The sequence below is a fragment of the Sphaerodactylus townsendi genome, unplaced genomic scaffold (genome assembly GCF_021028975.2).
Source record: "Sphaerodactylus townsendi isolate TG3544 unplaced genomic scaffold, MPM_Stown_v2.3 scaffold_34, whole genome shotgun sequence".
Taxonomy (NCBI): Eukaryota; Metazoa; Chordata; class Lepidosauria; order Squamata; family Sphaerodactylidae; genus Sphaerodactylus; species Sphaerodactylus townsendi.
This window is the reverse complement of record NW_025950517.1, coordinates 188,683-260,569: the sequence shown is the minus strand read 5'-3', so window position 1 is coordinate 260,569 and position 71,887 is coordinate 188,683. Positions and strand designations below refer to the sequence as shown.

The 71,887-nt window shown below is 46.8% G+C and overlaps 1 protein-coding gene across 3 annotated transcripts; it reads left to right on the top strand.

Moving 5' to 3' along the window:
• Positions 1-41,464: 41,464 nt before the first annotated feature.
• Positions 41,465-69,911, top strand: LOC125425374 (probable G-protein coupled receptor 83). 3 transcript variants are annotated; one of them, XM_048482988.1, is made up of 6 exons: positions 41,531-41,623; positions 42,035-42,762; positions 46,001-46,341; positions 47,115-47,240; positions 56,265-56,398; positions 68,918-69,911. In XM_048482988.1, exons 2-6 carry the CDS (start codon positions 42,663-42,665, stop codon positions 69,510-69,512), a joined length of 1,296 nt encoding a protein of 431 aa, XP_048338945.1. In that variant the 5' UTR covers positions 41,531-41,623; positions 42,035-42,662; the 3' UTR covers positions 69,513-69,911. The 3 variants fall into 3 exon arrangements, with proteins under 3 accessions (XP_048338946.1, XP_048338945.1, XP_048338947.1); XM_048482989.1 differs by lacking the exon at positions 42,035-42,762 and having other exon boundaries at positions 41,465-41,623; XM_048482990.1 differs by lacking the exons at positions 41,531-41,623; positions 42,035-42,762 and adding an exon at positions 42,785-43,160.
• Positions 69,912-71,887: the final 1,976 nt, after the last annotated feature.

The window sequence follows — 71,887 nt, the reverse complement described above, 5'->3', positions numbered from 1 at the left end:
AACCAGTTTTTAATCCATAGGAGGACTTCCCCTCTTATTCCTTCATTGCTGAGTTTTCTCAACAGTCTCTGGTGAGGAACTTTGTCAAAAGCCTTTTGGAAATCCAAGTAGACAATGTCCACTGGTTCCCCCTTATCCACATGTCTGTTTACACCCTCAAAGAACTCTAGTAAGTTTGTAAGACAGGACTTGCCTCTACAAAAGCCATGCTGACTCTTCCTCAGCAGGTCTTGCTTTTCTACATGTTTAATAATTTTATCTTTAATGATAGATTCTACTAATTTACCAGGAACAGATGTCAAACTGACTGGCCTGTAATTTCCTGGGTCCCCCCTAGACCCTTTCTTAAAGATTGGTGTGACATTGGCCATCTTCCAGTCTTCAGGGATGGAGCCTGATTTCAGGGATAAGTTGCATATTAATGTGAGAACATCAACAATTTCATGCTTGAGCTCTTTAAGAACTCTTGGATGAATGCAATCTGGGCCAGGGGATTTGGTAGCATTTAGTTATCAATGGCTGCCAGAACTTCTTCCTTGTCTACCACTATCTTCGCTATTTCCTCGGATTCGCCTCCTAAGAAGCTTGCTTCAGGTGCAGGAATGTTCCTCACCTCCTCTTGGGTGAAGACAGATGCAAAGAATTCATTCAGCTTCTCTGCAATCTCCCTGCCATCTTTTAGCACACCTTTTGTTCCTTCATCATCTAACGGGCCTACCGCTTCCCTAGCTGGCTTCCTGCTTTGATGTACTTTCTGAAGGAACTGTTTGTTGCTGGTCTTGATGTTCGCTGCCATGCGTTCCTCATAATCCTTTTTTGCCTCCCTTACAGCTAACTTACTTCTCTTTTGCCACCATTTGTGTTCTCTCTGGTATTCTTCATCAAGCTGTTGGACTTCCATTTTCTAAAAGACATCTTTTTTTTCTAATAATTTCTCAACCTCCCTTTGTTAACCATGGTGGCTTTCTTTGGACTGGGCTGCCTTTCCTAACCTGCGGAACACATTCCAGCTGAGCTTTTATTACTGTGTTTTTAAATAACCTCCAAGCACCTTGGACATTTTTGACTCTCTTGATTTTCCCTTTCAGATTCCTGCGCACTATCCCCCTCATCTTTCAGAAATTTCCCTTTCTGAAGGCGAATGTAACTACATTAGTAGTTCTCACTTGTTCGCATGCAGAGATACTGAATCTGACAGCATTGTGGTCGCTGTTCCCTATCGGCTCAACAACACTGACTTCCCGCACCAGGTCCTGGGTCCCACAAAGAATTAGATCTAGGATCACATCTCCCCTGGTTGGTTCTACAACCATCTGCTCTAAGCCACAGTCATTTAGCATATCCAGGAATGTTCTCTCCTTACTATGACCTGAACATGCATTTTTCCAGTTTATGTGGGGATAGTTAAAATTGCCCATTACCACGACATTTTTGCTTTTGTTGGCCTCTCTAATTTCTTTTTCCATCTCAGAATCCTCTTGTGCACTTTGGTCAGGGGGACGATAATATATTCCTACTGTTAAACTATGCTTCACCCCTGGTATTGATATCCACAGTGCTTCTGTAGAGGAATCAGCTCCCCCCTGCATTGTCTATTTTATGTGACACTATGCTCTCTTTGATGTAGAGGGCCACCCCACCCCCAATACGCCTGTCCTATCTTTCCTGTAGAGTCTGTAACCTGGGATAACAGCATCCCACTGGTTCTCCTCATTCCACCATGTCTCTGTAATGCCCACTATATCAATGTCCTCCTTCAAAACTCTGTACTCCAGCTCCCCCATTTTAGGTTGAATGCTACTACTACTAGCATAGAGACACTTGTATACTCTGTCCCTGTCCCTGACCTGGGATTTATGTGTTTTGCCCTCTAGCTTTTTGTAGACACTATCACTTATCACATTGCTATGCTCCTCGCTTGTATGTGGTTGATTTAGAAAACCTCCTCTCTGTCTGCATCCCCATGGACTCTGTATTCAACCAAGTCACCTCAGCTCCTGTCGGCTTTCCCCAAGGATTAGTTTAAAAGCTGTTCTGCCACCTTTTTTAACGTTGAGCCAGCAGCCTGGTTCCTCTTTGGTTAAGATGAAGCCCGTCCCTTTTGTACCGGCCTACCTTATCCCAAAAGGTTCCCAGTTCCTGACAAAGCTGAAACCCTCTGCCTTACACCACCTTCTCATCCACGCATTGAGACCCTGTATCTCTGCTTAGCTCGCCTCTGTACAGGAACAGGTAGCATTTCAGAGAATGCCACCTTGGGGGTCCTGGACTTCAACCTGTTTCCTAGCAGCCTAAATTTAGCTTCCAGAACCTCCTTCGCTACATTTCCCAATGTCATTGGTACCAATGTGGGACCACAACTGCTGACTCCACCCCAGCACTGTGTAACAGCTCATCTGAGGACGGCGTGACATCCGCAACCTTAAGCACTCAGGCAGGCAAGTCACCATGTCATCACTCTCACAAACCCAACTTCTATATTCCTAATGATCGAATCACCCACTATGAGGGAGCCCCCACCTCCCCTCGTATCCTCATTACGTAGAGGATATCTGACCACCATCTAAGGAAGGGGTCCCATCTAAGGGAGCATCTTCCACCACCTCAGACTGGCACCCTTCGTCACCCAGACTCTCATTCTCCATGACATCTGAAGAGATGTCATCTTGGGAGTGGGACCCGGCTGCTAGGTCCCTGAAAGCCTCGTTTGTTGCCCTCTCTGCCTCTCTCAACTTCGCCAGGTCTGCCACCTTGGCTTCAAGAGAACGCACACGTTCCTTGAGTGCCAGGAGCTCATTGCAGCGAGGGCATACCCATGACTTCTGCCCTAGTGGCAAATAGTCATACATGTGACACTCAGTGCAAAAATACTGTTTCACCCCCTGCTGGCTTCCTGCCTTAATATCTAATTTTGTTTAGATATTCAAATACTGATTTTATTTAGTGCCTCCCTCTTAAGGTTTTTATACCTTCTACTATCCCTTAAAATATGTTCTTATTTAGTAAAACACCTGCGTGCGCCATTAGGCACGCGCCGCTGGTTCCAGAGACTAACTGAAAAGATTTTAAAATGTGAGAAGCCCCACCCCTTCAGCACTAACTGAAAAGATTTACAAATGTGAGAAGCCCCACCCCTTCAGCAGCCTCCACCAATCAGCAGCCCTAGGACAAGGAGAAAAAAAGAGAAACCCTTTGTTTAAAATACACTGTTTAAAAGATGTGGCTTTGAGAAAAGCCCTCTGTAAAGAAAAATCAGAGCTCCTCAGCCCTTTCTGGCCCACTGCTGTTCTCCACTGCTCCTCTTCTCTGCTGGTTCCAGAGACTTATTGAAAAGATTTTAAAATGTGAGAAGCCCCACCCCTTCAGCATTAACTGAAAAGATTTACAAATGTCACTCTCAAAGCCCGTTGGTTGCGCAAGGTTTTGTGTTTTCTGTGATTGCCTTCATGCTGAAAAGCAAAAAGATGTGCAAGTGTGTGTGTTTTTCCAGCCTCTGAAGAAACAGCATCAGCACAGGGTGCAGCCTCGGGGAGAAGAAAGTTCAGCCGGGTATAATGCCAAGGCAGCCATATTCTCCATGGGGACTGATTTCTGTCGCCTTGAGATCAGTGGTAATTCTGGAGAATTGCCAGGCCCAGCCTGGAGGTTGGTACCAATGCATCCTGGCGTAGTGGTAAAGAGCGGTGGACCCTAATCTGGAGAACAGGGTTTTCTTCCCCACTCCTCCACGAGCTGACTTTTCACTCAACTTCAGAAGTCTTTTTTCAGGCTTAAAAAAAGCAATCGCTAGAACAGCACAGCATTATAACGATCTATTGCCACAATCGGCTGATTTCACTACATATCCAATTCTCATTTGCACAAAGTCGCTAGCTCTTTTCACTGTGAAGTTACAAAGGGAGCATTTTGTGGCCTTCAGAACGTTGTTCATTCTAGAGACACATCCTTGTTGTACAAAGACTCTGTTATCTACATGCCTACTTAAAATTTTCTTTTACCTATTGGGTTTTTCTTTAGAGGAGCTGGCAATGAAGGATTCTCAACAAATATATAGCCTAATCAAACTTAGATTATATGATCAGGAGTTTCAACACCTAATTAAGCATTCAACAACTACATGCTCCCCACTATATTTTGGTATAAATCCTGAAGCCGGTAAATGGCTAGCTATTTATTAAAAATTCCAAATTCCAAACAACGATGGATATTGACCCAAGCCAGATGTAACATTTTTTCACCAGCTCTCTTGCAAGGCCGGATTGAGAAGCAGCCCTTATTACAAAGAGTATGTCCATTCTGCCCCACTATCGTGGAATCATTGGAGCACATTTTATATTATTGCCCAAAATACAATTTACAGAGGGAAGCTTTACTACCCTTGGCAATGGTTAAAACACCATTCAAAATATCAGTGGTAAAATCACTAAATAGCAACGATCCTGATACTCTGGGGAGAATAGCCAACTATTTGTTGAAGGTTATGGCTCTAAGAGATATGTGACGTTATTGATGAAACCTTTTGTACCGAAAATCAATGATGATACAATCTATTTCTGCCAAAAGATACTGAATGCAAATTTGAATGAAACCAGTTAATATGCTAATATGACCTATTCTCAAAGATGTTAGCTATTTCATCATTGGCACTCCTAGTTTATTATAAATTGTGTTTATTATAAAATGTGTATGGAAGAGGCTTACTGTTATTTATTCTAATATGAAGGAAATTTATTTATCCTGTAGTTTTATTAGTAAATACTATCTATAGACCATGGGGAATGGTTTTATCTTTTGCAAAACAGTAGTGAATAGGGAAGAGTCAGATACAAGCTGATTTCGGATTTTAAACATAGTTGTATTGTAGTTGTTTTATAAATATATATTATAACTGAGTGGTTATTAGCATATCAATCCATTTTATATCTTTTATAAATGAACTATCACGATGGAATGTAAAACCCAAAGATGGCATACATGATTTCTTTTAAACTTAATACAGTGTATAATCACATTTTTATACTTTATGCCAATAAGGGTGATTGTGATTGTAAGATTGTAAAATTTTCTTTTTTCTAGTGTTTATTCAGTTATTGTACAGAAGCATTACTGGAACATTCAGACCCCACAAGGAGCATGTAGTTAATAAAGCTAGTTACAATTTAGTCAGATACTATTGTAACCTACCATCACCTGATTTATTAGAATGAAGAATATTTAAATTGAAAGGACAGTTGGAACCTGGAGTGTTGCAGTTTCTTTGGTAAAATGAATTCCATTATCCTTTCTACCCAATTTATGCCTCCATTTGTACAGAAAAGAGCAGTGGAAATTATCGGGGGCAGGGCTGCATCATTTTCCACAGGCAAATGCTAAAGCAATTGAGATTTTTTTTAGATATGAAAAAAGACAATTGGTATGACAGAGGTTTGTAAAATTATGTATGGGATGGAAAGAAGTGGAAGAAAAGACATTTTTCTTCCTCCCTCAAAACCCTCTTGATCCTGGAGTTACCAAAATAAATTGATGGGCTGTATATTCAGGACAGATAAAACTGTTTCTCCATTGAAATGTCATTGTGGTATATACTTTCACAATTGTTTGCAAGTGGATTTTGCTATTCCTCACAGTAAAATCCAGTTGCAAAGTGCATTATTCTGCATGTGCAGAAGGGGCCTATGTGTTTTGTCAAGCTAGCTTCCTGGTTTTCAACTACAAGCTGACATCCAGTTTTCCTTTTTACAGTCGCTTCCTACAATGTCCTTGCTGAATCTCATGTCAGTTGCAGAGAGTTTTTCTCGATCTTAATTCTAGCGAATTTTATCCAAAGGCAATCTCTCTCTATAGAATCAAACACCCCTGGCCAGGTCTACAAAGGTCATGACGTTGTTGGCCCACTGATCATATTAGTGCATATTAGCAACAACTTGTCAGAATGGCCCCATCCGGTCATTGGGGAGGGGACTGGAGTGATGGATGTTTACTCTCACCCAGGTGTGTCAGTTCCTGTCTCCTGTTTAGGCCACTTGTCCTTGGGGCTCTGGTTTGGCTCAAACTGCTGTCAGTTGTAAAATGTCGCCTCCCTTTCTTTCGATTTCCTTTTTATACTCCTGCTTTGATTCTGTGGGAACGGGGGGGGGGGGCTTGTTCCATGCCTTTTTGGCATGGGGGGGATTTAAGCCTTGCTTGTGTTCTTTGGGATCATTTATTGCTGTTCCTGATCTTTGGTTTCCCAATAAAGGCTATAGCTAACATCTACAGTTTCTTTATTTTGGACTGAACTGAAGTCTGACACAACTAGCCTAGAGCAGCTAGTTGATATAAGGTTTGACGATAGTCTACTGTATTGTTGCCCTGTCTAAAGCCAGCCTAAATTCAAGGCCTGAATGCGAGATTCAAGGCTTCCCATTCCTCTAATTTGGCCAGGAATACATGATCGGTCCTTCCCTCAGTTCAGAGTGCATTAACATTGTCATGCCTTACTGCTGCCTCTGATACTTTCAAGACTGTTATAAAGATACATTCCTATATCGTTTTGCTATTATTACCTCTTCCTACTTGAATTAATGTGTGGGTACAGAGAGTTTCAGTATAATCTATATACTATTTATGTAACCTGATGCTCTTGTGAGATCATCAAATTGTGTGTACCCAAGATGTTGTCACTGTGCTGTGTCTCATCATTTACCACCTTTATATACCTAATAACAGGAAGATCATTTGTTGTATTATTGTATTATTAGCATTTGCAAATACATTTTGGTAATTCTACTCCTGTGTAACATGTGTTTTCAAATTTTGAGGTATAATGTTGTTTTGAACTACACATTCCAGTAATTTTTCTTTCTTCCACAGCTATCAGATCTTGAGTTTGAGGACCTTTTCCTTCATTCTGTGTTTTAGTAGTGCATATTAGCAACAAGAAAAGATGGAAATGCACTGAAAGCTGCATCAGGAGAATTTCCAGGAGTTGGCAAACTACAAACAAAAAGGCCTCAGAATAGCAAGGGCAGGAGCAGCATGAAAGAGCCGAGTGAGAACATGTGGGAGCCTTTTCTGAGGTAAAGAGCTGTGAGGCGCTGGTGCTATGAACATATAGTTTATGGTGTTTTAAGGCATATATTTAATTATATAAAGTATATTAGAGGTAATTTATAAAAGGTCAGTAAGATGCTGTTAGTTAAACAAAGAACTGTAATTTTATTAGTAGAGAGGCCTTGCTTAGGAGAAGTGGGGGAGATTTCTGCACTTTTCAGTAAAGTCTAGTGAACACGCTTTGAAATTTAGGAACGGCCCCTTACTAAAAGATAAGAAATTAGTGGTTGGTATGGCAACCATGTCAAAGTGACCAAATGGGCAAAGGAAGCTGGGAAATAGAAACTTACAGAAGAAACAAACTTAGTTTGCCAAGTCTTACATAGTCTGTTGTTGATTTAAGTCCTGTCCAAATGAGGAGTGGAGATTCAAATGCAATGTGTACGTATTCCAAATCTAGCCAATGGTTAGAAGACAAGGAGGGATGTTCGTAAGAGGGTATAAATTATGTTACACAAGCAACAGCCCCTTTGAACCGGCTCCTTGTCTGATTTTTACGGAGAGTCTGGGTTCCCTCTTCTGCGCAGAATTGAAACAATAAAACTCTGAACGCTGAAGAAGCTTATGGATGGTTATTTGTGAGTAACCGGACAGAGCCTTAGCTCTGAGGACAGGGCTTTGCCCTGTGCCTAACACTGGCATGCCCTCGCTTCTGCTTGGTTTGGGCATGAGGAAGTTCTGCAGCCATCCCGGATCTTCTGCCCTGCGAGCCTTCTCTTCCTCTCCTTCCCAATTCTCTCTCTATCTGGCAGGGGTTGCCAATATAAACAGCCCTGATAAACAGGTAGCACTGGGCCTAGAAATCTCCTGGAAATTACAACTCCTTGCCAGAACAGAAATAATCACTCCCAACGAAAATGGCTGGTTGGATGGTAAATTCTATGGCATTATACCCAGCTGAGATCCCTTGTCCTCCCCAATTTTCTGATACTATTTAATTTGTTCATAAATGATCTGTAGCTAGGGATGTATAGTGTAGTGGGCAAATTTGTGAATAAGACAAAAAATTAAGACCAAGGCTAATGAAGCAAAATAAGGTAAATATATATATATATTTCATTAGTTAAAATTCCCCAAAATTCCCTGCGCATTTCCCCAGTAGCGGGCCAATCAGTTAGTCTTGCAGTCATTTTCCAGGAAGAGCACAAGATCAGTGGTAGCCGCGACAACCATTCAGCTGAGCAACTCTTGAAGTGGGAGTGACTCTGAGCTAAAGATGCACATGTGGGAAAATGTGGACTAGAACAGAAGAAAAGTGAAAACTGTTGGAACGGAAGAATCCAAAGCAGACGGGGTGAAGGGCAAACCCCCTGTGCAATGCAGGGGTGGTTTGGAAAATAAGAGCGGGGGAAATAGATCTCTGCAAAGAAGGACAGAAGAAGGCCTCCAGTGTAGGTTGGGAGCTGTTGTATCCAGGATCAGACTCCAGTTACTGGCTAATTATACTGTTTTGGGGTAATACGTTAAAATAAGTTTTCAGAAAACAAACAATTACAACAGATAAAGGAATGCTTGAGAGATGTGCAATTTCTCAAGAGAAAACCATAGAATCAACTAAATGGCCATAGAAAGGAAGGAAATCTTTGATTGAATTATAATGCAGGATTACAGAACAACCACATATTCTCCAGGTGTCTGTTGTGGGGAGGGGAAGGGAAGGAATTTATAAGCCACTTTCAGACTCTTTACAGGAGAGAAAAGAGGCTACAAATCCAAATTATTTTCTTCTTCTCTTTCTAAAATTTAATGGTAGGGTTGCCAATCTCCAGGTGGTGGCTAGAGACCTCTTGGGATTACAACTGATCACCAGGTGACAGAGGTGGACTCTGCACAGCAAATGTATTACATGTTGCAGTCTTTATAAAGGAACCTGTTTTCCTTTTTCCCATTCACATCTGTGCTGTGCAGGCAGATTGGAGCTCACAGAAACAATCTGGGTTGCTTTCACACCTTCACAGAAATGAACCCCTGCAGCCTTGCTGGTCGTTCCACAATAGTCTCTGGAACCAGCAGAGAGGAGTAGCAGCAGTGGAGAAGAAGACTTGGCCAGGAAGAGCAGAGTGACCTGCTGGTGTTCATTTTGGAGGGCTTTTCTCAAAGCCACAGCTTTTAAAACAGTGTATTTTAACAGGGGTTATCTCTTTTTCTCCTTGTAAGGCTCCTGTGAGCTAAGGCTGCTGAATCTGGAAGGTGGGGCTTTAACAGGGGTTAACAGAGTTCATCTCTTGTTCCTCTTTGTCTGGGCTCCTGAGAGGTGGGGCTTTAGTTCAGTCTCTGGAACCAGCGGCGCGTGCCTAATGGCGCGGCAATTTTGATTTAATTTTTTTGGTTTTTTTAAATTAATAAGAACATATTTGACAGATAGAACATGCAGGGGGGCCCTGACTAAAAGCTTAATATTTAAATATCTAAATAAATCAGATATGAAGGCAGAAAGCCAGCAGGGGGACGGGGGCTTTCCAGTGTTTTGCACTGAGTGTCACAAGTATGACTATCTGCCACTAGGACAGAAGTCGTGGGTGTGCCCTCGCTGCAATGAGCTCCTGGCACTCAAGGAATGTGTGCGTTCCCTTGAAGCCAAGGTGGCAGACCTGGAGAAGCTGAAAGAGGCAGAGAGGGTGACAGACATTGCCAGGCTTCTCTATGGACCTATGCAGCCGGGTCCCACTTCCTAAGGTGACATCTCTCTTCAGATGTCAATGGAGAATGAAGGATCTTGTGGGACGAGGTGTGCCAGGAAGTTCGAGAATTGAGGGGAAGATGCTCCCTTCAGCAAGATGGGATCCCCTTCACTCTTAACTGGTGATCAGCTATCCTCTACGCCCAATAGAGGATACCCCCCCGGGAGTGTGGGGGGCTCCTTTGTAGTGGGTGATCTCGATCATTAGAAATTTAGAGGAGTTGGGTTTGTGGAGAGGCGTTGATGACCGCGATGGTTACTTGCCTGCCTGGTGCCGAAGGTTCGCGGATGTCCACGCTTCGCTCTAGATAGGCTTTTAGACAGTGCTGGCGTGGAGTCAGCAGTTGTGAAGTCCACATTGGCACCAACGACATTGGGGAAAATGTAGCCGGAGGTTCTGGAAGCTAAATTTAGGGCTGCTAGGAAACAGGGTTGAAGTCCAGGACCCCCAAGGTGGCATTCTCTGAAATGCCACCTGCTCCATCGCCAAGCAGGGGCGAAGCAGAAGTGCAGCTGAAGCATACAGGGTCTCCAATGCGTGGATGAGAAGGTGGTGTAAAGGCGCGAGGGTTTCAGCTTGTGTCCAGGAACTGGGGAACCTTTTGGGACAAGCACAGGCAGGCTCTGTAGCCACCAACGAAGACGGGCTTCATCTGTAACCAAAGAGGAACCAGTAGCTGCTGGCTCAACTTTTATTAAAAAAAAGGTGGCAGAACAGCTTTTAAACTTATCACTTTGGGGAAGCCGTATTACAGGAGCTGAGGTGACTTCGGTTCGGAATACAGTAACTATGGGGATGCAGACCCAGAGAGGAGTGTTTTTTCTAAATCAAACCACATACAAGCCGAAGTGAATATGTAGCAATGTGCATGTGACAAGTATGATAGTGCTCTACAAAAGACTCTGAGGGTAAAACTTTGCACATAAATCCCAGGTGTTAAGCGACAGAGACAGAATGGGTATACAGGTGTCTCTATGCTAATAGTAGAAGCATCTCGAACCTAAAATGGGGGAGCTGGAGTACAGAGTTTTGAAGGAGGAATTTCTTTGATATAGTGGGCATCACAGAAGACATGGTGGAATGAAGGAGAACCAGTGGGATATGCTGTTATGTACCAGGCTACAGGCTCTATAGGAAGGATAGGACAGGGCGATTGGGGTGGTGGAGTTGTCTCCTTTACATCAAAGCAGAGCATAGTATCACATAAAATAGACAATGCAAGGGGAGCTGGTTCCCTTACAGAATCACCTGTGGATATCAATACCCAGGTGTGAAAGGACAGTTTAATAATATTAGGGAATATATTATCGCCCCCCTGACCAAAAGTGCACAAAGAGAGGATTCCTGAGATGGAAAAAGAAATTAGAGAGGCCAACAAAAAACAAAGAAATGTGGAGAGGTGGTAATGGGTGATTTTAACTATCCCCATATAAACTGGAAAAATGCATGTTCAGGTCATAGTAAGGAGAGAGCATTCCTGGATATGCTAAATGACTGTGGCTTACAGCAGATGGTTGTGGAACCAACCAGGGGAGATGTGATCCTAGATCTAATTCTATGTGGGACCCAGGATACTGGTGCAGGAAGTCAGTGTTGTTGAGCCGATAGGGAACAGTGACCACAATGCTGTCAACAGATTCAGAGTATCTCAGCATGTCACGAACAAGTGGCAACTACTAATGTAGTTAAGACATTCGCTCTTCAAGAAAGGTAGAAATTTCTCAAAAGATGAGGGGATTGTGCGCAGGAAGCTGGAAAGGGAAAATCTAAGAGGAGTCAAACTGTCCAGGATGCTTTGGAGGTTATTTAAAAACATAGTAATAAAAGCTCAGCTGGAATGTGTTCCACAGGTTAGAAAAGGCAGCACCCAGTCCAAAAGAGAGCCACCATGGTTAACAAGAGAGGTTGAGGAAATTATCAGAAAAAAGAAAATGTCTTTTAGAAAATGGAAGTCCAGTTTGACTGATGAAGAATATGAGAGGGAACACAAATGGTGGCAAAAGAGAAGCAAGTTAGCTGTAAGGGAGCCAAAAAAGGATTATGAGGAACGCATGGCTGCGAACATCAAGACCAGCAACAAACAGTTCTTCAAGTACATCAAAAGCAGGAAGCTGTAGGGGTGAGCCTGCGAACCCAGCAGAACCGTAGAAAGAGCGCCTGGAATGCCGGTGCCAGCTACGGCCTTCTGGGCACACACGCTCCCCCAACCCCCGCTCCCCCGTGAGTCATGAGTCATGAACTGCCTGACTCGCGGTCACCAGGTGTCCCATACAAAGGGACAAAAGGGCCCTTGCCCTCAGGTGAGGATTAGACCCAGATGCGGATGCTTCCTCCTGCACGTAGCAGCCCAATGAGATCATGCATCACATGATGATCTCCCCTCGCTCTCCCGCTTCTCCCCGCCTGTCCGGACCCCCTTTACACGCCCCTAGTGAAACCCCTAATAAAAAGGTGCAAGGGACTCGAAAGCACACGGCAGAGTTGCCAGTGATCACGGGATCCCGCGCTTCCTGTTGCTGGCTCTTCCACCAGATGATAATCTCCGCGTCTCGTCCTCTTCCCTTCGCGACCTTCTAAGGGCACGACGCTTCAAGCTGGTGCTGAAACCCGGGAATCTCCGAACCTCACGCTTGCCGCTTACCGGTCACGCCTCTGGGAAAAGGGTCTCTCGGTACCGACTTCATCCGCTGAGACATCTCCTCGCGAGATTCCTCGACTCCATCCGCCTCCAGGTACCAACCGCCTAAGGCTGGATTGGTGCATCCTGGCCGGACCCAGCGTTCTAGGACACTCTCTCGCCTGGATCTAGACCACCGGTAATGTATGGGAGCTTTGCAAAAAAGCATGGCTTCCTTTGACAAGCACGTTGGTGAACTGAAAACGCTGATGAAAAGCGCCAGAGTCTCACAGTAAGGAAAAAGCGGATCTGCGCCAAGGTTGGTTGGGGCCAGATTGATAGGAGCAATGTCCACGCCGGTACCCAGAGAGGGGACATTCCAATCTTAAGGATCTGGGAAAACACCGGGCGCACTCTGCTACAGAGAGCCTTCACAACGATGTCGCCAAGCTACTGACGTGGAGGCAATGTTATGTCGCCATCAGCCTGCAGGTCCATGGAACTTTCTCTGCCAGCGGATCTCCCTCCTTTCAATCTTTCACCTACAATTTCAACCCCGGAATTTTCTCTATCCACTAAAAAGCATAGGATACACCTGTCCTCCTTCCGCTTCACTCTGCTTCCTTGCCTCATTCAAACTCTTCTGACTCTCGCGGCCCTGCCGCTTCCTCCTTCGCCTCCGCCTCTCTGCTCCGCTTCCCCCTCCCATTTCCGAAGCCACCACACCTCCGTCAACGCCACGCGTCGGCGCTGAAGTTTCAAGAAACTCTAGCAGAGCCGTGTGATAACTAGCTTATTTGGCAGGAGGAAGGAAATCTCCTGACAGGAAGAGCGCATGCCGAGCCTCCTCGCTATGTGCCCACTTCCGGTCCACTTCCTGCCGACCATGTGGGGGAAGATGGCGTCATCCAGCGAAGTTCTCGAGTATCGCCCGCATAGGTTAGCAAATATCATCCTCACCAAGCTCCGCAAGGCAATACGGAGACAGTGGGAATTACTTCAGCCCCTATGTGAGAGGCATGTTTGAGGCAGTCATGCTGAATCACGTAATGGTTCCGGAGGACTGGAAAAACTACTTACATCCATATGCCTTGAACCCTGCGCAATATGTTGTCTGGGGAAAGCGAGTACCGCCAGCAATGCATAAGCAGAGGAGCAACCTTTGGCCGTAGATTACCTACTGCCAGCGCCAACTCTATGGCTGCGAAGCTTTCAGCCCTTCCCAATGTGCAGAATCTATCACGGAGGCCAATCTTATGGTCGCCTCGGATTTCGCCTTCCTGGCGTTTCTAGAAGGTGCCCACTACCGGGACCCAGCCAGCTCAAAGCTTCTCCAATGTCCGGCAGAAGCCTCAGGAGCCCTAAGCTGAATTCCTGAACAGGCTCCAGGAGGCCCTGCAGAGACAGGTCAACAACAACGTAGCCCAGCACGAGCTCCTCATGCGCAGCACCGCGAGAATGCCTCCGCCCAGTGCATGGGGGGCAATCCACAGGCCAGGGAGGAGCCCCGAACAGCCCAATATACTTAAGGCTTGCCAAGATATCGGATCTTCCGCCCATCAGGCCAGTCTCCTAGCCGCAGCACTCTCCACCGCCAGGGGACAGCCCCAAGGCTAGTGCTTCAACTGCAGCAAGCTGGGACACTTCGGCGGGAGAGGAGGTTGGCAGAGTCGCCATGGGTGGGGGGGGCTTACAACCCTGACGGAGGAGGGTCCTCCCCCAGGAGGCGAAGGCCCCCGGGAAAGCCCAGGACCAAATGCCCCCAGTGTCGAGAGGGCTTTTACTGGAGAAGTGAGTGCCCGTCGGGAAACTCGCACCTGGGCCTCTCCCCAGCCCAGGACCAAGGAGGAGAATACTGAACCGACCCCAAGAACTGAGGCTCGAGCCCAAACCACCTCCTTCCAGTAATATCTCTCTCACCTGCACCCAACCTCTTTCCCTCAAGTTCCCCCTTGAGATCCTCGTTGCTCCGACCCAGTACAGCGATCCCATTCCCTCGGAGGCCGTCGGATTAGTCTTGCCCAAAGCCTCCACCGCTGAGCAGGGGTTGTTTGTCGTTCCAGGGGTCATTGACTCCACACACCAGGGAGCCATTCACATTCAGGTGTGGACAAACATCCCACAGGAATTGCCCAGCGGGATCAGCTGCGCACAGCTGATCCTCCTGCCCCACACGCTGCCTGCCGCCGATTCAATAAAGGCCACGAGCCCAAGTAGCCATCGAGGTGCAGCCGACACCACCGTGGCGGCAGTGGAGACGCCCATCGGTAGCTCCCGCCCGTACCTGGAGCTCGACATAGAAGGGTGTCCATTCAAGGGGCTTGTGGACACCGGCGCCGATGTAACCGTCATCAGAGCAGCCGAGTGGCCTGATCAGTGGCCAACAGAGGCTTGCCCGCGCATTTGGGGGGTGGGGGGGAAACAAACCACGAGACGGAGCATCCGCACGCTCACGGTCTGCAGCCCGGGGCTCGAGTGACAACTCACAGTCCGCCCCATCGTCTTGGACATCCACGTTAATTTGTGGGGAAGGGATCTCATGAGTCAGGTCAAGACGACCTTAGTCTGGGATGGATAAGCCCACTCCCACTACTCCCCCCCACACACACACGGATCACCAAGACCGCCATTTGAATGAGGTGATGGCTGCTGCCCAGAAGAAGAACAGCTAGCAGCCGGTCACATTGAGATCTCCACCTCCCAACCCTGACCGTGTTCCCTGTCTCAGCCCTAGAACTCCTGCTCAGAAGCTCTTTTCTTCCCCCCCCCTTTTTTCTAATTTTTCAACCAGCAAAGGCGGGAGGGCCAATTGGCTGACTGGCCCTCCCTGGATTAAAATCTGGGCCCGTCCTGGTACCGCAGCACTGCCAGGACAGCCCCCAGGTTAAAAAGGGGCTGCCGCCATCAAATCCACTCATAAACCTGCTTGGGTTATATGGCTGCCCTGCGCAGCAACTTTATCAATACCACGTTCGGCGCCAGGCACTTAGCCGAAGCAGCCCCTTAAAAGTGGTTTCGCCTGGCGGCATCTCCCCAAGATACCCAGCTGCGGTCCCAGTCTCTGAGCGCTAGGAGTTTGTCTTAACCTTCCGTGGTCATGGTAAAGTACATCCACCCCAAGATGGAACCTCCTCCAACCTTTTGTCCCCAGCGCTAACACCAGAACGTGTGATAGCTTTTCTGATGCATCCCTCTTCTCTGAAGCGCTCTCCCAAAGTTCCTTATTCCTGCAAATTAAGTATGCATACCCACAATTTATTCCTTGGCGGTCCATTTCGCCCCCCCGGGGAGTCAGGTTATCGCCAACATTTTGATGACGTTTTTGAAGCCAACTTTCCATAGGAGCTGCCTGCCCTTCGTGCCTCCCGTCCATGTCCAAACAAATTAAAGAAAGGGGAATGGGTGGCCCCCTTGGGGTGGCCCCCTTTTGGTCGGTCTCATCCAGCTGACTATATCAACAGTGCTACTCACCATAATCACTTACTTACTTAAATTTAAACCTGCTCCCCGTGGAGAGGCACTTCGGGCAATCAGAGCCTCTCCCACACGCCCAGGTCCACTACCACCAGCGCCAAGACCAAGCTTGGCGGGGCCCGGCCCCCCTTATAACCTGGGGAAGGGGGTATGCTTCAATCCTTCTCCCTACAGGTCCCCGGTGGATTCCAGTTCGCCATGTCCGGCCAGACCATGGAGTGGCACCAGAAGGAAACCAACCCCATTCCGGAGATGGAGCGGATCTCCCTGGAGGACCCTGCCCCGTGGCCTCGATGGAGCCGCCGCCAGCGCCAGAACGGTCCGAGGACCTGGATGACCTGGGGGACGTCAAGGCAACGACCAGCCAGGCTCGGGAGTTGCTGCAACAACATGGCCGCCCCGAGACACCTGAGGATCTCTGCGTTGCCATCTTTGCGGTTATTACTGCAAATTCCGCAGTCACGATCATCTGCTTGCTCTGCTGCCTCCTGCCGGTGGCGCTCGGTCACCCCCTCTTGGATCTTAATCAAGCCAACATCTGGGAGCGGTTCGCTGCCGCTGCCAACGTCTCATCCTTCTGCTTGGGCCAATATCTGGGGGTGGGGAGTTTGCTGAGCTCCTGCCTGCTTCCCGTCTGCAAAGCCCCTGGAGACTTCCTTGGGGAGTCTGGCCTGAGCCCCTTCATGAATGCCTCATCTATCAGGTACTCTATGAGCACCGACTGGGGACCCGTCATCCAAACCCTCCCCGCTGGTGCTCTCTCCCTCATCACCAAAAAACCGTGCGTAACCCGCAGAGGTCCAACACTTGTGCCCGCATCATGAATGTCACGGGAGCACAAAGCGGTCCGAACCCTTCACCGGCTCGGCCGGTTGGAGGACTTTACGCATATGGAGGACATTCCCCCCGTGTATGGGGAGACATCCTGCTCCTTAAAGGTTGGTTCTGGACTTTAGCGGGGAGAGAACCTTCAACTACATGCCGCTCGTCTTTCTGCCGGGACGCTTTGCTGCCTTTTAGTCAGCCTGCAATACCATCGTTTTTGCCGTATTCTCCGCCTTCGAAGTTTAAAGCGCCGCCGTCGCTCCACCCTCCCTCTCGACCCGGGCTGCCGGAGCGACAGCGGTTGCCCTCTCCGAGGCAGAATACGTCTCTCCTCGCGACCTCCTTGTGGAGTCCCCGGACTCACTTCCTGGCCTAACGCTAAGACTATTGGCCGTTTGGCCTGCGCCCTTGCTTGAAATCCATTAATTCCAATTCGGTTGCTCTTGATGCTCTTGGCCTCCAAGCAGCAGGAGCCGTCAAGCGACCCTAGATAATCGTGCCGCTATAGATTACTTTGTTTGTTGTTGCATCACCAAGGCTGGCGAGGGGAATGTAAATAATATGTGTTGTTTTAATCTCTCTGATAATTCCCATTTGATTCATATGAAAGTGCGTGAATCTCGCAAAGATATTGTATCTAATCTGAAGATATCGATGTGTTTGCCTCACTGGTGGTCTGCCCTTTGGAGCTGGCTGCCAGGAGGATGGTGGTTAAGTTCTGTTGTACAATTCTTCATTGGTTTGATTGTATCCCTTTGTTGTTGGGTCCTGCCTTTGTTCCAATGTATATCTGCTTTTGCCTGTAACGTTCGTGAAGGAACCCTTTTGACTCTTCCCCTACATCGAAAACCACAGGTTCTCATGTTACACAAACAGCTCAGCCAGCTCGAACAAGTTCCTGGAGAGGCATAGCGTCCCCCTAAATTGCGCCTTAAATCCAATTCGGCTTCCTTCCTAAAACGTTAGAAACGAGGGAGATGTAGGGGTGAGCCCGCGAACCCAGCAGAACTGTGAGAATTAGAGCGCCTGGAATGCCGGTGCCAGCTACGGCCTTCTGGGCGCACACGCTACCCCAACCCCTGCTCACCCGTGAGTATATGGGCTAGTCATGAACACTGCCTGACTTCGCGTCACCTTCAGGTGTCCCCATACGAAGGGACAAAAGGGCCTGGCCCTCAGGTTAGGATGAGAGCCAGACGCGGATGCTTCCTCCTGCACGTAGCAGCCCGGATGAGAGATCATGCATCACATGATGATCTCCCATTCTCCCGACCTCCCGCTCTCCCGCCTGTCTGACCCCTTTACACGCCCCTAGTGAAACCCTAATAAAAGGTGCAAGGGACAAGCACTCGGCAGAGTTGCCAGGATCACGGGATCCCGCGCTTCCTGTTGCTGGCTCTCTCCACCAGATGATATCTCCGTGTCTCGTCTCTTCCTTGCGACTTCGCGGGCACGACTTCAGGAAGCCAGCAAGGGAAGCGGTAGGCCCGTTAGATGACAAAGGAACAAAGGGTGTGCTAAAAGATGGCAGGGAGATTGCAGAGAAGCTGAATGAATTCTTTGCATCTGTCTTCCCCCCCCCCCCCCCCACCCCCCCCCCCCCCCACCCCCCCCCCCCCCCACCCCCCCCCCCCCCCACCCCCCCCCCCCCCCACCCCCCCCCCCCCCCACCCCCCCCCCCCCCCACCCCCCCCCCCCCCCACCCCCCCCCCCCCCCACCCCCCCCCCCCCCCACCCCCCCCCCCCCCCACCCCCCCCCCCCCCCACCTCCCCCCCCCCCCACCCCCCCGCCCCCCCACCCCCCCCCCCCCCCCCACCCCCCCCCCCCCACCCCCCCCCCCCCCAAACCCCCCCCCCCCCCCCACCCCCCCCCCCCCCCCCCCCCCCCCCCCCCCCCCCCCCCCCCCCCCCAACACCCCCCCCCCCCACCCCCCCTCCCCCCCCAACACCCCCCCCCCCCACCCCCCCCCCCCCCCAAAATGTCAGCTAAACAGTTAAGATGGGCTGATTTCTTCTCCAGATTTGTTTTCACAGTCCATTTCTTCCCAGGCAGAAGCAACAAATTCGCGGACGCATTGTCCCGCCTGCCCAAGGGGGCGGACACGTCCTTACGTGCTATTCCGCGTACCATTCTCTCGCCCTAACAATTGGGATTGGCGGTCACCCGATCCCAAACATCCGCACCCACTCCTCCATCCCCACCGAGCATTCCAGAAGTCGTCTCGCCTTAACTACGCCTTGGAGGAGGCGGGGCGGCAAGACGTCCCAACGGGGGAATCTGACCCCCTCCTGCAACTGAGGGGGGGAGTTTGGAGGAGGGGAGACTGTTGGTACATCCCGCCGACACTACGTAAGCAGGTCCTGATGGCGGGCCACGATGCCAGGCAAGTGGGACATTTCGGATTTTTAAAAACGCTCCACTTGCTCCGGCGTCAATTTTGGTGGCGCACCATGCGCAAAGACATTGAAGCATATATTAGAGGTTGCCCGACGTGTGCTGAAGCGAAGTCTATCCCAGGCAAACCCCATGGATTATTGCATCCCATCCCTTCAGCTTCCAAGCCCTGGCAAGTGATCTCCATGGATTTTATCACGAATCTCCCTGAAAGCCATGAAAATACCGTTCTGTGGGTGGTGGTGGATCTCTTTTCGAAACAGGCACATTTTATTCCATGCTCCACCATTCCTTCGGCACCCAAGTTAGCAAAATTGTTTATTCAACGTATCTATCGTTTGCACTGCCAGAAGGTGATCTCCGACCGCGGCCCCCAGTTCATCTCCAAGTTTTGGAAAGCATTCCTGGAGATTCTGGGAACCGCTTCAGCTGTCGCTGCCCCATACCACGTGCAAAGTGACGGCCAGACGGAACGGACCAACAGAACCCTGGAACAGTACCTACGTTGCTACACCAATTATCATCAAGATAACTGGTCCGAGCTACTGCCCTTTGCCGAATACGCCTACAATAATGCGGTTCATAGTAGTACCAACAAAAACCCCTTTGAAGTGGTGTCAGGTCGTTCTTACCCTCCCTTGCCTCAACTCCCAGACCAGGCGTTGCAGCCCCCGGAGTTTGGCGACTGGATCCAGTCTTTAGCTGAGGGCTGGAAGACCGTGTCCTCTTCGCTCGCACAAGTGCAGGAGGCGCAAAAAACCCAAGCAGACAAACATCGCTCTGACTTTCCTTGCAGATTGGGACCTGGGTTTATTTGTCCACGAAAAACCTTAGAGACGTGCACAAATATTCCAAGCTGGGCAAGAAATTCATAGGTCCCTTTCGGATCACCCAAGTGATCAATGATGTGACTGCTCGTTTAGAATTGCCAAATTCGTTGAGTAACATTCACCCTGTTTTTCATTCTAGCTTACTCAAGTGGGCTCCAGATTCCGATGCCTGGCACGACCAAACAGAGGCGCCCCACCAGTGATTATTGACTGCCACAAGCATTACGAAATTGATGCTATTCTGGACTCTCGTTATTCCCGCAAGCGCTTGCAATACTTAGTTTCATGGGTGGGATATCCTTCAGGCCATAACCAGTGGATTTATGTTGAAAATATTGATGCCCCCTCACTGATTTCTGCTTTTCATAAATCTTTTCCCACAAGCCAGGTGGGGAGGGAACTTTCGTAAGGGAGGCGGAGTGTAAGGTTGTGGTCTGACGTGTGTTTCTGTTCAGCCAGCCTGGCCTTGGAACATTCCACGGTCTGGGCTGTATGCCCAGGGTGGCTGCTGGAGTTAACCTTGCTGTCTGCGCTTATTATATATGTTTGAAGCTTGTCTTTTTCTATCGTGGGAATTGTATTGGGGAGTTTGGGGAGGAGCCGTTTTGCCCGTAAAAGAGGTGACCTGATCTGGGGAAGGTCAGAATCTGCATTCCGTGTATTGTGACTCCTGAAGTTTAGGAAATAAAGAACTATTCAAAGTTACTTGATTTCGGGTCCTTCGAGGTTCCTTACACTGTCCCTTTAAGACATTTCCCAATAGGCAGACTTCCTTTTTTATCCAGCAATCCCCCCCATTTTGGGGATGAGACCTTTGTGAAGTCCCCCACCCTGAAAGGTTTGAGTTGTGCCCTACACCCACTATGTTTGTCCCGTACGGAATCCACCAGAGATCAGTTCATGTGGAGAAAATGGCTGCTTTGGGAGGTGGACTCTAGGACCTTTGCATTCTGCTGAAGTTCCGCCACTCCCCAAACCCCACTTCTACCCCCACCCATCTCAAAATATTTCCCAACCTGGAGCTGGCAACACTACTCAGTGGGGCCTGTGCAAAATTCTAGTTGCTCCATCTCCGACTGATTGCTATAGCATTGGGGAAACACATGAAAAAGCACGTAAATTGTTACCTGGTGGGGATGGGGTGAGCCCTTTAGGTACAAGGAAAAGATAAAACATTGATAACTTTTTGATTTAAAAGACAAAATGAAAACCGGACATGACAGTGGTGCATAAAATATGTATGGGTGAATGGATAAAGGGATCTGTTCTCTCTCACACAATGATATTTATCCACAGTATTTTCAGAATGGAGAAAGGACTTAGATATGTCTTTACACAGCACGTAGCAAATGCAAGGAATTCACTGCTGCATGATATGAAGGTGGGCATTCACTTAGGTAGCTTTAAGAAAGGGTTACAGCTCACCTAATGGAGAGGAGGAGGAGGAGGAGGAAGAGGAGGAGGAGGAGGAGGAGGAAGAGGAGGAGGAGGAGGAGGAGGAGGAGGAGGAGGAGGAGGAGGAGGAGGAGGAGGAGGCGGCGGCGGCGGCGGCGGCGGGGGCGGGGCAAATTTTGAGTACCAAATGTGAGATACCAGTTCTGCACTCACAGTTCAAACATCAATCTTTGCTGCCCACTAGTGCTATTAAATGGAAGCAGAACTTTGCTGGGAACAGTTTCCCCCCTTCCTGGAGCAGGGCTGCCTTCGGGGCTCACGGCACAGAGCTCTTCTCGCCACGGCACATCAGATGGGCCCTCTTATTGTCAATTGTAATGGGGTGATTTTTTTAAAGCTGTAGGTAAGATTCTTTATTTTAAAAATACTTTTAACAAGATTGTAGTGCCATAAGCCTTTATAGGCTTCTAATGAATTAAATTAAAATAAAAAATGAAGGACAGAGAAAGAGACTATTCAAAGTTAACTGCTGGGTTTCAAACCCTTGAATAGTGATCAAGTGTCTAGGGACTGGATTACTGTGACAGTTTTTTTTCATAGAATGGGTATATCCAGGACCAATTCCCATCCCTTTCATGCCCCCCCCAAACCATGAACAACACATTGCAGTGACAGGCCCCAACCATTGCTAGACAGGAAATGGGAGATAGCCCAGAGATAGCATATACAGATGAAAGCTGGCAGGGTAAGAAGAAGAGGGAGGAGGGAAGCTGCGTACTGTGGAGACCAGGAGGGAGTGCAGAGGACAGGCACACCTGGGAGTGGGTATCTACCCTGCTTTCGTTGCTTCCAGGAGGAGGTGGCGTGATAGGATGTGAGTATTTGTGTGAAAAACTGAAAAAAAATACTGAAAGTCCTAAGTTAGTTAGATTGAATCACTTGGCATTTTTATCTCTGATGAAAAAGGTATTGTCTTTGAGCCAAGTAATGCCGGGCATTTGGGAAAAGCTACTGAATGTGTGAGTGCTGGTATTTCTGCCCTCAGAGAGTGAAGTAGTGCCAACATTCCCTTTAAGGAGCTTTTGGAAAGAATTTCTAAAATATGGGCTAAGAATGACATAGCTGGAAGGTAAAAGGGTGAGAAATGTCTGAGAACTTTATCACCAAAGGCATTACAAGAGCAAAGTGTGAAATGGCTTCTCATATGTGCCGGAAACCCAGTGGCTCAAATTCAGAGGCTGAAACTTGGTATTTAAACCATCATGTTGAATATCTGTCGGTTTTGAAATACTTTCTTTTTTAGACTCACTGTTTTTCAGCTTATACTGCTTAGATGTAAATAGATGCCACCACTTTTCACAAATGGCTGATCTCTTTAAAATGAGTATTTCAACAACATGTCCATCGTTGAAAGATGAAAACAGTATCCAAAATGCTCTTCCTATGCTGTCTCTATTAATGGGCATCCCCTGAATGCGTACAAAGTCCCTGCAGCCGCTGGTCCACGTCAGTCAGCATTTTCCTGCCTTACAGTTTATGACCACAGAGGCCATCTGTGTTCCCTCTCAGGAAAAACAAGTCTAATGTTACTTGATTATGAGAAATTGCTCATGAATAATATTAATATGAATGTGTTTATCGCGACCTTTCATGCACAGCTTCCACTTCAATTATGCTTAACAGTATTCCTAGCAATATTAGTATCTTCTATTGGAATGAACACTCTATTGGAATAATTTTCATTGATTTTATAACTACAACAGAACATGGGGGACGAAAACAGACTGAAAAATGTGGAGCGGAGAAGGTCTAATGGATGCAGCTTAATCTTTATAATGCAAAACAGATAGCAAGCTGTAGAAAGGGACACTATACTCTGTTTCACATAAATATGATCTATCAGTTGTGATGCAGGGGTTGAGAAAGTTGTATGCTTCCGTATTAGAATATAGTCCTGAACAAATATGAGAATTATCATTCATTTTGACTGCCTTTGTCAAAACCATTATTTTGTGCATTATTAAACATGGTACTTTGATATGAGAATTTATGCCAAAATATATTTTTACTTTCAAACAGATGAGGGGAGCAGGGCTAGGTAAGGACTAGGACCCTTGGCGGAGCATTCTACAATGAAGAAGGTCCAGCATGCTTTTTTCTGTGGCAGAGGAATACACAATCTACTATCATCTTTATGTGGAACAAAGTATAGGTTCCAACAGCCATGCCATGAAATAGGGGAGACTGCCACTCTGCCCCAGCTCACAGAAGGCTCTGTAGGGGGTGTGTGTGCAACCGGAGACAAATTCCTTGTGTGTCCAATCACACTTGGCCAATAAAGATTCTATTCTATTCTATTCTATTCTAGTGACAAAGTGAACATAAAATCATACTGGATGAAAAGAGCAACGAACAAGATGTACACATAAACACTAAATCCACAAAAGGCAGGAAATACTTCAGAAAGGCATGTAAGAGACAGTCAAGACTTGTATATGTCACCAGAATGCTCAGATAAGTCTCAGGTGCACAGCTGAATGGAAACAGATTTCTTAAGAGTTGATGGGAATTCTAGATCTCACACCAATTTCACAGAACGGTTTCTTCAGTGAAAGAATCCGTAAGAATCCGTAAACATGATAAAAATATAAGCTTGCCAAACATGGGAATAGTTGTTGTGGTGGGTTTTCCAGGCTGTGTAGCCGTGGTCTGGTGGATCTTGTTCCTAATGTTTCGCCTGCATCTGTGGCTGGCATCTTCAGAGGTGTATCACAGAGGGAAGTCTGTTATACACTGTGTCCTGTGAGAAGGGAATGTTTAGTGGGGTATATATTGTCACAGGACACAGCCTCTGAAGATGCCAGCCAGATGCAGGTGAAACATTAGGAACAAGATCCACCAGACCACGGCCACACAGCCTGGAAAACCCACTACAACCAGTTGAGTCTGGCTGTGAAAGCCTTCGACAATACCTGGTAATAGTTGTCTTCATCTCTTTAACAATAAATAATAAGTATTTACAAACTCATAAAAAGTCATTATAAGAGTGTTACCGCTGCTGCTCGGTTAACATTAAAGTGATTTCAGTTCAGGCAACATAGTGAGGCGCAGGAAGCCGATGCTCTTCGAAAACAGGAAACTTTTATTTGGTAGTGAATGGTACAGCTCAGGCAGAAGACCACCCCGCAGTAGCAAAACACGAGACCTTTTATCCACAAAAATCAAGGGAGGGCAAGGGGGCAGGGAAGGGAGCAGGTCCCTTACCTTACAACAATAAAGAAACATCACCATATTAAAAGAAAGGTACTGTTACAACTTTGTGAATGGAACCAACTTTGTGAATGGAACCTTAAAAAAAAGTCTTCCCAAATTGTATGGAAAAACCCCAGTGTCCGGGACAACTTCCGGTTGGGTATGGCGAACGTCGGAGCTGCTCCGAACTGACGCGGAGAAAGCTGTTTAACTGCTCTGAACCTTGCAAGTTTGAAAGTGCAAGGGGGAAGAAAACCTACCCTGCGGAGGTAGGTGGACGGAGAATAGGGGTGGGAGCCCTAACCCCAAGAGCACCCACCGCCCAAAAACAACGACGCGGTTGAAACCGGGTATCTGAGATAGACGGAGCCAAACCAACTGACAAGGCATAAAGGAAATTATACGGAGAAAAGAGTAATGTGACATTCGGACCGGAAAAGCTGTGCTAACTGAAAATAAGTAAGTGGAGACTTACAAAAGGACTGGAACGGGAAAATGTTGGCGATAAGCAGCAAGGAGTAAGCGGGAGATCAAAGCGGAGGGGGGGCTTGAAGACGAGGCGCTTGCTCCGGAGCCATTACGACGAAAAAAGCTGACAAAATATTAGTGAAAGACGGAGCTTCTTAGTGACGAAGCTCCGGAACGTAAATAAATCCACGGAAAAACATAGACAAGTACAGGCGCCAGAAGAAGGAAGGGGCGCTTTAAGAAACCGGTAAACAAAGACGGAAAAGTGGGGAGGAGGAGGAAGAGGAAACAGTAGACGAGCTACGTATCATCAACCCAGAAACAGAAGGGAAACAGGAAGTAACCAGAGGAAACCATAGAGAAACCATAGAGAAACATCGCGGTGGAGAACTAACAAAAACAAAAGAAAGAAGAACGGCCAAATCTGTAATGTAAAAAGCAAGGCATTGACTGAGACCAACAACTGCAACTCAGAAACATTAGACAAAACCAGGAACAACAACCACTTATGATGACCACAACCAGGAAGACCCAACAAGAGAACAAACTTCTGAGAGGGGCTGCAAATGTGGAAGCGGGCACACCAGAAAAACAGATAGAAAATACACAGAAGATGGAAAAACTGTTTGATTTATTAGTGTCATTTCAGAATGACACTAAAGAACAATTGAACAGAATGGCTCAAGAGATTAGAGACATTAAAAATGATACTAAAGAACAGTTGGGCCAGATGGCCCAAGAAATTAAAGACATTAAGAATGAAATGGGACATTTTGAGAAAATAGATGACAACTTAAAACAAATAAAAGAAACCCTCAAGGAGAGTGTGGAAAGGATTGGGGTGGTAGAAGATGAAGTGGATAACATAAAAATACAATTTGAAAATCAAACAGACGCACTAGCGATGCTAGAATACAAGCAGAAAGAAACGACATTTAGAATCCGGGGTCTGCCAGAATGTGAAAACGAAAACCTGCTACAACGAGTCACCCCCCTTCTCCAAGAAGTGTGGGAATTGGAAGAGAAAGAAACAATGAGGGAAATAGACAGACTATACAGAGTTAATTCAAAGGTGGCAAAAGAAAAGAGACTACCAAGGGATATAGTTATAACCTGCATAAGGAAAAAATCGAGAGATAGAATACTGCAAGCACACTCGGCAGCTAAACTGAGACTAGAAGGAAAAGAACTCATAATACTAAAAGAAATCCCAGCAACAATACAAAAAAAAGGAAACCATATAAGACACTGGTGGACACCCTACAACAGAACGGTATAAATTTTCGCTGGAACCTGCCTGAGGGAGTTGTGTTTGAATACAACTCTAAGAGACATTATATAGGAAACATCATGAAAGCTCAGGAATTTCTGTTTGTGAACAAAAAAAATTTAAAGGTGGCGGAGTATTGAGTAAGTAAACTAAAAACCCAAAATGAATTACAAAATCAAAACATGGAATGTTAATGGATTAAATAATCCTAGAAAGCGTAAAAATATTTTTCACCAACTGAATAGAGAGAAAAATACAATAGTTTGCCTGCAGGAAACGCACATAAAGCGCGGGGAGGAAAAATACTTAGAGCATCCTAAATTGGGCACATTATTCCATTCAGCTCATGAGAAAAAGAAAAGAGGGGTCACGTTATTTATAGATAAAAATCTAGACCCCAAAGAACTACAGAAAGATAAGGAAGGTAGATATGTAATTGTGGAAACAAACTGGGCCAACAAAAAAATAACAGTAGTAGGGGTTTATGCCCCGAATGAGAAAAAATCAAAATTCTATCAGAAATTGTACGAGGTACTACTGGAATACCCCACTGATGAATGGATCATCATGGGAGACATGAATTGGATAATTGATCCACAAAAAGATAGAAAACAACGGACAAGGAAGGGAAGGAAACAAGAAGGGGGGGGAAAGTTGGTGAAGGATATTAAACTACCACAATCCTTTTTCAATATGATGCATGGCTTAAATGTTATAGATATATGGAGAGAAAAAGTAGGGAACTCCCGGGAATATACCTTCTTTTCATGCAGGCACAGAACACACACAAGATTAGATCTTATTCTGATCTCTAAAACTCTATATAATCAAACTCAAAAAATCTACATAACACAGAGAACATTATCAGACCATAATCCGGTGATAATGGAGATAAACATGGGGAGCAGGAGGAAATATGGGACAATAAAAGAGTGGGTACTTAAGAACAAACAATGTTCAGAGGAAATTAGAAACAATCTGAAAGAATTCTGGAAATTTAATGATAAATCAATACAAGACAATGGTCAGATATGGGACGCTCATAAGGCGTTTATTAGGGGCAGCATTATCTGTGCAGAATCTAAATTAAGAAAACAGAAACTAACAATTAGAAAGGAATTGGAGAAAAAATTAAAGGAATTAGAACAGCAGTTAGTGACAGCTAGAAAAATTAAAGGTATACAAAAGAAAATTAAATGGTATAAAGATCAATTAAATAACATTACAACGGACGAAGTAACAAAAAAATTGATCTATATGAAGCAGAGAAACTATACATTCGGCAATAAACCAGGCAGATGGCTGTCATACAAAATCAAAAAGCAACAAGAAAGCAGAGTAATTAATAAGATAAATTCAAACCAACAAGTCATAACCGATAAAACCCAAATAAGCAACTTAATATATGGATATTATAAGAACTTATATGAAAAGGAAAACATATCAAAAGAGGAAATCAAGAAATATCTGTCTGCCCAAATAACGAAGCCCATATCACAAAAAGAAGCAGAAGAACTAAACCAAAAAATCTCTATAATTGAAATTAGAAAGGCAATCACCAGACTTAAAAATAAAACACCAGGTTTAGATGGGATACCAGCCCAATACTATAAGACCTTCGCCCCAGAACTAGAACAAGATCTGCACAAGTTGTTTAACGAAATATTAGAGGGAATAACTATGCCGGAACCTTGGAGACAGGCAGGTATATCCCTGATACCCAAAGAAACAAAAGAAATTCCAGAGACTAAAGACTACAGGCCAATCTCACTGCTGACAATAGATTACAAGATCTTTGCAAGTATCCTAGCGGAAAGGTTGAAAAAATCCTAACCACCTACATAGGGAAAGAACAGGCAGGATTTCTGCCAGGGAGATCAACGGCACAAAACATTAGAACTGTGCTAGATATCATTGAAGTCCTTAATCTTCATCCACAGAAACAGATGGCAATACTATTCCTGGACGCCGAAAAGGCCTTCGACAGGGTGAATTGGGAATTCCTGTCTCAGGCACTAGGAAAATTCGGCATCCATGGAAATTTCCTACGAGGAATAGCGAATATTTATAAATTTCAAGAAGCCAAAATAAAAATAAATAACGAATATACAGAAAATTTGGAGATTAACAGAGGCACGAGACAGGGCTGTCCCCTGTCACCCTTATTATTTATCTTAACAATAGAGATATTAATAAACAACATCAAAAAAGAGAAAGAACTAACAGGACTCCAATATAAGGGAACACAATACAAAATAAGAAGTTACGCAGATGACATTGTTATCTTTATCGACGATCCTGCAAACAAGATAGAGAAAATAAAACAGATAATAGAAGAATACGGGAAGGTAGCGGGCCTAAAGATTAATTACAATAAAACCAAAATGTTGACGAATAACATGTCAAAACTAGAAATTCAAAAACTAGAAGAAATATCAAAGATTAAAGTGGTAAAATCAGTAAAATATTTGGGACTAGTATTAGAGAACACAAACAACAACATAATTAAGAATAATTATAATAAGGTGTGGACAGAGGTCAAACAGGACTTCAAAAAATGGGAAATACTTAATTTATCCCTCATGGGAAAAATATCTCTGATCAAAATGGCAGCCCTTCCCAAGATGATGTATATCTTTCAAAATATTCCCTTAATAACCTCAAGTAAAATATTTAAAACATGGAAGAAAGACCTAACAACATTTATATGGGGGGGGGGGGAACCCAGAATAAAATATGACAACTTGATAGACAAGAAAAACCGAGGAGGATATGCATTGCCCAATCTCCAATTGTACCATGATGCCGTGGCATTAAGCTGGATAAAAACGTGGGCAAACTTACAAGACCAAGAAATATTAAAAATAGAGAGCTACGGCAGCCCCAAGGGCTGGCACAACTACCTATGGCCCTTGCACCCACACAACAAAGAAGGAGATAAAATCTTCAAAAACCATCAAATAAGGAGCCCACTGTTAAAAATCTGGGTGAAGTACAGAAAGCTATTCTACTCAAAAATACCGACATGGCTATCTAGAATGGAAGGACTGAAAATCATAGAGAGGAATGAGGTAACAGAATGGTTAACTTACAAGGACATAACAGTTCCAAATCAGGGGAGGAGGATTATAAAACCTAGAAACTTAATTAAAATAGGAGAAAACACTTGCCATTGGTTCACATACGAACAGTTAAAAACAAGTTGGAAAGTAGATGATAAGAACTGGGGAATAGCAGAGACAAATAACGAATTAGATAAAGTACTTTCAGGAGAAAATAGCAAGATAATAAGTAAAATATATGGAGTCTTGCTAGATCAAGCATTGGAAGCTGAAACAGTAAAAATAAGCATGGTGAAATGGGCCCAAAACCTGAATTCAAACATAACACTAGAACAATGGGAAAGATACTTACGAAACATCTATAAATACACCCCTAATGTAGACCTCTGGGAACACAATATGAAAATGTTTTATCGCTCCTATCTAACCCCGTTAACAATATCAAAATGTAACAACACATATCCACCACACTGCTGGAAATGCCAACAAAATGCGGGAACATTCTACCATATGTGGTGGACGTGTTCGAAAGTGACAGGTTTTTGGAGTCAGATACACACAATAATACAGAAAATAATTGGAAAACAATTCAAAAAAGAACCAGATAATTATCTGTTGAATTTTATAAGAATGGATAATGGTTTTTTGAACTCACAGATGCATTTGCTTTTTCATTTGCTAGTCGCAGCACGAATAACGTTAGCCAAATACTGGAAGTCAGACCACCAACCCACCATAGAAGAATGGAAAGACAAAGTCAGTCAGCTACATTTAATGGATAAAGGAGCACACCAACTTAAATCTTTACCGGTGGAAAAATACAATACAATCTGGGAACCGTGGGTAAAATATATTACAGAGGAGAACGAAGTAGAATTTTTTCCAGCCATATACTGAGGATGTATTGGTAATACAATAAGGATAATAACCAGGTGGATAATGTAAAGATAAGAAAACGGTGATGAAATAAGAGCAGAAATCCCCCAACCTTGAAGAAATAGTAAGAAGGCATACGTAAGAAATATAGATTGAGAAGGGAAAAGGGGAGGGGGGAAATCGCTGGTTCTCTCTTTATTTATTACATCTGAGTTTGGAAGGAAGGTTAGCCAAACAAGGTCGACTTTTGACGGTAATATGAAGTCATTAGATCCGAATGGGAAGTTAAACTGAGTAAGAAAATTATCTGAACAAGATACAGAAGGATTTTAGTAGTATATTGTTTAAATTAAGGTATTTATGTATCGATAATGTAATTTTGTAACTGTAAATGTTTTAACAATGTTGAAACTAATAAAATTTATTATCAAAAAAAAAAGTCTTCCCGCAGAGGTGGGATCCAGCAGGTTCTCACCAGTTCCCAAGAGTGGGTTACTAATTATTTGTGTGTGCCAAGAGGGGGTTACTAATTGGGTCCGCTTTTCCGTCTCCACGGCCTTCTTTCTCGTGAGTCTCGAAGCTTGCCGGCTAGTAAGAGGAGGGACCCTTTAACTACTGTTGGTTCCAGGGGACTCTTGACTTGCTTGGTAGGCTATTTATTTTGGCACTCTGTTCATTTTATGATGAATTGTGATTTACTATGATGCTTGGCCACTTAAAAGCTCTGTATTCCTGTATGTGAGAATGTTATGCTAATCTGTGTCTCTAATCCTGGATTAATTAATGTGAAATATTTGCAGAATATAAAGTATGGATTGTGAATTCTAGTTCACAATGGATGATGTTCTGGTTTATTTTGTACTTTAAACAAAAGAAGAAGAAGAGTTTGGATTTATATCCCCCCCTTTCTCTACTGCAGGAGACTCAAAGGGGCTGACAATCTCCTTGCCCTTCCCCCCTCACAACATACACCCTGTGAGGTGGGTGGGGCTGAAAGCTGTAACTAGCCCAAGGTCACCCGGGAATAAAAAGGGAGTGTTAATGACTGATTTTAGGTATTTATGGGGCTAAAGGATTGCAAAGCATTTTATATAAGTGAAAGGTTAAAAATACTAACTACTAATGCTTACTCAATTTTTTTAAAAATCATGACCTCGGTGTGAATCCCGGCAGTAGCCCCTTGACATTTTCTAGCTCTTGAATACTTCTATGCAGGTAGGAATGGTCCATCGGATCCATAAGTGTTTTAATGAATTTGTGTCTTAATCTAAAGTGCAAATTATTTTGCGAATTGAATGTATTAGCCCTTCAGAATATAGTTAACAAACAGTGGTGATGGTGAATCTTCACTAAACTGTAGTGACCACTCATGATTCACAGTTGGCATAAAGTCCTGTTGTTTCCTATGTGGCTGGTTAGCAACGGCAGAAAATGGGATAATTCTCCCTTGTTGGGCTGTTTTAAAACATGTTTTGTAGAAATATGGTAAAGTTCCTTGTTTAAGGAAAGCATCCTCTTCTTTGATTTCTAGAAACAAAATTAAGTATTTGAAAGTATTGGGCATTTTGACAGGCAGTCAATTAGAGGAGAAGTCGTTTCTGTTGGCAGTAGAGACGATAGGACTTGCTATAATGAGATTCAATTATGGACAGAAAGATACCAGCTGGAAATTAGGAACTTTTTTTTACAGTAAGGGTTTTTTACAGTAACAGAGAAATTATTAATGCCCCGCCCCTGGAATGCCCGGCCACGCCCCCATCATGCCCCGCCCAGCCCCATTGGCGCTCCGCCACTGTTTGAATCCCACCACCATGGGAACCTGTTACTAAAATTTTTGGATCCCACCACTGGTTATCAGATAGGTAGTTTCCTTGGGTTTTGCCTTGAGGCTCCTGCGCCTCAGTCCTGCAACAAAAGAAAGTTCAAATGGTCCAATGATGGTCTTGGCACGTTATTCAACGGCTGGGACATCTGGGTTGCCGTCATCAGATTCAATTTGTAATTCCAAAAGAGTCTTTGTCTTTGGCTGAAGAGATTTCCAGGGTGTTGGTCCGTACTGAATTCCAGGACTAACTTCCTTGAGTCCTAATATCAACTGTTGCAAGCCACTGCACTTTTACTAATATATCTATAAACGTTTCTTAGTAAAATAACGTTTTCCTTAAGGGATTATAAACCTTACTAAAATAACTCAAATATTAATGCAACACCAAAGAACTTACAATATAATAAAGAACACACACACACACACACAAACACATATGAAAACAAGAATATCCTGAACTAACATTACTAATGTAGGGATGAGCCGCTGACCCAGCAGCACCGTAGGCAGAGCGCTGGCATGCCGGCCCAACTACGGCCTTCTGGTCGCACCCGCTCCCCCATCCCCCACCCCCCGGTGAGTCACAGGTCATGAACTACCTGGCTCACAACCACCAGGTGTCCCAGACAAAGGGACAATGGGGCCTTTGCCCCCAGGTGTGGATTAGACCCAGACGCAGACACTTCCTCCCACACGTAGCAGCCCGATGAGATCATGCATCACATGATGATCTTCCCTCGCTTCTCCCCGTCTCCCAATCGGGTCCACCCCTTTACATGCCCCGCCGCTGTAACTCCCTAATAAAAGGTGCCAGAAAACTAGCATGCGGCGCAGAAGTTGCCAGGATCACGGACCCCGCTGGCTCCCGCTAAGCTGGCTCTCTCCACCAGATGATATCTCCGCCTCTCGCCTCGCTCTTACGGTGACTACGGGCAATCTTAACTACAAGCTGGTGCCGAAACCCTGAATCCTCGAACCTCCACCCTGCTTACGCTTCGCTTGGGAAAGGGCTGCGGTACCGACGTCTCGCTGGGATCGGGCGATCCAGGGACTCTCACCTTCTTGGTAATCGGCCTCATTCACTGGATCGGCGCGATCCAGGGGACTCCGAAGTTCTAGGACACTCTCTCGCCTGATCTTTAACCAACGGTGAGTATGGGAGCTTGCAAAAGCAGGGCTTATGACGTTAAGCACGCGAATTTAATTCGAAAGCGCTTAGCTTAAAAGCCGCAGGGTCTCCGTAAAGAGAGTGGGAGCGGCGCTAAATTGGTTGAGGAGATTGAAGCTCAATGTCCATGGTACCCAGAAAGGGGACATTGAATCTTAAGGATTGGGAAGTAACATCGGCGCCATTCTGCACAGAGAGCCTCGTGCGCCGATGCTCGCTACTACGGACGTGGAGGCAATGCTATGTCGCCATCAGCCTGCAGGTGGTCTATGGCTCTCTTGCCGAAGATCGCCTCTACTTTCGACTCTTCGCCAGGCTTCAATTTCACCCCCGGAACTTTCTATCCACTCAAACTGGACGCTTCGTCCTCCTTCTGCCTCCCCTTTGTTTCCCCGGGCCCTTCAAATCCTCCTCGTACTCGGCTGCTCTCCTCCCTTTCGCCCCCCGGCTTCATTTTCTGAAGCCACCGACTGGGCTTCAGCGCCATCGTAATGGCGCTGGTTTCGAAAACCCTAGCAGAGCCGTGATAGCCACCTATCTGCAAAAGGAAACCCTGACGGAAGACGACGCCGACATCCTTGCCATGTGCCCCGTCCATTACACTGATCATGAAGGGGGGAAGATGGCGCCATTCAGCGAAGTTGTCGAAGTACCGCCCCCTAGGTTACAACATTCTCACTGAACTCCGCAAGGCAATGCGGGATGTAGGAATCACCAGCCCCTATGTGAGAGGCATGTTGGAAGCAGTCGCTGTAGGAATCACCTTAATGGTTCCGGAGGGACTGGAAAACCACCTTTCGTGAGATGCTCTTAAACCCCGCATCAGTATGTGGTCTGGGAAAAAGCCGAGTACCGCCAGCAGTGCATAAGCAGAGGAGCAGCTCTGGTGGCGCCTTTACACCGGCCACAAGAAGCTTTATGGCTGGCGACGATTTATCTCGGCTTAACCCCAATGCGCAAGATTGTCTCGTCCGAGGCCACCCTTTACGATCGCCTCTGAGTGCGCTTCTACAAGGCGCTTTTTGAAGGTCCCCAATACCGACAGCCAACCCAAAGTTTCTTCTAGCGTCCCGCAAAAGCCTCAAGCAGCTCCTATGCTGGAAAGTTCGCGGAACAGGTTCTGCAGGAAGCCCCCTCAAGAGGCAGGTTGACAACGAGGAGGCCCAGGGCGTAACTCCTCAAGCGCCTGTTGGCGAGAACGACTCCGCTGAGTGCCGCGAAGCGATCATAGGCGTAGGAAGGAACCTCCGGAACTGGCCGACATGCTCAAAGCTTGCCAGGATATCGGGTCCTTCGCCCATCAAGCCAGCTCTTTTAGTCACGCAGAGCCCTCTCCGCCATGAGACGGCCCTCAGACAAATGTTTCAATTCGCAACAGGCCAGGATTACTTCCCGCCGAGGGATTGTAGACTGCCTCGGGCGGGCGGGCCTACAATCCTGACGGGGGGAGTCCTCCACCCAAGCGGGCGCGGAGGCCCCCAGGGAAGTTCAGGGACCAGATGCTCCCTCAGTGCCCGCCGGGGAGTGCCCCTAGACTTCTGCGCATCTCCCTGTACAGCCCAGGAACCAAGGTCTGCACCTCAAACTCTTCCTCCCCAAGCTCCCCCACGAAATTCGCTGCCCCCGCGCTCAGTGATCCTTTTCCTCGGAAGCCGCCGAAGTCGGCCTCAGCCCGGGCCCTCCTCCGCTTCTCTAAATCGAGAACTGCCCATCGCCTCCAGGGGTCACTGACTCCTCGCGAGATGCCTCGATCCGCCACGCCTTCCGGTATGACAAACATCTCTACAGGAATTGTCCAGCAGGGACCAGTTATGCATCGCTGGTCCCTTCCTGCCCCACGAAGCCACCCGCCAAGTCCGGTTCGATAAAGGCCACGAAGCCCAGGTAACCGCCGGGGCACGCATCGCACCAGCATAGTCGCCGACAGGGCAGCCGGGCTTACCTCGATCAACAGTGGCCAACGGGGCTTGCCTGCGCCGCCTGGGGAGAGGGAGGAGAGCAGACTGCGCGACGGGGCACCTGCCCGCCAGCGTCTGCAGCCCAGGAAAGTTTAAGCTGGACAGCCCACAGTCTGCCCCACCGCTTCCTGGGCTGGTTCGAAAGATGGATAGATCCACTCCCCACCGCTCTTCCCCTCACGCAGACCACCGAGACCCCCCCCCCATTTGGGTAGAGCAGTGGCCGCTTTACTCAAAGAGAAGCCGCCGCACCAGAAGCTCGTAGAGGACAACAATTAGCCGCCACATTGAGATCTCCACTCGCCGCTGAACACGCCTGTCTTTGTGGATCAAAAAAAGGAGTGGGCCGATGGCTTACTGCTCCAGGATCTTTAGGGCAGTAAAATCGCCCGGGCGCCCAGCCTGCAGCGAAACGCCTTGGCAGGTCCAGAAGGGTAAGCTCCGGCTCAGGTGTAGCCATTCTCATGGAAATCCAGTTAACATGTTTGCCTCTAAAAGTCCGGTCTGAGCCACATTGGAATCCAGCCCATAGAGTGACGTAAAGGCTTGTGCAATTACATCAGCCCCCACTCTGACCTCTTTCTTCCACTGCAGCAACACGGAGAGCTGTTAACCCTCCTCCCTCCTGGGGAGGGGGGAAGACAAGAAACCTGGATGTTTAAACTCGTGTCGCTTTCCTCTTAGATATGTTTCCTAACTATATGCTCAATAAAAATGATCCAGCTTTGGAAACACCTCCTACAGAATTGGGACAAAAGACTAACCCCATTCCTTTTCAGCCCCTGCTTATATTAATAACTGAATCTGCCTTGTTTTAAAATGCTCCCATGAAAGCAAGATCTTTCAGTCAAAAACTTCGCGAACCTCCTCATTGTACTATATATGCTCTCATGTAACGCTATATATATATGAGTTCTCCTCCTGTGTGTTTCAGCCCCTTTTAAAAGGGACCCCTGTTCTTCCCTCATGAGAGGAGTTTTCCCCATTGCTTCTAAGCTGCGCCCCTGTGCTTCAATTTGAGGTTTTCCTCCCTTTGATTATGTGTGCCGATGCCTTGAAAGGTTTCACCCATTACAGCATCAGCCTTGGACGGGACACAGCTCGTGCGTGCTCCCTAGGATGCCTATGGAACCTGCTCCAAGCCGCCTCCATCTTAGTCTAAACCCTCAAAACTCTTCCTCAAGCTTCTCCTTGAGAACCTCTTCCTTTGGCTATCCGAGCCTACATTACCTCATTGGCGTAGCACAAGCTTATATGTGAAACCAGGATTATTTCCGTGCTCCCACACTTTCTGCTGAGTACCACCCAGCTAGTCACAGTGCCTGAGGGCTCTCTCAGCCACACCTATCTTACACGGCCTCCACTGTGAAGGTAAAAAACGAGCTCGAACCAGCTAGAGTCTAGTCACAGGAGGGGAAGGTAGGGTTAACTTCCAAACCTTCCCCCCCTCCTTTTTTCTTTCTTTCTGCACACCCCCTCCTTCTCTCGAAGGGTCTTTTTGCAAACCCTTCTCAAGTTGCTCGTGTGATCAAACCTCAAGCCCAGGAACTGTTTTCTCTGCATTCTTCTTTCTTTCTAAATCCTTCCTATGGATCATTATATTAAGATATGACTCTAATTGTGAATTGTTTAAGTTGCTCTGCTAAGAAGCTTCCACGCTTTTAGTGATTGGGATTACGTTATTAAACAAGCATCCCACTTAGGTGTGACCCTTTTTCCACTCCCTTCCCCTCAAGTTCTCCAGCAATTCCTGCCTGTCTGCTACCCTTTAACGCCTTGAATGTTACATAAGTGATCGTTGGGAGCCAAACAAACTAAAAGAAAGCGGGAATATAGCCCCCCCCCCCTATCTAGGTCTCATCCAGTGCAGACCATCTCAGAAGTGCTATTCCTTCGGGATCGGGCGGTATAAAAGCCACCATGACCATAATAATAATAATAATAATAATAATAATAATAATAATAATAATAATAATAATAATAATAATAATATAATAATAATAATAATAATAATAATACACACACACAATAATCCATTAAAATTGCTCGCCCCCCACTCAGGGCTCTCAGGCTTTCCATTTTGTCATCCATAGAACTAACTCTCAGCAAGCGCCAACCCCTGTGGGAAATGCTAAGCTTGTTTGTTTTTTTTTCTTCCCATACAGGATTCCAGCTCGCCATGCCCGCCCAACCCATGGGAGTCACATCAGATGGAAAACCAACCCCTTATCCCGGAGACGGAGCGGATCTCCCCTGGAAGATCCAACCTAGCAGCCCTGTTGAGAAGCTCGATTGCCCCCCAGCCTGAGCCGAGATGGGAAAGATCTCTCTGGAGCCAGCACATCCACTCTTCCATGGAGTTTGCGGCCCCCGCTGGGGCCCTTCCCCCTCAGGGGGGAACGACAGCTCTGGGCCAGCTATGGCTCAGAGGTAAGTCGATGCTGTGTGTCGCTGCTCCTCATCTATAGTCGCCACTCCCTTTCTCTGCTGCCCCTTGGCTGAAGTTTGCAGCGTGCAGCCAGGAACAACACCATTACATTCCTGATAGTCAACCCTTGGAACTCTCTGGCTACTTCCAGCCACTTTATCGAAATATGCCTTTCTCCCCACAGCCTTGCTCGTGGGAGTCACCGAACTTTGTAATGCTACAGACTGTCGGCAGTTTTCCACGCCTTCGGTGAAGCCCATGGACTTTACCACCATTGCTCTGCTGGCTTTGATGGACAAAACAGCAAGAGCCGCGACATTATGGACAACTATGCAGCCATGGGCTGCCTCCAGTCCTTATATATTCACCTAGCTTATGTGCTGCTTTATCAATGTTTATTATCTTCATGTATATGATGATTGAATACTGTGACCCAACTGACTGGTTGAAGTTGTTGCATGCTTTGAATTTGGTAGAAATTACACTACTTGCTGTTGTTAAGGCCCTCGCCTCTATCTGTCTGCCGTGACTCTCTGCCGCCAGCCACCATTATCGTTCTGCTCCCAGGCTCCACCCACGGAGCCCGAAAAGTGTCACGCTTCGTCGCTCTTCCTTTCCCCTTGGGTCCCGCTCGCTGGAGTGACATGGAACGCCCCTCCGAGGCAGAGTAGGTGTTTGCTCTCCCACGACTCCTCTTGTGGGAGTCCCCTGACTTGCTTTCTATAACATTAGGGACTATCGGCCGCTTTGAGCATATGCCTTCCTTTGCGAAGTCCATCGACTTCTTACATCAACTGCTCTACGTGCCCTGGCCTCCTAACAACAGGAACTTTCGCTTGCTGCCTTGAACAATCTTGCCGCTTTTGATTAAGCTTATTATTATTGGTTCATATGAAAGCGCGGAGCTGCAAGATGCTGTACTATTATTCACCTTCTGCATTTGCTTGATTGTATGCCTTATCGTCGGATCTTGCCTTGCGTAAGATGTATCTATTATGGCCTGAAATGTGAGTAAGAAACCCTTTGACTTCCCCTTTACCGCCGCAGAACCAATTTCTCATGCTGCACGTAAGCAGCTCGACCAGCTTGGGCAAACGGCGGAGGGAGTGTAAGCCCTCCCCTTAAATTATCCCTTTACCGGGATTCGCCTCCTTCCTAAAACGTAAAAAAGGAGGAGATGTAGGGATGAGCCGCTGACCTCAGCAGCACCGTAGGGCAGAGCTGGCATGCCGCCCAACTACGGCCTTCTGGTCGCGACCTCAGCTTCCCCCCCATCCCCCACCCCCCGGTGAGTCACAGGTCATGAACTACCTGGCTCACAACCACCAGGTGTCCCAGACAAAGGGACAATGGGGCCTTTGCCCCCAGGTGTGGATTAGACCCAGACGCAGACACTTCCTCCCACACGTATCAGCCCGATGAGATCATGCATCACATGATGATCTCCCGGTCTCCCGGTCTCCCACCGGTCCACCCCTTTACACGCCCCCACTGTAACCCTAATAAAAGGTGCCAGAAACTAGCATGCGGCAGAGTTGCCAGGATCACGGACCCCGCGCTCCCGCTGCTGGCTCTCTCCACCAGATGATATCTCTGCGTCTCGTCTCGTTCTTACGGTGACTCCGCGGGCACGACTGCAAGCAAACCTTGAATCAATTGGAAAACCTAGCTGAGATGTATAATTGACATAAACATAAACATTAGGCAAACAATGAATCTAGCGCTGGAGAGCTTATAATAAGTCTTACAAAATAAAAAGCAGGGAAAGAATCATTGGCAAAACCATATATACATGTCCTTTCCAGGCCCTATAGAGGCTTCTGGGTAACACTGGTCTCTTTGCTCTGGAAATGGCTGGTGTGCCTGATCATGGGGTTGGGGAAAATATATTTTCTATTTTCCCTGCGGTAACAAGAGTGTACAATAAATACAATATATGTGAATATATAAAAGTCTTCATAGAAAAGTACAATAAATACGATACATCATGTATTATAAATACATTATCAAAATAAATATATTGAATAATGATAAAGACAAAACTGCATTACAAACATCACGGAGAGAACTTGTCGATTTCCCTTGTGCTTGTCAACTAAGCTTATGTTCAGACCATCTTGCAAGTCACTTAAAGTATATCAAACTAAGCAAAAGCTTTATATAGTTATCTTAAAGGATAGATCTGTCACAGTAGGATAAGATATTTCACATAGCTCAAAGATGATTTGTTCTTCTTTTGACAGATCCAGCAAACCCTAAAAGCACACCGTCTTCATGACAAGTGCTTAATGACACAGCCCAGGATTATCTCTGAAGAGTTCATAATTCAAGTATACATGGGCATAAATAAATATCAATTTATGAACAGGAACATGAACAAAAAGCCTTTATTGGCATATTAAAAAAACACAATAGCTACAAAACAAACCAATACAGCAAAACACATCCAATGCAAACCCGCATGACACATCGATCCATGTTCACATCTTTAACAAAAAGAAGGCCCCCAGTTCTCATTCCACTGGGCCCAAACCACCCAACAACAAGCAAATTCTGTCTGCATCATACTGACCATGTTTGTTATGATTACTATTAGCAAGAGACAGAAATTGAAACACATATGACATCTAAAATTAATACCACAGATAAACATTTCAGAGCTGCTACAGAGACATGCTAAATTCCCAGGTTAATATATTGTAGTATAGCAATAAAATATTAAAGTAAGGTGGCGTGATAAGGAAGGGAAATATCAATTTATTAAAAACAACTAAAGTCTAATTCATTATTAAGTCCAAAAGGAGATAAACATTTAAACTTGTGAATTGGTTACACTTCAAGATGGAGGTGTCTGCAACAAATATCTATACATTTAAAGGGGCAGCCTTTTCATGTGTATAGGACACAGAACTGGAAATTGTTCTCAGTGCAAAATACTGGACTAAAGAGTCATCTGAGCTATTAGATCTTGGGCCTATGATCAGTATTAGGACATCCCAATACATAATTTTTGCAGGCACATTCTATTAAATATACACATATTTATGAGGGTGTGCAACTGGCCACAAAGGTCAATATATGCTATAGGATTCCTTATGAAGATGTACGGGCGTGAAAACTGGACAATAAAGAATGCTGAAAATGGGTTCTTGGAAATGTGGCGTTGGAAAAGAGTGTTACAGAGACTGTGGACTGCCCAACAGACTGAGCAAATCAAGCGTGAATGTTCCTGGAAGCTACAATAACTTAACTGAACTTATCAAACTTTGTTCCCATCATGTGAAGCCAAGAGTCGCTGGGAAAAGACAACAAGCGAGGGAAAGTCAAAGGCAGCCCTACAAGAGGAGCACCCAACCTGAGGCTGGCTCTGTAAGGGAAGCCACCGTGCCCCGAGCAAGGCTGCTCAGGCTCAGCCCTCTTGGGGGGCTTTAGGTGAGGAGGGAGAGGCGGGGGAGGGGGCGCTCCCAACCCCCCACTAGAGGAAGATGGGCCGGCCGGCCAGCGAGCAAAGCCGAGGCTGGCGACCGGCGTTCAACGGCCTGCCCCTCCTCCCCCGAAGGACCCGGGCTGCCGCGAGTGAGGGGGGGCCGGGGGGGGGAAGTGCACAGATGTTAAAATGAACACTGTGCGGAGGAGCTTCTGCCAGAGCCGCTGAAGGGCCGCTGAGAGGCTCCAGGCCCCGCCCCGCCCCGCGAGCCTCCAGGGGATCGTCCGGCACAGAGGAGGGCGCCTCCGCACGCGCTGAGCGCCGCGCTCTCCAGTCCCCGCCGCCAGCGAGCCTCGAGGGTTGCACGGAAGGGCCCGCTGCCGCTGCTGCCGCCGCCGCCGCCGCCGAGCGGACTGGGCGGGCGTGGGAGGGGCCGCGAGTGAGGGGGCGGGGCCTCTCCTCCCTGCCGAGGAGCCCCGCCCCCGCTGCCCCGCCCGGCGCCTGATTGGCCCGGCCGGGGAAGGAGAGGCGCCGGGCTGTGCACCGCCGGGCAGGCAGAGGGAGGCGCGCCGCCCGCCAGGTGCGTGGAGCCGCCGCCGGCAGCCGGGCCGCCAGCACGGGACGGGACGCCCCTCCTGGGGTCGCGAAGCGCCCAACGGGGGCGGGGGGAGGGAGGGAGGGAGGGGAGAGGTCCGCGCGCCCGGCCGGCGCCGTGGGAGGGGTTTCGCGGGCCGGGGCGGGGCGGGCTGCTGCTGCTCGCCGGCAAGACTCGTTGCTGCCTCCGGGTCTCCCGGCGAGGTGGGCGCCTCCCGGGGTGGGAAAGCAGCGGCCACGCCCGGACCGTCTCGGGGCTTCGGGACGCGCCGCAGGGGCTGGGGCGAGGGAGGCGCGCTGGGGCAGGGGCTTCAGACTCAACCTGCGGGTGGGGCGAGGAGGGTTCTGGGGGGGGGGGTCGGTCTGTTCATGATATTGCCCCCCGCCTGCTTCCCAGGAGCCTGAGGTCTGGTTCGCCCCCGTCTCGACTGACGAAGCGGGCTGCCCGCTCCCAGGTAGGGCTCTGCCCCGGGGAGGGAGCCCAGCGGCCGGGACCTGCTGATGCCCCCCCCCCCCCCACGCCCGTGGCCGCGAGTTCCTCCCCCGGAGCTGATCTCTGCAGCGAGCCCGGGGATCCTTTGCTGTTCCGAGAGACCTCCAGCCCCCGCCCAGAGGTTGGCAACCCCACTTGCAGTGGAGCTGGGACTGAAAGACAGCGGCTGGTCCAGGAGCTGGAATGGGACCCCCCCCCCCGCAGACCCCGCCCAACTAGGGAACTCCGGGGCGCGCTGCTGCTGCTGCTGCTGCTGCTGGCCTTCTGCGGATGCAAAGCAAGTGAGGAGAATCCTGGGCCTGGAGTCTTTGGAGAGGTGGTGCTCTCTGGCACTGGGTCCAAACCCAACCGGGCCAAGTTCTGCAGAAGAGGGGGAGGGCTGTGGCACCTTGTGGCAGGGCCCCTGCTTGGCCTGCAGAAGGGGCCAAGATCAGTCCCCAGCATCTCCAGTTGGTGATGTGGACGACCTCTTCCCCATGATCTTAGAGAGCCGCTGCTGGTCTGGGTAGATGAGACTGACCTTGACAGGCAGATGGTCCGATCCTCTGTGAGGCAGACTCAAGACCTGCTTGGCTTCCAAGGAGACCTCAGGCCGGAGGGCGGATGGATCTTTCTTCTTGTGCATGGACAGTGTAAGCATCTGACTACATCAAATGAGATAAGCCCCCACAGACCTCCAGGGGTTCTTAACAGATGCAGCCACCTTGTGAAGAAGAGTTTGGATTTACGACCCACGTTCCTCTCCTGTAAGGAGTCTCAGGATGGCTTACAAACTCCTTCCTGTTCCCCTCCCCAAAGCAGAAACTGTGAGGCAGGCGGGGCCAAGAGTTTTCGGAGAGAACCGTGATTGGCCCAAGGTCACCCAGCAGGCTTCATGTGGAGGAGTGGGGGAACAAATCAGTCCACTTGCCCTTAAACAAGACACCACACAGGCGCCCAGAAAAGGCAGGATAAAAATGAAAGGACAGGATAAAGGGGACATTGCATGCAAATCAAGTGAGGTTATGGAACTTGCAAGCATCTCTTCTAGGTAACTAGATTGTCTATCGATAATTTAGCTTTAATAATGGTACACTGAATGCAGAGTTTCATTGCTGTTGTTTGGGGCTAACAAGAAAAGAGGAAGCATAATTTGGAAAGTGTCTTCCGATGATTGTTTTGTTCTGTTGGGGAGAAACACAAATGTTCGTGTGCATGTTTCCTTGAAGTGCCACATTTATCCCTACAACCGACAGCAAACCAGGTAGATGGTGCCAGCACAATGGAACCACTCATGCAGTCTTGTCAGCTCTGGCTGGGAAATGCTTGGGTTTTTTAGAGAAAAAGGAACCCAGCAGCGTGTAATGCTCGAGAGCCCCCCCCCCCCCCCGCCCAGGTATCCATTTCCTCCAGGAGAACTGCTCTCTGTCTGCAATTCTTCCTGGAAGTTGGTAAATGACAAAAAAGAACAATTTTTACATTTGATTCTTAGACTGGGTAGCAAAATGTGACTGTAATTGAATATAAAAGACTGCTCTCAAAGAGCAACCCTGATGAGAGGTAAGTGTATCGTGGACGGTCTGAGATGGTTGACAACAGCTGAGAATTAGTTTAAAGATTTGGAGGGAGGGGGACACTTTTCACACCAAGAGCTGGTTTGGGAGGCAGAAAAACATTCTGAACCCCCCGCCCCAAACTCCAGCCTGTAATTCTTAAAATGTAAATGCAGAGGCGTATTGGGGGGAAAGGGCACCCGGGGACAGCAGCTACTCCAGGTGTCCCCCCTTGTGTTTGAGGGCAGTTTGGACAGCCACCACAGTGGTAGACCGGCTCCTAAGCGATGCCTGTCCGAGCCGCCCCCCTGCCTCCTGCCCTCTCCAGGCCCTGGGGAGGGAAGAAGCCAGCCTGCAGGGAGGTGGAGGGGCAGGGCGCCACAGTGGGTGGCCCAGGAGGCGGCCTACTGCCAAGGTGCCTGTCCGAGCTGTTCCCAGGCCTTCCCTGGGGAGGGTAGCAGGCAGCTCGGACAAGCACCATGGTAGCAGGCCAGCTTTGTCTTTAGGTGCCTCCAAGCCAGGTCAGCGCAGGGGAGGAGGGGGGTCATTTGATCCCCTTGGGCCCCTGTGTAGAGGACCCCACCCTGATGTTCCCAGGTATGGCCTTTGGATCTTGCACATTTCCTCCTGAAATGATCCCCCTGCTAGTCACTCAACAGTGACAAAAAGACTTGAATTAACTCTTCCTCTGTACCACACCAAAGGAGAGCATGAACGCAGGAATGGGTGTGATGTGCATCAGCTGAGCTTGCCAAATCTGGGCAGCCTGAAGGTACTTTTAGTTTAATTAATATCAATATTTGTATTTTGTAGTCTTTCTTGCCTCAATATATTTATACTCAAATCTCTGCTGCATAGAAAACTGAGCACTGACACAAATTCATAGTTACCATAGCCAGGAAGAGGAGAAGTCGATCTCTGGCTCCCAATCTTGATCCTCCTTGATCTGAGATTGCAAATGCCTTAGCAGACCAGGTGCTCGGGAGCAGCAGCAGCAGAAGGCCTTTGCTTTCACATCGTGCATGTGAGCTCCCGAAGGCACCTGGTGGGCCACTGCGAGTAGCAGAGTGCTGGACTAGATGGACTCTGGTCTGATTCAGCAGGCTCTTTCTTATGTTGTTGTTGTTGTTGTTGTTATTAGGCCTTTATTGGCATTACAAGAAAAGAAAAAGGGGGAAAGAAAAAGACAGAAATTAAAACACAATAAATCTAAAATTCATACAGCAAGTAAACATTTAAAAACAGCCACTGTAACATGCTACATTCCAATCATAGTGTATTATAATATTACAATAAAATGTTAAAATAAAATGGCATAATGAAGAAAAGAAAGAATTAATTACATTTGATCTACACGTACATAGGCCAGTTAATGAATCATTTGCATTCGATTATTTCAAGGAGAAAGTTTGCAACAATCGTGGTAAAAGTAGGATCGGTATTGTTCAGAAGGTTTCTTATGTTCTTATGAAGAGCTGATGCAAACATTCTCCAATGTAATATTCTTCTACAATTCAAAAGTTCAACCAGACAATCCAGCTGAGGGGAATGTCAAAGAGCAGAGAATGTTCAGGGTGATCATTTGAGAAAAATGAACTCTTCAAACTAGCAGCTTTAAGGGTACATACGGGGCTGAGTGGCTCAAGAAAAGAAAAGATGATGGAATAGAATAGAATAGAATAGAATCTTTATTGGCCAAGTGTGATTGGACACACAAGGAATTTGTCTCCGGTGCATATGCTCTCAGTGTACATAAAAGAAAAATACATTTGTCAAGGAGCAGAACTAGAATAAAAGCACAGTCTAGAATAAAAGGAGAGAAGACCAAAAGCCTGAAGGAGAACTAAACAATGAAAGCCTAATATGAAATAAACATTGTTTAGTTCTACCTTTTGTTTCTTGGGGCTGGAAGTCTTCATCAAATGCCATTAACTTTTTTTTCTCCCTTTCTGCATCCCCTCCCACTGCCTGTCAGCCTCCACAGGACATATGAGCTGCCCGGCCTCTGCTGGAGCCACGTCTCCCCCGCACATTTGTGTCAAAGAGCCAAGGACTTTCCTGGCTTTGTGCTGCACAAAAACAGACTGCACCCCTGGGCCTTTTTTTTCATTGGATGTTCTTTGTATGGCTGCTGGTGTGCTGGGTGCTTTAATTCCGGCATCCCCGGCGGCGGGCTCAAAAGACTCTGGTGAACTCTCTCTGGGGCAATCCATTCATCTCGCTTTCTGGAGCAAACAGTCACTGGTCCCTCGTCCATCAATGCGAAGAGTAATTTAGCTGAAAGCTTCCCTCTTTCCTACACACTTGTCACTCCTGTTGTATTCTCCACTCTTTGTAGACATCCTGGAGGAGCGAAACCACACTGATTCTTTGGGCAAACTCATGTTACGCTACCCGGCTGCCAACGGGACATCTTTCAACTGGACAGACAAATGGATTGTGGAGTGGGAAAAGTTTGCTGAACTGGCCAAGTATGAACCAGAGTCGCAGAAGCCCTCAGTGAAGGCTGTCCTCATTGTGGCTTACGTGGTCATCATTGTAATGTCTCTCTTTGGGAACTCGCTGGTCTGCCATGTGGTGATCAAGAACAAGAGGATGCATTCGGCCACCAGCCTCTTCATTGTAAACTTGGCTGTCTCAGACCTCATGATCACCCTGCTCAACACACCCTTTACACTGGTAAGTGCTCAGCTGCTCTGCCAGGCCCCCACTCCGGCCAGGGAGGTTGCTGCATTGGCCAGGTGGCTGCTTCCTTTGAGGTTCTTTGAGCCCATTCATTATCAAGTCATTAGCAAAGCAATGAGATGGCAGAGCCGTGTGTGAGTGGGCCTGCAGGGACTTCATGGCCAAGGTGGGAGAGGAGGGGGGGGGTGTATTTCACTGTAAGAATTTGTAACAGCTGAATGGCCAGTGCCCTGACCTGGATGCCCCAGCCCAGCTTCGTCTCATCAGAAATCAGAAGCTCAGCAGCGGTGGCCCTGGTTCGTCCGAGGAAGCACACAGGGGCAGGCAACGGCAAACCCCCTTCGAACATGGAAAACCCTAATAGGCTGTGATATCATTTTCTACCCCCATAGTAGCAGAAACCCCTATAGATGGAGGTAAATGGATTAGAGCAGGGGTAAGGAACCTGCGGCTCTCCAGATGTTCAAGAACTACAATTCCCATCAGCCCCTACCAGCATGGCCAATTGGCCATGCTGACAGAGGCTGATGGGAATTGTAGTTCCTGAACATCTGGAGAGCCGCAGGTTCCCTACCCCTGGATTAGAGTGAGTGGGAAGACAGGTAGTGTAGCTGAGCATGCCCAGTAGCCAGAATGCACCTGGCTCACCTGAGATCTCTCTGGAGGGTGGAGGAAAGGTTGAATGCCAAACCCCAAATGTTTATTTGCTCTGACTTGGCAGCTGTGATGCCTTTTGCCTGGCTGACGGCCCCGCTGCTCTTTGGCAGGTTCGGTTTGTGAGCAGCACCTGGGTCTTTGGGAAGACCATGTGTCACCTCAGCCGCTTCGCGCAGTATTGCTCTCTCCACGTGTCCACCCTGACCCTGACAGCTATAGCTCTAGACCGACACCAGGTATGTTACCCCCACTTCATCTTCTGGGGTGGCTTATTCTGAAAGCAGCAGAGTCTTGGCTGGAAAGTGGAGGGGAAAGGCAGCTCTAAATGGTAGAAAGTGTCTGCTTAAGCTTGGGGCTGTGGTGAGCCTTCTTTGTGTGATGGTTTTTATGTGTTCTGTGACCAGTTCACATTGTCTCTCAGGCCCGGTGGAGGTTTCCTTTTAAAACCTGCACATGGCAGATTTTTAGTTATCGTAAACAGGTCTACACATCTTGTGATCTACCAAGCAATAATAAACTTGCAGATTTTATTTAATAGCTTATAAATATTCACAGAAGTGCCAGCTGTTTGAGATCTAGTTTTTAATCAAGTTAGAAAAAGAATTTGGAGAGTTCTTTATGTACTTGTGTCAGACTCCCAAAAACTGAAACAAACTCATGTAAAAGTACAGTAGTTTATTGAGTAATTAGGATCTTCTCTGGTCATGCCAGAACTGAGGTTTGCCCGCGCAAAACCCAGTAGTTAAAGCAGACTGCACCCCCCATCCTGGGAATGCGCGCCCAAAAGGAACTGTGAAAGAGATAACGGTAAAGACAGCCAGGCACTGACCTTGGCCAGCACCTGGTACAGCACAACATCATACAGAAGACAGTTGAAAGTCAGTTAGAAATGCACTTAACCCATTCCTCCACCCTCAGCATACAGAAAGCAGCAATAGCAAAATCCCCATAATAACAGGCCTCCTGACAACCTGATCAGCTCCAGAGGTGCCTGAATGATGCTAACGTATTGGATCCCTTCTAGTCCGGTTTCCGCACCGGCCATGGGACTGAGGCGGTACTGGTCGCAGTTGTGGACAAACTCTGGCTCCACCTGGACAGAGGTGGTTCAGAGCTGCTGGTGTTACTAGATTTTACCACAGTGTTCGACGTAGTAGATCATTATCTTTTGATCCACTGCCTCCCAGTATCAGTGTTCAGTGCGGGGGGGGGGGGGGGGCAGCCTTATGTTGGCTGGCCTCGTTTCTCTGAGACCAGGGACTGCAGGTGGCATTGGGGGGAGAAAACTCAGGCCTCATCCCATAGTTTGTGGGGTGCCGCAGGGGGCGAGCCTCTCTCCAATAATTTTTAATATCTGCATGCAACCCCTGGCGGGTCTGGTCTGGTGTTTTGGGCTGCAGTGTCATCAATATTCAGATGACACCCAGCTTGTGTTCACGATGGAGGACAGTCCATCTTTGACCCCTGGAGCTCTCCAGCGTTGTTTAGAGGCCGTTGCTGGTTGGTTGAGAGCAAGTCAGCTGAAGTTAAATCTAGCAAAGACGGAGGTCCTGTGGGTGGGTCAGGGGGAGCAACCAGTGGACTTTTGCCTGCCTATGCTGAACGGCGAGGCTTTGCATCTAGCCTCGTCCGTCAAGAGCCTGTGTAAGGAATTCCATAGAAGCAGAAATAAAAGGCTTTTTGGGTGTAAAAGACCGTTTATTCAGACATCCTAGAAAGCTCACGTACACGCAGTGGCAGGAATAAGATCTCCCGCCAGAAGCACAGGTTATAACTCTGTCCATCCCATCCCCCCTCCCGGATTCCCATGGGAACGGAGGTCTCATCTCCCTCGCAGAGATAAGGTCTCCGCCGGAGAAGCTGGCCCATCGCCCGGGCTGTGGAATGTAGTCAAGGCCAGGCGGCTGACCCGCTCATCAACACCATTGAATCCTTTACACTCTGCCTCCCTTAAAAAAGACCTCTCCCCCCCAGGTTTGTGCGGAAAAGCGCGGTGGAAAGCAGAAATGAGGGCGGGGGCGTCAATATTTTCGGAATAAACCCATTGATTATACCCAGAGGAATACCCCACCCAAGAGACTAAATATTGTAAGCGTTTGCGATTAAAGCGAGAGTCCAGGATGGCGTCAATTTCATAATGCTTGTGGCCATCAATAATAGTCGGTGGGGGTCTCTCCGGCGGGTCATGCCAGGCATCGGAAACGGGAGCCTCCTTGAGTAAACTGGAATGGAAGACAGGATGGATATTACTAAGAGAGTTAGGCAAATCCAATCGGGCAGTGACATCATTAATCACTTTAGTAATCTGAAAAGGTCCTACGAATCTTTTGCCTAGTTTTGAAAATTTATGCACGTCTCTGAGATTTTTGGTAGACAAATACACCCAGGCGCCCACACGCAGAGGGAAATCCGAGCGGTGCTTATCCGCTTGCAGCTTTTGGGAGTCTTTAGCCTGTTGTAAGGCAGTCTGGACCATTTTCCACCCCTCGGCCAGAGATGAAATCCACTGCTGAAACTCCGGAGGATCCAATGCATCCGCAGGTAGTTGCGGCAACGGCGGGAAGGAGCGACCGGACACAATTTCGAAGGGGTTTTTTTTTGTACTGCTATGAACCGCATTATTATAGGCGTATTCTGCAAACGGAATTAGCTCGCACCAATTGTCTTGGTGGTAGTTGGTGTAACAACGTAAATACTGCTCTAGGGTTCTGTTCGTTCTCTCTGACTCACCGTCACTTTGAACGTGGTAGGGGGCGGCAACCGCCGGGGCGGCCCCTAACAACCCTAGAAAAGCTTTCCAGAACTTTGAAATGAATTGGGGGCCGCGGTCGGAGACCACCTTAACGGGGGCGGAGTGTAGACGGTAAACATGCTGAATGAACAGACGCGCTAACTTAGGAGCAGAGGGGATGGAAGCACATGGGATGAAATGGGCTTGTTTAGAAAATAAGTCCACCACCACCCACAAGACCGTGTTGCCATGACTTTCTGGCAAATCCGTAATAAAATCCATGGAGATGACTTCCCAGGGGCGGGAGGCCACCGGGAGAGGTTTCAACAGACCATGGGGTTTTCCCGGAACGTTCTTGCACAAACAGAGCAACCTTTAATATACGTCTCAATGTCCTTGCGCATCGCGCGCCACCAGAACTGACGGCGGGCCAAATGCAGAGTTTTTAGAAAGCCAAAATGTCCAGCCGAGCGGGCATCATGACAGGCCTCGAGAACCTGCTTACGGAGGGGGGGAGGCACGTACCAACAATCCCCCCGCCGCCAAACGCCATTCTCCAAACGCAATTGGGAGTCACCTTCCTCCGCCGGAGGCTCGCGCAGCCCCGCCTCCTCGAGTTCCCGTAGGAAAGGAGAGACCAGGCTGGGAACGGGCGGAGAAGGAGGAGCGGATGTCTGAGATCGGGTGACAGCCAGCCCCAATTGGGAGGGGGAGAGAACAGTGCGCGGAATGTCCTGTAAGGCAGCTCCACCCCCCTCCCCGGGCAGGCGCGAAAGCGCATCAGCCAGTTTATTGGTTTTTCCGGGGAAAAAATGGACCGTGAAAGAGAAACGAGAAAAGAAATCGGCCCAACGAAGTTGCTTCGCGGACATCTTGAGGGGGGTGGAGAGGGCGGCCAAGTTCTTGTGATCCGACCAAACCTGAAAGGGGTGTTTAGCTCCCTCCAGCCAGTGGCGCCAAGTGGAGAGTGCTACTTTGATGGCCGCAGTTTCTTTATCCCCTACAGTCCAGTTAAGTTCAGCACCGGAGAATTTCTTTGATAAATAAGCACACGGAACCAACCTACCATCTTTATTTCTCTGCAACAGGGCTGCCCCAAGCGCTTTGTGCGAGGCATCCACGTGAACCACAAACGGGAGATCTGGGTCAGGGTGCTTCAGGATAGGTTCGGTAGTAAAAGCAGATTTTAAAAGCTGAAAGGCTGTCTGACATTCTTCAGACCAGGAAAGGGGGGCCCCGGGCTTGGCAGTCAGTGGATCTTTACCCTTAGTGCGTAAGAGGTCTGTGAGTGGGAGAGTCAGTTCAGCGAATTGGGGTATAAAGTCACGATAGAAATTAGCAAAACCTAGAAAAGATTGGAGTTCTTTTCGGCTGGTAGGGGCAGGCCATTGGAGGACTGCATCAATTTTAGCAGGATCCATTTTTAGGCCCTCGGGCGAGATCCGGTAACCCAAATAGTCAATAGAGGTTTGGTGGAAACAGCATTTGGAAAGTTTGGCAAAGAGGGAGTTGTTGAGCAAACGTTTCAATACTTCCCGAACCAGTGCTTCATGCTCCTCCATGGTTTGTGAATAAATTAAAACGTCATCTAAGTACACCACTACTCCCTTGTACAATAAATCATGGAGAACTTCGTTGATAAGGGCCATAAAAGCTCTGGGGGCCCCACTTAACCCGAATGGCATTATTAAGTATTCAAACTGTCCAAACTTTGTGTTAAATGCAGTCAAGTGTTCATAGCCTTCAGCAATTCTGACCCTGTAATAAGCTTCTCTCAAGTCCAACTTAGTAAAGATGCGTCCCTTGCCCAATGCGTCTAAAAGATCCTTGATTAATGGCAAAGGGTATTTATTGGACAGGGAGACTGCATTGAGTCCTCGGTAATCTGTGCAGAGCCGTAAAGACCCATCTTTCTTTTTTACAAACAATACAGGAGCAGCATGCGTGTGTTTGGTAGCCCGCCGTATGAACCCGCGGGCAAGGTTCTTGTCTAAGAAGGCACGAAGTTCCTTCTCCTCATTGGGACTCATGCGGTAGATTCTCCCTTTGGGCAGTTGCGCCCCTGGCTGTATTACGATTTTGCAGTCAGTGTCTCTATGGGGTGGCAACTGATCGCATTCTTGCTCCTGAAACACTCTGGCTAAATCTTGGTAAGCCGGTGGAATGCCGGTAGAATCGGGAGCAATCGCTGATGAAGCCAGGGGGGGGTGTGTGTCAGGAGAAGCCGAGTTTTCCCCCCAATTCATGTGTTCACCGCAGGGAGGGTCAGTGAATTCTAAGATCCTTTCTTTCCAAATGAATTTTGGTTCATGCAACAATAACCATGGCATGCCCAGAACTATGGAGTGTTTGGCCACTGGCGCCAGAATAAAACTAATTTTCTCCCAATGGTCGGCGCAGCGGAGGAGAACCGGTTGCGTTTTGAACTGGGCCGGTCCTTCGCTCCCGAGAGGACTGCCGTCCATTTGGGTGAATGGTATGGGCTTAGCCAGGGGGACTTGGTCTAGACCTAGCTCCTCCGCCACCTGGGGCCGCATTAAGCAATGGGAGCAGCCCGAATCCACAAGGGCTGAGGCTATAATACGAGTATGCTTAGCGGGGTTGGCCAGAAACGCTTGGATTGTAATGGGAGCGCTGCCTTCACTCACCGCGTCTGGAGTCGAACCCATGTCCATGGGGGCTGAAGAAAGGCAAACAGCTGCTTCCCCCTCCTCTGGGTCGCCTTCGATAACTGCCTTAGACGAGCCTGTTGGGGGCGGCCCGGATTTGCGTGGTGGCTTGGCAGATGGGGTGCGCGCGGCCGGAGCGGTTGGCTTCTGTTTTTTCGGGCAGTTGGCGGCCAGATGACCTGGTCCTCCGCAGTAAAGACACAATCCCAGTCGGCGACGACGCTCGGAGGTGGTCTCGGTAGGGGCGGCTGGGCTTGGCTTGGTGGTCGCAGTGGCGGGTTTTGGGCATGGGCGGCCTCCGGCACGAGCGTACTCCAAACGAGACGCCACCTGGGATCCCAATGTGATCCAATCAGCAATAGTGCGGGGGATCCGAATTAAAAACACCGTTTCACGCAGCTTGCCGTCAACAGCATCCGAGAAGTATTCACATTTCATGCGCTCAGGCCACTCAGGAGGGAGTCGGGCAGCCGCCGCACGAAATTCACGGGCAAATTCTGCAAACGAGCGGTTGCCTTGCTGAATAGATTTGATGGTGCGGATAGCTTCATTTTCAGCACCCGGATCTTGGAAGCGAGCCCTTAAGGCTTGGAGGAACGCGGGCACCGTGCGAGTATCTTCATCTTGCAGGTTCAAAAGAGTCACAAACCAGTCGGCTGCTGCCCCATCCAGGACTGAGCCGATGTCCCGTATTTTTTCGCGCTCAGACCGGTATAAATCGTCATAGTCCTCCATGTGGGCATCGAGTTGCAAGATGAAGTAGGGAAGTTTGGAAGCGGTCCCATCGAAACGGGCAGGTATTGGAGGTCTGTAATATCCCCTCTCCACGGCCCTTGGCGCCCGCAGAGGCGGCGGTTGCGCAGGTTGCGCAGGTTGAGGCAGCGGTTGCGCAGGGGGGGCCGGAATCGGTGGAGGTGGAGGTACCAACGCTGGTGCCGCTGGCGTTCTGGTGGGATCTGGTCCTTGGAAGGTGGCAGGACCCAGCAGCGTCGCCCCTCTGGCGCCGGCTGTACCAGTGACAGCGTAGACTCCAACTTGGGTTGTCCTGTTCTGCTGCTTCTTCAGTTCCCTCTCCAAGGCGGCCAGCTCTCTCTCCTTGCGTGTCAGCGCATCCTGGTGCGCATGCAAAGCTGCTTTCTCTCGTTCCAATTTGGCCAATTCGTCTCGTTGAACAGCTGCAGTTAGTTCACTTTGCGTACGCAAGGCCTTAACGCTTTCGCGTTGACGCTGTAAGTCCAGTTTGGAGTGTTCCAGGACTTTATCATGGACAGATAGGTTCTGCACATATTGCCGTTGCAGCGCGTCTTTGGCACGGTCCAATTCGAGTTGGATTTCTTTGCGCTGCTGTTCCCGGTCTCTTTGCAGGTTTTCACGCTCTTGCTGCAGCTGTTCTCGTTCCTCTTCCCATAGCTGGCGTTCACGGGCCCATGCTTCTTGGGCATCTCGCAGTCGGCCCACTTCCTCATCCCAGCTCTCTTTCGATGGGAGAGGGAATAGATCCGGCTGGGAGTGCAGGCTTTCTCCGGACTCCTCTTCATCTGAACGCAGGACGTCGTGCCCACCGGTGGCTCCACGGGGCATCTCAGGTGCAGCCGCTGGTCCGGGATCTGGGGGGTCCGATCGGAAGACGGTACGGATACCCCTCCCAATCCCTGGTATAGTCCCAGTTTCACCGGTGGTCTTCGGACGGGCCCCAGTGCTATGCCACGGTGGATCTTTGGGAGCATCACCAAAATACGAGTCCAGGAATCGTTCAATGGACTCCTGTGTTGCCGCATGAAAGGTGGTCAGGCCCGTCTCCTCCGTGACAGGTTGCATCTGAGGTTTGTAATCCATATGAAAACGGGTAGATACCCGATCCACAGGCGCTCGATCCATAGACAGCGCCCCAAACGACTCATGTAAGTCCCCATGGTCGTCTTCTCGTCCCTCGTTCCAACGGAGTAAGGGAAGACTCGTGCTGATACGAGGACGGGAAAGAGTCACCAGCGAGACCCGCTCTCCCACCGGTTCCTCTAAATCCAGAAGGGAGAGCTCGGAGCCCTCTTTGGGGGCTACCGAACCTTCCACAGGAACATTCAACCTCTCCATGCCGAGACACCAGAGGTCCACTGCACTAGGAAGATAGATGAACGATGGATTCCTGCCACAATGTAAGGAATTCCATAGAAGCAGAAATAAAAGGCTTTTTGGGTGTAAAAGACCGTTTATTCAGACATCCTAGAAAGCTCACGTACACGCAGTGGCAGGAATAAGATCTCCCGCCAGAAGCACAGGTTATAACTCTGTCCATCCCATCCCCCCTCCCGGATTCCCATGGGAACGGAGGTCTCATCTCCCTCGCAGAGATAAGGTCTCCGCCAGAGAAGCTGGCCCATCGCCCGGGCTGTGGAATGTAGTCAAGGCCAGGCGGCTGACCCGCTCATCAACACCATTGAATCCTTTACAGCCTGGGAGTAACCTTGGACCCAGCCCTGTCTCTTGAGGCCCAGGTCACTTGGATGGCCCAGGCATCATCCCATCATCTGCAGCAGGCATGGCAGCTGGCCCCATACCTCTCCCGTTTTGACCTGGCCACAGTGATCCATGCAACGGTCACCTCCAGGCTTGAGTGTTGTAACTTGCTTTATGCTGGCCTACCTTTGATAGTGATCTGGAAACTTAAACTCGTGCAACATGCGGCAGCCAGGCTCCGGGACTGGATTATCCTGGTCCTGCACCATTTTCACTGGCTGCCCATCGAGTTCCAGATCATGTTCAAAGTATTGGTTTTAACCTTTGAGGCTGTGAACGGATTGAGCCTGCATATCTGAGGGACCGTGTCTCCCCGTATTGCCCCACTAGGTCTCTCTGCTCCTCAGAGGAGAACCTATTGGAGGTCCCTGGCCCAAAAGACATCCAGCTGGCCTCTATGAGGGCCAGGGCTTTTACGGCCCTGGCCCCTACCTGGTGGAACAGGCTCCCTAAAGAGACCTGGGCCCTGCGAGACTTGCAAAGTTTCCGCAGAGCCTGTAAAATGGACTTGTTTGGCCAGCCGGGTTGAAATTGTATACCCCATTTCCATCTGGGCCTCTTGTGGGGGGTTGTTGCGCCATCCACTGTAGAAATGCTCCTATTTTATAATATTTTTGAGTACGGTTTTATCTTGATTGGTTTTAGTAGCTGTTGATTTTACCATTCAATTACTGTTTACTTTTTTTGCTCACCGCCCTGAGGCCTCCGGGGGGAGGGTGGTTCATAAGTCTAATTTATAAATAAAAATAAATAAATAAGTGCTGTCAGGTTGCTTTTGGCTGATGGCAACCCCAGCAAGAGTCTTTCAAGATAAGGGGAGAAGTGGAGGAGGTTTGCTATTGCTTTTCTTTGCAGAATCTTCCTCAGTGGTCACACATTTAAGGACCAGCTTAATGGTAATCCCAGCAAGGGGCTTTCAAAGCAAGTGAGAAGCAGAGGTGGTTTGCTATGGCCTTTCTCTGTGGAGTTTTTCTTGGTGGCTGGCCATCCATGCTTAGCTTCTGAGGTCTGATGAGGCCCTGCCACCTCCCCTCCAGGAGAGCTCTTTAGAGGATGGAATTAATAGCAGAATTCTAAAGTCAGCTCAGCATTGAAAATGGTTAATGGAGTCTTGATACAGTAAAGAGAAATTACCGAATTAACAAATGAAACCTGGAACATTCTCATGAGAGCACACAAAATTGACTAAAAAGTGCTCTTTTGTGGGAAAGAGTGGTAATATGTTTGATGTCTCTCTAATAACACCAGCTTTTAAGCATACAGGTAATTGGCTTAAAAGCTGCCTTTGTGGGGAACCAAAGAACTCCCCAAGGACAGAGCCAGGCTGAAGCGCTGCTGTCTTCCAGGTCATCCTGAACCCTCTGAAGCCCCGGCTCTCCGTGACAAAAGGAGCGCTGAGCGTTTCTGTCATCTGGGGGCTGGCTGCCTGCTTCTCGCTGCCCCATGCCGTCTACCAAAAGCTTTTCCAGTATAATTACAGGTCAGTTTTATAACCCACCCTTTTCTCTCCATCAGACTGCGTGCATATTGCACTTTAGAGCCATTCTTTTGCTTGCTCATGAAATTTATTTTATTTATTTTATTTTATTAAACTTATAGGCCGCCTTATCCCCGAAGGGCTCAAGGCGGCTCACAACATGGCTGTTTAAACAAACAACAAGGCAACAGCATAAAACACTAAAATCATTTAAAACCTAAACAGCAGTTTACACAATAAAACTATAAATTAACAGCCCGGTTATGGGCAAGTTAATTGAACAGGCGCCCAATCAAAGGCAAAAGGGAAAGAAGGGAGGGAGTAGGCAGGGCCTGCGATGGAATCAGCAATAAATCAGGCCCGGCCATAGCCAGATGGAATGGCAGTCTCAATTTCAGTTCTGATTACAGTTTCGGTAGGGGGCAGTGGATCCACGGCCGGCCTCCCCAAAAGCCCGGTGGAATAGCTCCGTCTTGCAGGCCCTGCGGAACTCGTTAAGGTCCCGCAGGGCCCGCACTGCCGGAGGCAAAGCATTCCACCAGGCAGGGGCCAGAGCCGTAAAGGGGCATAAGTTCATATTTGAGGCAGTAGTGATCTGGTGATTATTAATATGATTATTTATAACAATAAAAGTTGAAAAGAAGTAATCTAAATAATATAATAAAATAGCAAATAAATATATAGACAAAACCAAACCCCCTCCCCCCAGAAATTTCTGTGTGTCAGGTGACCAGTTTTGTCTAATTCCCCCCAGGATGTCGTCTTGCCAACTGGGGACATCGAGCCAGGCAGGCTGGTTCAGAAATAAGTGTTAAATATTTGGGGGGACCTAGCGAGTGTAAAGCAACATCTTCACAGCTCTGTATTCTTTATTCTTCACAGTTTTTACATTTTCTTATCCTAAGGTCCCAGAAAGAATATGTATGTGTATAGAACATATTAGAGGCAGAAAGAGCATACATGCATCTGCTTCAGAAGAACTAATCTAGACACCACTAAGATAAGACCTTTTTATATGCAGATGTGTATTTTCTTACACAAATACCAGTGACAGGCAAATAGAACTGGGAAGAGCAGGTTCTCCAGCCAAGCGACTTAAATAATAACACAAAAGGGAGCATTCCACAGTGCCCACCATCAGCTATGCAAGAAGTGACCCATGTTCCCTGCTGACCCCTTGGGCCTGGGGTGGGGCAGGAAATGGGGGGTAGTACTTGGATGAGGAGTGACGCAGCCCCCGGAATGGATCAGAGCCGTCCTGTCAAAGAAAAAAACGCAACATATTGTTGGCTTTTGTGGTACTAGCCGTAAAGCCTGCTGTCGGGTAAGGAAAGAGACACTTTGTTGTTACAGAACTAAGTTATTAGCTGCTCCTGTCTGAGACATGTTGTTATTTCTTGTCCAATTTGCCCACACTAAGTAACCATAATAATAATGAACTGTTGGGGTTTTCAGGGTCGCATATGGAGAGATGCACTTTCCCATGGTTTTCCTCTGGGCTTTTCTTAGAAGTCTCCTATCCAAGTACTAACCGCAGCCAACACTGCTGAGCTGCTGAGCTCTGACAAGCACAGGATAGTCAGGGCTATTCAGACTGCCAGACCCATGGCCAGAACATTTTTATACAGCCAATAGAGGTACATGATAATGGAATAATTCAGGAAGGAGCATTTATAAAAGCAACAGGGCTTATATCATAGTATGTTATGTATTATCTGTTTGCTGTATGTATAATCCTGCTCTTACTGCATTGCTTTCTACCTTTCTAATACTATTATCAGCATTATTTGAGATATTATGTGTAATGATTTTTGTTCTGTTTCAAATTGCTATAATCCTAGTCTTATTGCATTGTTTATTAGATATATCGCCTGATTGACTGCATTGATTTATTGTGAATCTGTTTTGAGTCTCATTAAGAAAGGTGGACTTTAAATAAATACAATGAATAAATAAAATGCATAGTAATAGGTTGTAAGTATTCTTTTCTAAGTGAACACGCACGTGTCAAGCAATAGTGTATGATTCCTGAGCCGCCCACAGGTAAGGGATCCTTTTCCCAGCAACTTTCCATCTTCAGATCAAATAACACAACCCTCCTCTGTGAATGAGATTGCTGTTGGTTCATATAAATTAGCAAAAGATTTGTGCTGATTTATCTTTAGACCTTTTCCCCAGCAATCAGAGAACACTGTCCTATTCTCTCATTTTCTTTGGTTTGTTCAGAGTGTGGTAGAAAATAATTTTTCTTCTTCATTACTAAATTTCTCTCTTTCTTGTGCTCTCTCTTTACTCCAAAGTAATTCTATCTCACTGTCTCCAGGCTTTTAAAACCAAGACTCTTCAGCCTTGCTAACTATTCAATTACACAGAGAATTCACTCTTGGAAAGATTTATGACACGATTCTGCCTCATCTCTTTCCTTCTCCCTTTATATAGAGAATTTACACTTAAAAGACTTCTGACTTTCCCCCTCATCCACAGTGACCACTCCCAGCCTAAACAAGCCCCCCCCTTCCACCCTCCCCACCCAATCTCTCCCCCCACCTCAAAGACAAGCTGGGAAAAACCAGTCCGCTCCCTGCCCTCCCCCCCTGCCCAATCTAGGCCTGCTGTATTCCTTACCCTACAGCAGGCTTTACTGCTAGCAAATTCATAACTAAAAACATATTACAAATGTGTCTCCTGGCAACAGACACTGTGAAGTAGCTCTTTGATTTTCAAATATTGGAGATTAAAGAATTGATGCTGATAGGTTTTTATTATCAGTACAGCTAAATTGGATTTGGAAATCAGTGCAGTCCTTAATGCAAATTATTCCATTTACCTTTTAAGATGGGTTTTCACCCCTCTTGCAGTCTCTTTGCTCTCTTCCCCCATCTAAGTTATTGCTTTTAACTTTTACTGATGCATGTCTGCTACACAATGCCCGACCAAAGCCAACAGTGCAGAAGTTTCCCTTTCCAGTTCCTTTCAGCATCTCTTTTCACACAGACAATATCTTTCTATTCACTCCCCCACTAGTTCACTTGGAAAAATACATTTCTCCACATGAAAGTACAACAGCAACATTTTGATTCCCGGAGAACTGCGTGCTCGCAGCTCAGAGGCTTTGATTTCTGTCTGGTATTAAGTGGTGGTTCCGCTGTTCTATTCTGGGCTCACAACAGACACAGCAAGAGCTTCAAATGCAGCAACCCTTCCCAGGTTTATGGTTCAACAACCCCTCTCGTGTACAGTGAACAGCCATTACATTTTACATGCTTTACAGGAATGTTTGTAACTGTATTTTCTAATGGGAAATTTAATGTGATGACAGCAGTCACCTTGTCTACAAATGCCAAACAGCTGTAAAGCTGCAGGCAGACGCTTAACTTCCTCCTCCTTTGTTCGCAGTGGGGTTTTGGAGATTTCAGAGATAGAGCCTGCGCTGAGCGGGGTTTGTGGATGGGACAAACCCCAGCAGGTTATAACACCACAGAGTCTACCCTCCAAAGAAGCCATTTTCACCATTTTCACTGTCTGGAGATCAGCTGTCATTCCTGGAGATCTCAAGACTGCACCTGGAGGCTGGCAACTGAGGTCCACAGCTTCCTCACTGCTGCCAAACAACCTCCTTACCGGTCTTGGTGTTTGGTTAGAAGAACAAAGCTGGGGGAGGGATGTGGAGGCAGAGCGTGGCTCTAGTGTACCCTCCTCTCTAACACTTTCCCACTTCAAAATGTCCCCCTAAAACAGCACTGTCAGGCATAGCAAGAGGTTCAGGGATGGAGACGGGTATGATACTATGTGCCGTGCTTGATCATTTCCAGACAAAACTGCAGAGTTTGGGCAATTCCTAGAGCTACTCTACATCTGAGTTTTCCCTGGAATGGACTCATCAGCACGCACAACACTCACCTTTTCTTCCTTTCTTGCTGCTGCAGCAGGGAGGGACAGATGCTAGTGGAGGTATCCCACCAAAGCAGCAGACCTGGCAGCCTTGCCAGGGGAAAAAAACAACACCCCACCCCACCCCTCTCTCTCTCTCCCCCAGTTTATCGGTCTTTAATGGCCACTCATGTCTGAAAACACACAATGGCCACCACCACCTTGTGTCATTCCATTCTAGAAGTGCAAGCAAATGCAAGAGAAGCCTGCTGCTCAGGTCTCATTCTGGGAGAGGGGAAGAGGGCAAAGTATTGAATGAAACAGGTCAGGGTGGCTGATAGAAACAACATCACTATGTTAAGAGCCTCCCTCTCATTTCCCCATGTTCTGTTCTCATCATTACCACTAATTAATTTCACAGTTTGATTAATATCTTTAATATCCTGTTTTCAGCATCCTGTGCTGCATCAGCAGGGCAGCAAATGCAAAACCCAACTAACTGTACCTGCTGACGATGGGGGGTCCGATAGCTGACAAATGGAACGGCTGAATTATTAGCTCAGTAGGTTCCCAGTGAACTACAGATGAATACCAACTACTCATTTAAGATGAGTGGTGGTTGTTCTCAAGAAAATGAATTTTCTAGGAGCACTTCTTGTATTTATTATGTATTTTGTGCTAACAGCCCTGAATACAATATGCAAGTATCATGGTGCCCATGGAAAAATTAGATGAAGATGACACAGCAGGGTTTTTTTAGGTAACAAAGGGGGGGGGATGTGCTGCTAAAGTACCCTGAGGACATCTCAGCACTTGAAACACCAATTCTGAAATGCTGTGATTTCCCTGAGGGCTAAAAGATAAAAAATAAAGCCAAGGCCAATGGTGCAAGTAAAGTAAAACTTATATTACTCACTTAAAAATTCCCTTTGTGTTTCACCAACAGACTTCTTCAAAGAAATCTGCAGTATAATATGCAAATACAATGCTGAGTCTTCATAATTATATAGAGATTGTTATTTAGTTAGAATTCTGTAAATAAATAAAACATGGTGTTAAAAATCAAAGGGCAATTTGTACAGACAATTTAAGTATAACCACTAAGCTTATTCTGAAATGTGTCCCCTGCCTGCGGATATTGAAATGCACAGATAGGGACCACACTCACTCCAACAGATGTTTCTGCAGACAAGGGGTCTCCCTAAATACGCCAAAAAAATCTGATCTCTTTTTAAATGGGGGATTTAAATCCTGGGTGGCTGTTTTTTTAAAGTCTGTGCCCTTGCAGAAAACGCTCCTCCCATTCCTCTGCCCTCCCAGCCAGTTGTGGGGTGCGCAGCCATCATGCTGCTGTGCAAGCAGAGCTCCTTGTGAGTTTTGTGAGATTCCACTTGTCTATATGCGAATAGCAAAGCTGGCCAAATCGTAGAATACTTAAATATGATGTGTGCAGTTGTGGATGAGAAAGACAAATCTTTCTACAAACCTGGCTAATGACCAAGGTTTGCAGAAAAATTCTAGAATCTTTTAAAAAATAATGGGAAAAGCGTTAAAAAATACCTCTAAAAACATAATCTCAGGCCCTTTCTGCACAGCAAATGTAAAGCAGGTTGCAGGCGGGATAAATGGACCCATCATAGCCCCGGGCCATTGCATGGCCGGGCGTCCCGTGGTCAGTGAGCGTATTGGCCAGGTCGTGCACCTTCATACAGAGGCTTTTTTCCCCATTCACCTCCCTCCGCTGTGTAGCTACAAAGCCTGGCAGGCATAGCCCTCCACAGCCATGCTGCCATCCCTGTGCCCCTCCGTAGCTATGCAGCAGAGAGGTGGGGACTGACTAAAAAAGGGAAACGTGTCCAAGTAACGCGCTTCCTGGGGCAGCTGTTCGCTCGGCTGTGGCTGAAATCCACGTTAAAACAAAAGAATCACAGATAGTGCAATTCTTGAAAAATCCAGGGGGGGATGCGGAGCAGACTTGCATTAGGAGCACGATTCGCGCGAAGCCCCCCCCCCCTGAGTTTATACCGTGGTTAGCCTGTGTTTATTGGCATGTACGGAAGGGGCCTCAGTGAACATTGCTAGGTGTGGAGGAAGGCGCTTATATATTCTGCTTTTCTGCGCTGCCACCAAAATATGCTTTTCGCTGCCACCAAAAATATATTAAAGCCCACAAAAACTGATTTATTTTTTTTTACGGTCACCACCCTGACTGGGGAACACAGACACACCGACAAAAATAATAATGACTGGAACGGTTTTAAAAGATGAACAAAAACTGAAAACTTTATTTGCTGGCTTTACAGAGGCTTCTCAGGTGATTTGAGAGGAAATAAGCGTATTGGTTGCAGACAGTTTGCTTAAGCTTAACGGTTACAGAATAAAGACTGTTTCTTAAAGCTTAGTGGTTACAGATAAAGTTTGTTTGTACGCTTCACGGTTGCTGAGTGAGTTTGTTCTTAAGCTTAATGGTTTCAGGCACTTTACTTCAGTTACACAATTGACACTCGCAGGTGTCACTTCACTGAAGGTTTTACACTTTAGAACAAGATGTTTCTTAAAGATGTTATTTTGGAGGTTTCACACTCCCTCTTAAAAATTAAACTCAGTCCTCTGTTCCTCCTCCCAAAAATACAACACTCAGTCTGCGCCCAGTGGGATTCAGGCATACAGCCTCCCTCTCCCACACTCCCAAAGACTGGCTTCTCTGCCACAGGAGCTGGGCCTCCCAAGACTGATGTTCACTTTGAGGACAGACTCACAGACTGTTAAGAGGTTTCCCTCAAGACAAAACCAAAACACCTGAGGGCGGACACTTGCCTCCAAACTCAGGGCTTTAGGTGACACAATAGCTTTCTCAGCTATTCCTAACAACAGCCACACAGCAGTGAGAGAACTTGGTGGATTCACCTCACTCTGTCGCAAAAGTACCCCAGGGCACAAAAGCTCAGTCAGAGCCAAAAAGTCAAACGACTCCAAAAGCAAGAACCCCTCAGCACTAGCGCTGACAGAATTTATAGTCTGTGCGTTTTTCTCTCTGGCCAATCAGGGCTGGCCAGGGCTTAACTCTTTCAGGGGCGGTTCCACCCTGGAACATGAATGCAGGATAAGTGCATTTGTCATACTAGGCAACCACCATATTCCAAGGCTTAGTTTCTGTGAGTAAAAGCCAGGCAGAGGGGGCAGGATCCTTGCTAGGCCTATTTTGGTCTTTGAGGGAAGACTCATTGGAGCCAACTAGTGTGTGACTTGATATCACCTGACTGCATGACTCACATAGGCCTGGCTGCTTGATTCTGTTCAACAGTAGCTACTCTCTCAGCCCCATTTACCTCACAAGGGGTCTGTTGTGGCAAGAGGAAGGGAAAGGAGCTTGTAAGCCACCTTGAGTCTCCTTACAGGAGAGAAAGGGGGAATATAAATCCAAACTCCTCGTCCTCCTCCTCCTCTTCTTCCTCTTCCTTCCTCCTCCTCTTCTTCTGCTGCTTCTGCTTCCTCTTCCTCTTCTTCTTCTATATAAACCAGGGATGAATATTTTCTAGTGAGGGAAGGATTCCTATGTATCAGTTGGTCTGGGGTTTTGCTTTTTTATTTATTATTTATTGGGTTTATAAACCGCCTTCCCCCGAAGGGCTCAGAGCGGTGCTTTGGGGTCTACCCTAGTTTGTTTTATGTTTGTTGAGGGTTTTCTGGTGGAGAGGGATGAGTGATGGTGTCTATGTACCAAGCTAGTGTTAGAAACCTGAGTGAGAACAAGCCATTAGCCTGAACATTTAAGTTTAAAGAACTGTACAATCCGTGAAACATCTAAGAAACTGAATAATATCTAAGCTGAAATATAATTGAGAACTGAAACTGAACAAGTATTCTTAAGTCTATGCTGTGCCAATACTGATACTCTGCCAAGTTTGAAAATGAAATAAACGAAGGAGTTGGTGTCCATGGTATCTTTAACAAAGAGTTGAAGAAAGGAAATCAAACAGCAATAGGACCAAGAAAGGTCTTGCTAGATATATGGGAAAAATGGAGAGGTAAATGATTGCCTGGCACCCTGGATGAGGCACCTTTGGGAAGCGTGGTACAAGGGAAAATGGGGTGCACTTCCATGTCCTTGAGGGTTTCCTACCATGCAAGTGGGCCTGGCCCAGTGACTGGCACAACACAACTGGCCACAGTTTTTCTAGGTAGAGGTTGTTCAGGATGGGGAGAGCTTAAGACAGAGGGGCAGATAAAGATTGGTTGGCTATTGGGTGGAGACAAGATGTGGTTGTCAAGTTCAGGTTAGGCAATTCATAGAGCTTAAGAACCTGGAGAGCGTGGAGTCTGAAGAAGGAAGAAACCTCAGAGGGGCATATCACTTTCCCCCCTTCTTTTCCAGCCACACTTCCCAAAGGTGCCTCATTCAGGGTGCCAGGCAATCATTTATCTCTCCATTTTCCCCATATATCTAGCAAGACCTTTCTTGGTCCTATTGCTGTTTGATTTCCTTTCTTCAACTCTTTGTTAAAGATACCATGGACACCAACTTCTTCGTTTATTTCACTTTCAAACTTAACCCATTTTTCGACATTATCCTCGTTTATACTCATCAGACTCTTAATCTGAAATGCTTCATAATATTCTTGCATTTTTGCAATCCCCCAACCTAAATAATTTTTTGTCATATAAATGATCTTATTCATAATTCTTGGTTTTTTATTATTAAACACCCAAGCTTTCAGCTTTCTATCCCATTCCTTGAATTGCTTCTTCTTAATATCCAAAGGAAGAGTTCGAAATAGATAAAACATTTCCAGCATTATACACATTTTTAATGCTTTTATTTTTCCTGTGATCAATAAGGTCTTCTTATCCCATTCTTTTATTTGTTTTAATATTTTTTTTCCACCTTGGTTCATAATTATATTTAAACATCTTCTCCTTTCTATGTGTTATTATAATACCCAAATATTTAATCTTCTTTTTTACTAATCCACTCTCTAATTGTCTTTTTTCCACATTAACCCCCATTATTTCTGTTTTCTCCATGTTAACTTTCAATCCCGAATATTTCTGAAAATCGTCAAGAATTATTTTTAATTCTCTCATTGTATCAGCCGGATTCACCATTATTACTAAAATATCATCTGCAAATACGTTTAACCTTATTTCTTCGTGATTCACTTTATAACATTTTATCCTTCCATTATTATTAATCCTTTCTGCCAAAAATTCCATTGCCAATATAAACAGATGTGGTGATAGTGGAAATCCTTGCTTTACTCTCCTTTCAATATTTACAATTATTAATTCTTATTTTTGCCCTTCCTCCTTTGTAAATCTCTCGTATAGTGTTTATAAATTGTTTTCCAAACCCAAAATTTTCTAGAGTTTAAATAAGTAATTATGACTAACTGTATCAAATGCTTTATATACATCTAACTTTATCGTTGCATATTTTTAATTTTTGCCATGTTCTATTACATTTAATACATTCCTTAACGGGTGACAGATATCTCTACCTATAATAAAGCCATATTGCTCTTGTCCAATTAACTTCGGAAGGATGTTTTTTAATCTATTTGCAAATACTTTCGCAAAAATCTTGTAATCTTGGTTTAATAAACTTATTGGCCTATATCAGTGGTGGCCAACCTTTGGCACTCCAGATGTTATGGACTACAATTTCCATCAGCCCCTACCAGCCCCTACCAGCCTCTACCAATTGGCCATGCTGGTAGGGGCTGATGGGAATTGTAGTCCATAACATCTGGAGTGCCAAAGGTTCGCCACCACGGGCCTATATGATTCTACCTGCTCTGGATTCCGTCCTGGTTTTACAATTGTGATTATTTCCATTTCCCTCCATGTCTCTGGCACCCTCTGTCCTCTTAAAATATGGTTAAACAATATCTGCATCTCTGGAATTAATACTTCTGACATTTCTTTATAATACTTGGCATTAAACCCGTCTAGTCCTGGGGATTTATTGTTATTCAAATATTTAATAACATTAGCTATTTCCTCTTGTGTAATTGCCTCTTGCATTTGATCTCTCTCTTCCTGAGTTAAAACCTTTTTTGGTTTCTCATCATATTTTTCATTCTGGACTTGACTAAATAATTCTTTGTAAAATTCTTCAAATTTCTTCCTTATTGCTTTATTTTCTGTTATATATTGATTACTACCATCTTTTATCCCTCCTATTCTCTGTTTCTCCTTTCTCTTTTTCAAATAATTAGCCAATCTTTTCATTGAATTTATATTTGCTCTTTGAAATTGATTTTTAACCCAAATTTCCTTTATCCTCATCTCAGCTGTATCTAAATCATCTTGCTTGCAACTTGTTTAGTTCATTTTTTATTACTGTATCATATTTATCCTGAAGTTGAGTCCTTCTAACTGATCCCTTCTATTAATTCCTTCCTTTCCCTACTTGTTACTTTATTCCATTGTGCTTCTCTAGCTATACAATAACCATGAATTACTGCTTTAGATGCATACCAGAGAATTTCATCTGTAACTGTTCCTTTGTTTTCTAGAAAATAATGTCTTATTTTTTCTTGCAAATCTTTTGTATCTTTCTCATTTTTCCATACTATGTTTTTGTATCTCCATCTATATTGTTTTTCCTCTCCCTCTACCCTGAACGTGGCAACCAATGGGGCAAGGTCTGAAATCCATTCCTTATGCATTTCTATTTTCTCACTGTGTAAATTACTCATATTTTTTACAAAAATATAGTCAATATATGTAAATTTTCTATGTCTATTTGAGAAGTAGGTTGGTTGTTGAGGTTCACCTAGTTCACGATACACATTTGATATGTTCCATTTCTTTAACATTTCATGTCCCCTTAAATCCATATTGCAATCTCCCATAATTAACGTATCACCTGAAAATAATCCTTGAAGTCTTCCAAGTTGTTTTCCCAAGAACTTTTTTTGTTTCTTATTTGGGGCATATAAATTCATTATTGTTATTTGAAATCCATGTAATTTCCCTTTAACAATAATCCAACTACCATTCTGATCTCTAGTTAACTCTTCCAACTGAAAATCCATATTCTCTCGTATTAAAATAGCGACACCATTTCTTTTTACATTGCATCTAGATTCACCTATAATTTTCCACCCTGGCACTTTTATTAAATCTCTCTCTTCTGTCTTCTTTTTGTGAGTCTCCTGGAGACAAATAAGTTCTGGACGTATTTGTTTAATCGTATTTGTTTAAAGCGACATCTCCAGCACTTAATGGAAATTGTTTTGTACATTTTGGCTATCTGTATAAATGCCATCTATAAAACATCTTAAAAATATTTTCTCTTATATTGATGTTTTGTGTAAACTTCAAATTCTTCCATAAGTCATCCCATTCTTCTAAATCAATATTTCTCCCAATCCTCTGTACCCAAATTATCAAATTATTTTTATCCTTTCTGTTTGAATCTTTAGTGAGCAATATTTTATATACTCTCTTTATCATGAATTTATCATCCTTAAATAAAGCATCCCATAGATCACAATTGTTTAATGCAAGACCTACTTCCGCATTGTGTGTGAATTTATCCCTCATCTGTAAATAAAGAAACCACTGTCATAGTTGTCCATCTATTAATACTTCTCCTCTTTCCTTTCTTTTCCATTGACTATTAGATCCTGTTATAATATATCTGTATCTCACATATTTATGTCTTATTGCACTTGGTCTTAATCATATCGCTGCATGAGGGGATACCCACCATGGGGTTTTTATCAATGTTGGAAATCACCTTCTCAGAATTGGTCAGTTATCTGCTGCACCCAGAGCCCAGCTGGAGGATACCCAGTCAGAAAGAGCAGCAGAACAGGCCAGGCCAACTGAAGGAGAGACCTCGTCTACTATGAGAAAGTCAGAGACAGCTAACAAGGGAGTTATGCCCAAGAGATACAATGACTATGCTTGTTATACAAATTTGCAAACTGAGATTGAGCCCACAATCTTGGAGAAGCACAACACTATTTGGGAATACAAATGGAGGGAATCCAAGATGGAGATTTTCTTCTCAACCAGACTTTATAGAGTCTGTGAATATGATGGATGGTAAAGGAGTGAGCATACCAATGGATCCTGCATACCTGAATCTCCAAGATGGAGTAACACTAACCAAGAGGAAGTTTGAGAATCTTCATGATAAATTGCATTTTCATGTTTTGTGCGACTGACACTTAAGAAGGGGTTTGTTGAGATTTTGCAAGTGTCTGTCACAACTCAGTTATAAAAGGGTTAACTGTATGTAAACAAGTTGCTGAAGTCACTGTTTATGATCTGATCTATTGATTAGCTATTGGTCAACCAGATAGCCACTGCTTACATGTTAGTGAGCTCATACATCTGAAGTTATAAAGTTAACGCTGTTGTTTGAGCAGATAAGACACCAGGGAGGAGACATGAGCTAGACGACACCATGTGAAACAGTAGATAGGTAGCAAGATGTAACCAAACATACAGTAATGTAGATGTGTAACAGGAAATAAAGGGTTTCTTATTTTATCTCCATGTAACCCTCCCTTCATAGTTAGTAAACTCATTTTAAAAAAGCAACTGAGAATCTATTTGTTTTAGATAGACACAAACACACACACACACACACATTTTTGACCATGTACTGATAAAAATATTTATTTGATTTTGTAGGGAAGCGACTATCCGGCACTTGTGCATCCCTGATTTCCCAGAACCGGCAGAGCTGGTGTGGAAATACTTGGATCTTTCCACCTTCCTCCTCCTCTACCTCTTGCCCCTCCTCATCATTACTGTCACTTACACACGACTGGCCAAGAAGCTGTGGTTGCGCAATGCCATTGGGGACATAACCACACAGCAATATGTTGCCCATCACAAGAGCAAGAAGAAGAGTATCAAGATGTTAGTATTGGTGGTGGTGGTCTTTGCCATCTGCTGGCTCCCACTACATTGTTACGTGCTGCTTGTTTCCAGCCTGAGAATCCAAACCAAGAACTCACTTTATTTTGCTCTGCACTGCTTCGCCATGAGTAGCACATGCTACAATCCTTTCATCTACTGCTGGCTGAATGAAGGCTTCCGCTCGGAGCTCAAGGCTTTGCTTGCTGTGTGTGGGAAGGTGCCACAGACTCAGGACAACCGGTTTCCAGGGCTGATCATGCCATATCAGGAGGCATGGATGGAGCAGGCGAGGTGCAAGCCAACGGCTTCTTTACAGAGCATTCGATCCACCACCAATGTGGAAACATTCAACACCGATTTGTGAAGTAAGCCGGCCAAAGCCAGTCGACAAGTTTTTCTTAGTAGACGTTCACTTAAAAGGATCATCCAAATAATTTTTTGCCAAAGGATTCCCAGAGCATTCCAAGCCTTTAGTTATTAGCAATATAATAGTTGCTATTTGTTTCCAAGAGGAAAACCATTGCATCCAAACATGGTAATTCATTCCACCTTCCAGAGACTCTAGTGTTATGGCACAGTTATGCAGTTTGCAGAGGCGTTCCTCCCATTGGGCGAAGTGGGTAGCTGCCCAGGCCGCCACTTTGTGGTGGGCGACAAAATTGCAGGTTCGTTTGTGGGGGATTTTGTATTTTCAGAGTTTTTTTCCGTTTTTGGCCTGCATAGAGCGCAGATTTTAGGCTAGCAGCACCAAAATTTCAGGGATTTTTTGGGAGACTCTCCTGATGATATGACTGGGTTTGGTGAGGTTTGGTTTAGAGAGTCCAAAGTTATGGACTCCTAAAGGGAGTGCCCCCATCCCCCATTGTTTCCAATGGAAGCTAATAAGAGATGGGGTTACACTTTTGAGGGTCCATAACTTTGGACCCCCTGAACCAAACTTCACCAAACCTGGGTGGTATCATCAGTAGGGTCTCACGAAGATACTCTGAAATTTTGGTGCTGCTATCTTAATAATTGCACCCCTGACAGCAGGCACCCCCTAAATTTCCCCAGATTCTCTTTTTAAATCCACTCCCTTCCTGCCAATGCTTGTTTTCTTGCTTTCTTTTATTCTCTCAATGTGTAATAAAGGTTGTTGTTGTTTTTGTTAAATCCACCCCCTTCGCCATGGATTTAAAGGGAGAATCTGAGGTCCCCAGTTTTAACATTGAAAGTGATGCTGTTTCAGGGTGGGGGAAAATCCACCCCAAAATAGCATCACTTTCAATGTTGTTTTAACTGGGAACCCCAGATTCTCCCTTTAAGGTGGATTTAAAAGGAGAATCTGGGCTCCCCAGTTTAAACACCATTGAAAATGATGCTATTTGGGGGTGGATTCCAGCATAACTTGTTTAAACTAGGGAGCCCAGATTCTCCTTTTAAATCCACCTTAAAGGGAGAATCTGGTGTCCCCAGTTTAAATAACATTGAACATGATACTGTTTTCCCCAATTGGGGGGACTGGATACAATACCATAAAATGTTTTATAGCAGTAATAAAACAGTTTGAAAGCATTTTGAAAATGTTTTCCAAAAATTATTTCTGCTGTGTGGCATGGCCCATTGCTGTGTTCATATTTGTGAGTTGGGGGATGTTCTATTATGTGATGGTGACTTTGAAACGACCTGGTGAAAAAAAATCATTGTTTGGTCACGGTGAGGGAGGGTGGCCGCCATGGGGGGCATCAAACTCAATTTTGCCCAGGGCTCCCGTTTTCCTAGGTACGCCTCTGGCAGTTTGTCCAGAGCTGACACATAGATCTCCAATACATCCACTGAGAGGACCAGAAGCATTCACAACAGAGGATTTCTGGAGATCCCTGCAGTTCCTCTACAGTTTGTCAGGAACAGTGGATGAGTTTCCCTGAAATACGGCTGGCCCATCTCTGCAATGTGTGCAAGGGTACAATAGCTCTAGGATGCACTCAGGGCAATACGGAAACCCAACTGACCTGACTGGTATTCTCATGACCTGGGTGTATCCCCCAAATTCCAATCCAAATTCTTCTATTGTCTACTCTATAGTGGATATGCATGGAGACCTTGGTGGGCAAGCTGACATGCCAAAGGTTCCCTCACAGCAGAAAGTATGAAAGTGACTGCTGTAAGGCAGTGCCCTCTTGGAAGCAGACACCCGTGTCAAAAGCTCGCTTGGCAGGTTGCTAAACTCAGATCACTACAAGATGAGCACACGAAGCTGACTTATACTGAATCAGACCATTGGTCCTTCACACAGGCGTATGGGGGGTGGTGGAGAATGGTGCCCAGAGACAACTGCTTCTCTGGGCGCCCCCCCCCCCCACGCTCAGAAACGTGCCCACCCAGACTCCCTGCAGCCCGGCTTCTGCCCTCCCCAGAACCTGAGAAGAGCAGCAGCCGGCCTCCAGGGACATGCTTTTAAAAGCATGTGGGGCAGGGCTCGGGGGTGGGGCCATGTCCTCAAGCTTGCCCTGGCCTCCATGCTTTCAAAAGCATGTCCCTGGAGGCCGGCTGCTGCTCTTCCCAGAGCCTGGGGAGGGCAGAAGACGGGCTGCAGGGAGGGGGTGAGGCACTGTGGCGGGTGGGCGCATGTCATTTTGTCACACGGAGGTGTCTGATGCAACTCTGATGTGACCAAAAGGCCTGCGCCCAGGGACATGAGTGTCCCCATGTCCCTAGGTCGGTATGCCCCTTGTCCTTCCGACTGGCTGTGGCTCTCTG

What these genes read in the sequence shown, in the direction of transcription:
- LOC125425374 (XM_048482988.1), top strand. Translation starts at nt 42,663, where the DNA reads ATGGTCCGATCCTCTGTGAGGCAGACTCAAGACCTGCTTGGCTTCCAA. An exon ending in TCTTCTTGTGCATGGACAGT is followed by an intron (nt 42,763 to 46,000) that starts GTAAGCATCTGA and finishes CACTCTTTGTAG; the next exon opens with ACATCCTGGAGGAGCGAAAC. An exon ending in TCAACACACCCTTTACACTG is followed by an intron (nt 46,342 to 47,114) that starts GTAAGTGCTCAG and finishes GCTCTTTGGCAG; the next exon opens with GTTCGGTTTGTGAGCAGCAC.